The following is a 72,089-nucleotide window of genomic DNA, read 5'->3' as shown; positions in this document are numbered from 1 at the left end:
TTGTACACCGCTAATGAATGCTCACCTGGCATAATGAGACCTGCACTAAATAAACTCTCAAGTCAATCACATTTAAGAAGTTTACTGGAATTTTATGCTTTTCTATTTAAGGGTCTTCTACCTAACTTTTGCAGTTCATTCATTATGAGGTCCTGCCTACAGACATTATATAATATTCCTTAATTACTACCAGCCATTAGTTCTTCACTATTCATCATTTTTTCGTACTCTGGTAGATTGCTTGTCCTCATTTCAATCAGACAACTCATCCCACGAGTCAGAGTCTGTATAAATGTCAAGTCAATACTTAATTCTGTTAAGGTTGAAATTGAAAACCTTATTTCATAAACCAAACTACATTTTGCAGTCTGGGCCCTGAGTCAAAATCAGGTGACGTGAGGGAAAGCTCAGAGAATCGGAAGAAATTCCTGGAACATTTTGTAAGTAAGTGACAATAAATTGCGTGTCCTACCAAATTCCACTTCAGATAGATCCCTGCCTCCCTATACTAGGGTGAACTGTCAAAGGTTTACCATTTCCAGTAAAGATTATTGTATTTTAGTAGGGACTTAAGGGATATTTTGCATCCATTAGTGGCCTGCTCTGTGCTGAAAGACTTAATGAATTGCTTGAGATATCTAAAATAGTATATTATCACTCACTTATTGGAAAGGTACCAGGCAGATTATAAAATGATGCTATTTTAAAAAAATTAATTAATAACTAAGGAGACACTGCTTTTAACTGCAGGAAATTTCAGTAATCATTCAATACATAGAGATCACAAGCCACAGAGAAATTAAAAGGAAACATATAACAGTGTCTTTTGACAACAGGAGGTCCTGACTCTACGAAGATTTTCTAATTACAAAGCTTCAAGAGAACACCATTTTCATGGTTTGACAGGAAGAGAAGAGTGGAGACATGTGCTCCTGCTTATATGTTTGCTGGGAACTCAGTCTCCCTGCATGGTGAATTTTTTCTTGATGGTTTAGATAGATGTAAGATTGAATTTCCAGCTAAATTAGCTTCATAATATTAGTAAATGAGACTGCACTGCTCTATATTTATAGTCTTCTTGGAAATGTGAGATTCATCTGCCCTTTGTGAGACAGACATCAATGAACAGACTAAGAACTCCAAGCCAAACATTTTCCAGAAAAAAAAATTATCCTTTTTTAGCTTCATATGATTTTATGTATTTTAGATATAATCTAGTGGGGGCACTAAAAACATGGGATTTTGAGCTGCTGAGTACCCTGCATTTTCTGTGAAGGATATGCTTGAACAAACCATGAAGGGTGAATCCCTGCATGGGACCTGTTTAGTGTCCAAGAAGTGAGGAACATTTTGTGACTTATCACAACTTCCCATGACTGCTTTACAGGCACTAGTAAGGAAAATGCAAATACAACAAAACAAAACAAAAGAAGCAGAGCTGGGAAACAAAAATTTCTCATATGAACAGGTACTACAGCAGAGCGAGTGCAACCTTGGGAAGGGTTACCACTAGACCTGGCCATTCCCCTCTTCTGGTGACTATTGGGCCATGTAACTGCTAACTCAGGTCATCAATACCTGGAAAAAATTGCAGATTTAAAAAAAAAAATGTTAGTTTTAAACAAAAATGTTAAGACAGTTTCATAGACTTACAAAAACCATTAAAAAACCATTTCTCAGTTACAGGTCTTCAGGTTTTAGCATGGACTTTGATAACTGAATTCCTAAGCAGTCTTGAGGCATGACCGGAATGACTTTGGCAAGATCTCCCATCCTGAGCAACTGGGCATGAATTTTTACTCCCTCAAACATAAAAAAACCCTCTGCTATTGACTAAAACCAAAACTAATCCCTCCTTCATCACTTACTTAGAGAAACAGGGTGGGGTTAAAGTCTTCTCACAGTAAGGCAAGAGAGATGCAGAGCTACACCAGAAAGGGGAGAAAAGTCATTATTTGATTTTATTTTGTTCTGGCAAGCACAGCCCCGCTGCCCACTGTCCTGCCAAACCCCCAGCCCACCAGGGCGCTGCAGGGACCATCTCCAGCTCAGACCAACCTGCACTGGGGAGCCCACAGGCACTCTTGTGCATCAGGGCGTCGCTACGAGATTTGTGTGTTTGGGAGAGGGCAGAGACTGTTTGAAATCACGGTTGCTTCTCTTAAGCAGTGAGATTCAAAAGGGATGTTTTTTCCCCTAAGCAGGGCATGGTATGAGGGGTTTCTAAGAGCTGTTTAGGAAAATGAGGAAGCATCCTCACCATTTTTGTCTTGCTATTCAGCAAATGAAATACAAATTAACCCTAACCTATAGCTTCCAATTTACAGCGGTGGCTTTTAAATGTGCTTCTCAGTGAGGATGAGAAAGCCTGAGCTGCCAGCATGCCATGGCCGATGAGAAGGTCAGATGTGGAGCCCTTGCAAACCTGCGCTGCCGTTCTGCCTGCTGCAAACCAGCTGTCAAACTAGGAATCTCTGAGGGTTAAAGCACACTCCAGGACACAGCCTCGGCTAGCTGCTGGTATCCAAACAAGCTGGCAGCGACTCCCTTTTCCACTGAAAATAAAGGCTCCTGTGTTACGTTTGATAACTTCACCTTTCATTTGGTAAGTCTCCTCAGTATGAAATGAATTGAAATGAGAATCCTGTATTATGGGCTTAAAGCCATTAGCTTTTTCACTGGTTTCAATGTTTTCTAAACTATACAGCAGAGTATCCTGGGATGTACTGGGGTGGAGTACTTCAGGCCTTAGGCAGCACCTGAGAAAGCCAAGTTTCTAAGTCAGGCTATCAGCTTGATTTCCTTCCTGCTTTTGAGCTCCTACATTCCCTGTCTCTGTTTTGTGTAGCTTTTGTTGCAGGCTCCTCAAACGGTGAATTTCTCCGTGCAGGGGTTGTCTCCCACCATGTATGTGGAGAGCCCAGAAAGATGAACTTCCACCCAGGTCCTACTGAAACACAAGTAATCAGCTAATTTGATTGTAGCTGGGCATACACTTCGCTAAAGCAATGGGATATAAACACTGACCTTTGTTTAATATGGCTTTAGAAATCAGTGAATTCTTCTTTGAGAACCAATACTTGAAATAATAATTTCCAAAATAAAGCACAGAAACCCAAGCAGAATGCAAGCCCAGCTAGAAACCTGCATGTGGCAGGAAATGTCCGAGTCCTGCCTGGCATTGGGTACACACAGAAGTAACCCAAAAGAGCAAAGAGAGGATGAAGCTCACCCTGAACGAGTGTGGCAGCATAATCACGAAAAGCACTGGGGTGACCGAAGGAGGGTGTTTGCTGTAAGAGCACAGTGACAGTCTGTGCTCCAGCGGTTCTCCTGTGCTCAAGAAAGGACAACTGGCTTCCCAAATAAACCAGATCCGCTCCTAGCAGTACCCCTCTCTTTCAACAGTTTCTTTACAGTGAGACAATCAACAAGATCCTGTTTTTTTCTTTTAGCTAGATATGCACATCAAAGAAGTATTAATATTGGCTATTCTTATTAATACAGCAGAAGAAGAAATGTCAGGACAAATAAGCCAGGGAAGATACACATGCTATGTTTGTTACTGAGTAACAGCAAGAAGCAGGTGCCACAAATCCCCAAACCTCACTCAAGGAAGTTTTTCTCCCTTGCTTTGCTGCTGCTGTGTGACTTTCATTCCGCTTTTGCTGTGTCAGTTCACACAGGATCAGTCAAAAAGAAACACTCCTGATCTTCTGAATCTATAAACACCCAAAGCTCTCCACGAGCACAAAGGAACAAAGACCCGTGGGTTCATGCTGCAATCCAGACCTGTAGAAACACCGTGTAATTCTGCTTCCTTTTTAATCCTGGCAGAACAAAATCCAGACTTACATCCTGAAAGGAAGAGTCACCAAAGGGCGTGCTGGGTGACCTCACGGACCTTTCGCATCTCTAACCTCTGATTCAGCGTGAAGAATGCAGACCTGTGAATCATGACACTGCACTGAACAAGCAGTGACACAGCTGGAGCCAAAAGATCTCCAAACATTGACACTCTTCCCAATGCCTTATCACAAGGATGTAATGAACAGAAAAAGATGATGTGTTTGAGATAGAAACACAAAGCCCAGTCCCTCCAGCAGCATGTTTCCCTGCAGAGGTAGCAGTCTTTGGGCTAAAGACTGCGTGGGCAGGGGATGGAAAAGAATCCCAAACTCGGTACCTCGCAGGTGGGTGGAGATTCTGATTCACATTGCAATCATTTGTCATAGCCTGCAGGCATGAGGAAAAATACTTTCATCTCCTCAGATCTCATAAGCTAAGGAGTGTTAGCTGGATCAATATTTGCAGTGGAAGGTCTCCAAGTGGCAGGAAGCGATGCTCATGGAGCTGGGCTCCTACCCCAACCCCATGCTGAGCCAGGGCCGCAGGACAAGGTTTGGAAGGCTTTGCAGGACAAGGTTTGGAAGGCGTTACAGCACAGGACGAGGCTTGAAAGGTGTTACTCTGCTTCTGACACAGGGCTGTAAAGGACAGTCCTGGTGATGCACGGTCAATAAAAGCACCAGGCCACTTTCTCTCTGAACAGGGTGTCCTGAGACCCTGGACAAAGTCCAGCCCATGCCATTGCATCCCAACCCCTTGCAGCAACTGCAGCTAGGGACAACACGGATTCTCCCTGTTCACAAACCCATGTGGGTCATTAGGTTCTCTGTATGTGCTGATCTAATGCAGTCCAGAACCACAGTGATCCACAGTTCTAATTAACTTTACAAATTTAACAGGTTAAGGCTGCTAAACCTGGTCTGAAATCTTGGGCTGATTTCAATAAAACCCAAGGAAATGCTTAAGGAATGTGTTGGTTTTCTTGAGCTGTTGTCTCCAGTTAAAAATAATGTGCCAATAGATAATGATAAATTTGAAATGAGGATCTTTGCATATGCTTCAGCACATTTTGTCTCTTTGGGGAATAGCCAAAGAATTCAAGACTGAAAAAATAAGCACAAGCAAAATACAGTTGGCTCATTGTTACTGAAACAAACACTAAGTCATATATTATCATTGTCATAAAAAGACTTTATCGGGACAAAGAGACTCAATGCTACAGCCTGCAGCAAAGATACCATTAATAAAATAAATCACATAATTCACAACTACAAGTGCTTCACTTTAAAAGCAAAAAATAGGGAGAATAGGACTGTGTGTACTTGGATGAAACAGTACAATCTGTATCAGTGTACTGCACACGTCAACACTGCTCATACAATGAATAAAGAGGAAATGCAACACAGTCAAATAACTTTATTAATATTCTGCACAATGACCTTCTACTAAACTCATATAACCAAAAGTCTACATGCTATATAACCTATCAGATTTCTCCCCCATGAATAAATAAAATTCCACAGAAAAAGAAAAAAAAAAAAAGAGAGAACGAAAGCTCAATTATTGATATCTTTTAAGGCTAGTGGGCAAATACTTCAATAAAATATAAGATGACTTGGGGTGAAATAGGAGCACATTGAAGTTTTTCAGCATAAGCAACAAACTGATACCCCTCCTGTTAATACCAATTTCAGCCAAATTTTGCATATTACTTGAGATTATTCTTTTTCTTTATGCAAATTAGCATAATGGAAGATAGAAACCCAAGGAATTAGCCACATAGAGGAAAAATGAATACAATAAAGGAGCAGCCAGCTGGAGGTGTTTCACAGACGTAGGTGAGGTTCTTAGGGACATGGTTTAGAGGTGTACTTAGCAGTGTTAGGTTAACAGTTGGACTTGATGATCTTAAAGGTCTTTTCCAACCAAAAGGATTCTATGATCCTATGACTAACAAGCACATTAATACTGACCTGTCAGTCAGCTCATCCATAACTCTAAATCAGCCAAAATGATGCTACTTGCTCAGAGAAATGCAGAAAGGGAACTAGAAAGTCTTATAAAAGCAGAAGGAAAAGCAGGGTGGATATGAGCAGGTGGTGAATATACAGAACACAAATATGTAGGAAAGCTACATTAGCTCTGCTGTGAGTAGAAAACTTGTGTTTCTCAAGGATATTATGGTTATCTTTCTCAAGTGAGAAAACAACAGGACAAATCCTTTATCCTGCTAAGGAAATTTGGTGGCAATACAGAGTAAAATGCAGTTTTAAATGAGCTTAGAGTTCCCAGTGTGTGAGGAGACCTTTTGGTGCCAGCCACCCTATCACTCCCTTGGAGGAGGAAGAGAGGATGTGACAGGAGCAGGACTGATATGAAATGCATCATGTCCAGTCTTCCTTTAACACAAACAGCTTTACATACATCTAAAGTTGATTTTTTTTTTTTTTTTTTGATAGAAGAGGTTCTGAATTGGAGACATGCAACAATCTCTCTGCATTAGTTCTGAAGTATGGACTGGGACTTACCCAACATTGATTTGGTTTTTTACGCATGGATGCTGTGAATGAGAAATGTGTAAATAAACACTTTTGAAATACTGCTCAAACTCCCAGGCAGCTCACAGATGCACTCAGAAGCAGTCTGAAAACATCAAATAAGTTCAGAAGAGTTGCTGAGAAAATGGCGTCAAAATTGTCAAACGAAGAATTTGCTTGAAAATAAAAGTCTGCATGAAGTCTTGAAGACTGAAAGCTAAAGGGGGCTGAGGCCACACCACACTCAGGAATAGATGCCATCAATTAGTTCTCTTGTCAAGGTTTGATTGCGGGGTGACAGTAAAACCCTGGCAGATGTATCATTAACCCCCTTTTTCCTTGCTTCCCCCTTTAGTCCCTCCCTCTCCCCCTTTCCCACGAAGGACAGGCGATCGTGAGGGAAAGAAGGACAGAGAGAAGAGAGCTGGAAAAATTAAAAATGTTTTACTAATGCCACTAATAAAAGTTGAGAAAATAATACAAAATATACAAAACCAATCTTGAAAGTCCCAGCAACCGGAACTGGATTCAGTCTGTCACTAGGCCTCAGCTTGCAGGGACGACTCACAAGGTCCTGTCTTAATATTGGCCACTAGGAAAAAGGACGAGATCCTTGCGATCTCCCACTTTTATATGAAGTATCACATGAATGGGATGGGATACTTAGTTAGTCAGTTTTTGGTCACCTGTTTCTCATTGTCTCTCTCGCGGGATGTACATCCACCCTTATAATGACCTCGCATTCCATTGCTATGTCTACCAAAACATGTATCTGGCTTTCAGGAAAATGCAGCTAATAAGAAGACTTTAGCTGACAGGCAAATTCACTAAAAGAGAAGCTTGTTTTTAACAAACCCAGGACATCTCTAAATGAGGAAGACTTCTAAACTTTCCCAGACGAGCCCAACAGGAGAGAGAACAGGCCAAACACATCTGATTTTACTGCCTTGCAGGAATATAAGGGAAGTGATGGTCATCCAGGTATCTCAGGTCTGGGACACTACAAGCCCCCAGGCACACGGTTTCCGTACCAGGCAGCAGAGGTGAGAACACACGTGATGTACCTATGGGCACATGTGTGTGCTGTCACCCCCAGACCAGCTCTGCTCCTATCTGGCCACATTCTCCAGGCACGGACCCTTCGCAGGAGTGTTGAGACCCCCACCCTGGAGTGAAGAAGCAACCGGGGGCATCTGTATGGAGCAGGAACAACCCGCCAACACTCATACCCTCTCCAAAATACAATAAGTGTGTTTTAGATACACTGGCTGCAGATGAATTAGAAAAACGAATAATAATTAAAACTGACCTTAAATCAGTAAAGCGAAGAGCTATGATTAGAATAAATACAGACAACAAATCTGCTACAAAAGGGCCTGATTCGAAGTCCGTAAGGAAAGCTGTTTCAAACAGCATTCTCCACAGCAGCGTTCCCTTTTATAGCACAGAAGAGATGCATGGCTGTGTTTAGGATACCCAAGCAGAAAGCCCAGAAGCAGAGTAAGAACCAAAGACTTTTTATGTCAACAGAAAGGTATACTTTCTTCTCCTCTCCTTTCTTCTTCTCTACACAAACACATTATGCAGTGCCAAAAAAAAGGGAAGGAAATGAAAAGAAAATGGATCAGTTGAAGCCTCCAGGAAATATAACCTTCAAAGGAAATTTAGCGGAAAATTGAAGAAAATAGAAGCTGAGATTTCTCTTGTACCTCATGGCTACAGAAATAGATAAGTAGGAGAAAAGGCTGCAAGCAGCATTGCTCCTTTTTGTGACAAGAGAGAAAGCCCCAGATATATTCAATCAATTCCAAAGGGAGAAAGATAATGAGAAATTAGAAATATCCATGAATAGGTTTGAAGTTTACTGCTTCTGGACACACAGCATTGACAAGAACATGCAATTTCAACACAGGCGAGAGAGTGAATCAAATGAACTATATGTGACACACTTAAAAACTCACAGAAACACCCAAGCAAAGTTTTAGAAGCTACCAATGTTGTCAAATCTCCATTAGGCTTCCAGAAACTTTTCCCTATTATTACAGATGTATCTGTGAATAAGTAAAAAACCTACTACTTCATCTACAATGCAACACTCCTGAGGCTGTGGCATCCAAGAATAGCTACGCTAAAGAGCAAAAATTAACATTCCTCCCATCAACTTGTTGCTGCCTGCACGGGGGAGGGAGAATCTGGAAAAGGAAAAATATCACAGGAAAAAGCTGAGACAGCAACATTTAACATTAATAGCTTGGTTTGAAATTAACAGCAATTCCAAGAGACAGGGGTTGTTTTGTTTTGAGTGGGTTTAGGTTTTGGGGTTTTTTCATTTCTTTGGGATTTTTTTAGCAGAATACAGGCTGATCACTGGGTGAGCAGAGGGGTTCGGGCAAGAGCTCCAGTGTTCCCTTGGCTATATCATCTTGATTTGGTGGCAAGGAGGAAGATCAGCATTTTCTTTAGTTTCTGGGCTTAATTAATTAGCTTGTTACGGCAGTGCGTCCCTGAGGTGGAGGAAGTCTGCTGGAGGGTTAGGAAGGCAGAGAAAGAAAGGTGAGACTGCCTTCTTTAAAATGATGGGGGAGAAGGAGGGATTGGCAGAGCCCAGGAAACAGGCGCTGATGGTTTGTGCAAATATCCTGCCTGAGACCAAACCGTCCCACCGCTGGGCATCCTCTGGTACTCACAGAATTAAAGTGATCCCAACAGCAGGAATCTTAACAAAGGGTTGCCATGGAAACAAGGCACTCCTGAAAAAAAAAAAAAGAAAACGCTTTTCTGCAACATCAAGGGACTTGCTGGTTACACCTCATTTTCTCTCATGCATTTCCACTGTAAACAACAAAAGTGAAGCAACTGCAGTTTTAAGATGACATTTGCAAATGACCTGAATCCTTCAAAACAGTCTCACCACAGCTAAGGCACCCAGTTGGAGAAGTAGTGGACACTCTTCCAGTTGTCCAGCTTCCTTCCATGGATGCCAGCCTGTGATCAGCATTGGCAGTAGTCTCGCAAAACAAATAAATCTTTAAACAATGAGCTACAGATTAAAAGCCTGAGAGGGTCCCCTGTGTCCCATGCAGAAATAAGAGCATTACAGAGAGGGCTGGCGATCGGTGGTGCAGAAAGTTGAGTCACTGAAGACATGAGTTCATATTTGATGCATGGGTAGAGGTGAAACGGGCTGATGGCCCTCAGACACTTCAGGGATTTGTTCTTACTGCTGCACTCGCGCCGTAGCCATTTCCTGATGTGGAGAGTCTAAGGGCTGGAATAATGAATGTGTTGTAGGCAGAAATAACTGAGGTTCAACAGCAGCACTGGGTGGAAATCTGTACTCAGTACCTGCTTTGTCTGTTGTCAAAAGTGCCATATAGTGCCTGTCATCCTTGGGTTTAAACACCGACTACACTGGTGAGATTAGTGTAACGCTAAACCTAGAGTGGATAATTTCTGCCACTGACCAGTGAAAGATCTGTGTTTTTCTTTCTCTTTGTCTCTCTGAGAAACATATGAAGTGTCTGCACCTGCTGGTAACCATCCCTCTCAAGAGTACAACTATTAATATATATATTCCTAGGGACATCCAGAGGAATACAGGCAGCAGCAGGACACGTGCTGCAATGGACAGTGTGTATATAAAGTGAGGTGTGCTGCCCCTGGCTTGTGGCAAAATCAGAAAGGGCACGTCCAAGCTTCGCTGTCATCAATGGGAAACTGATTCCATGCCAGCATGAAGGAAGAAGCTGTTCCAAAAAAACAGAGGACTCAGTTGTCTGCTTTATGAAGCTGCTGTTTCTGCCGACAGTACACAGAGCAGAAGAGAGCAATATAAGTCATTGTGGCAGCAGCCAGCCCTACGCCATGACCTTGCCCAGCTCAGAGCACAGGAGAGGAGGAACCCATCAGTGCTCCCTGTTTCTTGCGTGGTCACAGGCAGGACCATGGCACGCAGCGCTGTCCTCATGGGAACTCACCGTCGCGTCCACTGACTCTGGAGCTGCTGCTGCTCGGGACCTCAGATGCATCTGCCTGCTGAAACAAGAATAATTTCATTTAAAATGCACTAATATCTCAAATCCAACTGGCTATGAAAAAGGAACACTGCCACAGGACTCCTCCCTTGTATGAAGCGTTAGATAAGTATAACCAGGTCCTGTATAACCAAGTCATTTGCTATCAAAAACAAAGCAAAAAATAAAGCCAACATTGTGGGTACATACATGGATTTTCCCCTACAGCTGACACTGAATCTAAATGAAATTAAATTGTTTTCATAATTTGCAACCTCTGGTTTCTCCATAATTACAATGTTGTGAAAGGAGCAGAAACAGCTAGTAGATACCCACAGGGAAGAATTACATCTAGTGACCCTATAATGGTCTGGGATGAAGAAGATGCAATAAAGGAACCCACAGTATTCATTAATGAATAAGATCAGTAAGGAAGGAGGAAGCTAGAGTTAATTAATGTATATAGGATTTAGATGCAGAAGCTGCAGAGAGAAGTAGCCAATTGTTTTATGCCAGCAATTGTCTTAGCCATAAAATACTTCATTAGAAACAATAATCTGGAAAATCCCCAAACTCTCCCCATCTGCAGAATGCTGGAGAAAAAACTATTTAAAAAATACTCTGCCTTTAAAATACAGTGTAAAGAGATGTTATTAGCTATTACATGTGAAATATTCTGCTAAAAACTAATCCTAACCTCATCTGATTTTAGAGCTGCTGCTTCCACCTGTTTTTCCCTTGCACTGCTGAACTGTCTTTTTGTTGACTATCAAAGCTTAAATAATCTCTCAGTGATGCTGTGTTCTTTTATTCACCTGCTATTGTTCTGACCCTGTTAAATGTTTATTTAAAAAAAAAGTGTAAGCAAACCACTAAGGCAGGTGGCTATAGAAACTTACAGAAGTACAGAAAGTTAGAAGGAATTTCCCTTCAAACACACAATCTTCCCTTGTTTCTTTCTCACAATCCTTTGATCCTTGGAGATTGAGAATATACATAACACTATGTAAAGAGAAGGCAAAAAAATCATTTGAAGCTTATATTATGGTATCACTCAGATAACCCGGTCATAACTGATGGCACAGCATGTCATGGTCCAAACATGTCTCACATATGTTACATACATACCATCCCTGTCTCCATAAAATTTATCTGACAATCTAGATAAGATTCAAAACACAATTTCATGGTGGGAAGAGCTCACCTGGTTAACTGAGTGTTCTGGCTAAAGCTCAGTTTAAGGGGTGTCTTTTGGGAAAGGCAAGTTCCCCTTTGCTGACATAGTTTGCAGTAATTACGTTGTGGTTGCACATTTGCACCTGTGACTGATCTGTACCAACAAAGATTTTGATTTGTGTTCATGCTTTGGCATGCAGATAAAAACGCAGAGAATAAGCTGTAGCCTGCTCCAGCATCATTAAAGAACGCAACATTCCATACGTGTGAACTCTATCCTGCCTACTTAACACTCCTACCTTACAGGATTAAATATACCCTTGCTTCTAGTGAATAATTGCATCTGGTATCAAGCCTTGATGGTGAACTCTAACTGCCTGATAAAACTTAGGAGAAGGATGAGCATCATAGCTGCCGGTTCCTCGCTGAGCAACCACATGGGAAACCCTTCTCCTTACCCCCAGGGGCTGGGCATCCACCCGTGTTCTGAACTCCCAGGAAAGACCAATTACTCAGAAAACAGTGTGCTAAACAATTTTCTAAAAATCCTTATTAAAAAAAAAAATTCTTAGAAAATTAGAATTCTTCTGTAAAAATAATCTTCTATCATTACAAACAGTATCATAAGCAGCATGGATGATTAGCATTTTCATTGTGCGTTAAAAACTCCCCACTGATAACTAAAGAGGGTAAGACTTTCTTTAGAAAAGTTTAAAGCACATGCCTTATATTCAGAGCTACCAACAGAAGTTAATGAATATCTTAGAGACTTGTTTAATCTCTCAGAAATCTGCTGGATGAAGAATTGTGAAGCCATTTATTTTGTAAAATCCCATTAGTTTTTGAGAAAGTCTTTCAGACAAATGGTAATTTTGAATGATTCACCTGAACAAAATAACGCACCCAAACTCTCAAAATGCCATTGGGGTGAGGTCAGGCAGAGAATGAGTCTGCCAGTGTAAATGACTGCATTTGTCTCCTGTCAGAGTCCTTCACTTCAGGCACAAAATGTACTTCCATAAGATTATTGGCTTGACAGAGATCAAGAAAATTGATTGATTTTTAATTTTCAGGAAGTTTTCAAGGAATTTAGAATAACAGATCGTTTTTAAAAGCTTCAGAAGCTCCGAGAGTACATGGGCCTGTGTGTGGATGGGGAAGTGCACCTCCCTGTGGGGTTTACTGAGGTAGGACAACCAAGGACTGCCCTTCTCTCAGTTATATATCACTACATCATGTACAGTTGTGAACATTTGTGGAAGTAAACATGCAGAACCTGGGTTTCAAAGTAAAATACAGTCGTTGGCAGAGACTTCTAATGCCCTTTGGATGAGGGCTGCAGTGCTTTTATCTAGAAACAGTCTTTCCAGACTAAATCAACCACAATACCCTCCTGAAACACACTCCTAAAAGAAAACAAATGTATTTCTTAAAGTTCAACCCTGAATTAACCCTCTTTAGCAAATTTGCAGGTGGTACAAAAATTTGGTTCTAAGGATATCAGCAAAGGCCCTGGCACCAGTACAGCCAGTAATAACTGCTGTTACAACCACAGGTAGTACCTGGCCTGTAGATATTGTAATGGAGGCATTAGAGCAGGGATGTCAAACTCATTTTCACTGTGTAAATGTAACTACTCCTACATTTATACAGTCCTAAAATTACATTCAGCCCTTTGAAGGCAACCCCGAGGCTGATGTGGCCCCCGGTGAAAATGAGTTTGACACACCTGCATTAGAGGAAAAACTGTTTATGACCCTCCCATGGCCCTCAGATACATCCCTCCTTGTCCTTCTCTTGTGGGGAGCAACAACCCAACCCCAGCCAGCCCCAAGCCTCTCATGCTCCAGGTTTCAAGATTCTATCTGGCTTTTGTCTCTAAGCTGGCTCTGGCTGGGACACCACCAAGCTTCCTTGCCACTTCAGAACCAGCCTCTAGCAAATGACAACCTTCCTTTTCTGCCATATCAATGACCTGATCTACTAGTCCCAAATCTACCACTGAAGAAACCTGAATTAGCACTTGTTTACTGCACCACTGACATTGCAGAGTAGCTGTGCATGAGGTTCTGTTTCCTTGGATCCAAACTGCAGGGCAGAGATGATCATCAGCCAGTTCTTCTTAAGCTCAGATCTTGTATTCACCCCATAACTCAAATTCTGCACAGAAAGGACTAACACAAGATCCATTTCTCTAAGTAGCTAAGTTATGAAAGCTGAGATTCAGTGGAACTTCAAAGAGACAGGTATCTTTTGCACAGTCATAAGCACCAGAATTAATTTCAGCTACAGGAACCTAAGGTATATACAGTCAAACAAAAATGCATTGGATTGCCATTGGGCAATCTATACGATTCAGCTAGATTTTGAAAAGATTACATGGAGCTCATCTCTGTGAATGGCACTAATTCAATGTACTTTTCAGATGACTGAACTTTATATGATACTCTATACTGTTAGAGCTGTATCACGTTTAAGACTGTCATCAAAAAACATGAAGAGACAAGTGATTGTAATACCTGCATCACTTACATCACCCAGGAAAACTTTCATCACTTGATACAGACCCACTCCACAACATAACTCTGTTATCACTGCCATTCACCGTCTCCATGTAGTAGGGCTCTGGGGCAGCAGCCTTTGTCAATGAACACTACCAGGAATGTAGTACACAGCGTCATTTTTTTAGATATCATTGCCTTTCCATGTTATCAATTAATTAAATGCAATTTCAGGTTAGTTTAAAGTCTACTGTACACTGCAAAACATGAAGTTAGAAATCCACACCTGGAATCCAAATAACTGCAGTGATCAGCCACAACACAGCCTAAGCTGGCAAAGTATTTCCTTGCCTTGGTAAGATTTGGGCACTTCAGTAGCAGAGGACAGTGCCACTAAGGAGTCCTGAACAATTCAAGGATACTAACCTTTTTTACAAAGGTAGTTATAGGATAGTGTCACACAAAGCTGATGCAATTATTTTCCTCCAAGCTCATAATCTAATCAAGCAGGATTAGCTAAACCTTTTAAGGGGCATTTGAAAGTTCTTTGGAGGAGGACTCAACTTCATGGCTTTTCCCGTTTTCAGTGATTAGAAATCCCTTCTGTCTCCCTTGAGCCAAGTCAATTTGCAGATTCTCCTTAAAAAAACAAGATCTGGTCTTCTACACTTCTCTAAATCAGCTTGTTTTTTTGTGAACTAAAGCAATCGAAGCTTGATGCAGTACACTGAAGCATAGAATCATAGAATGGTTTAGGTGGGAAGGGTTTAAAGGTAATTTAGTCCAACCCCCTGCAATGAGCAGGGACATCTCAAACTAGATCAGATTGCTCAGAGCCCCATCCAGCCTGGCCCTGAACATTTCCAGGGATGGGGCATCTACCACCTCTCTGGTCAACCTGCTCCAGTGTTTCACCACCTTCATCATAAAACATTTCTTCCTTACATCTACTCTGAATCTACCCTCTCTTAGTTTAAAATCATCACCCCTTGTTCTGTTGCTACAGGCCCTCCTAAACAGTCTGTCCCCATCTTTCTTGTAAGCCCACTTTACATACTGAAAGGCCATACTGTACGGTCTCCCCAGAGACTTCTCTTCTCCAGGCTGAACAACCCCAGCTCTCTCAGCCTGTCCTCATAGGAAAGGTGTTCTATTCTTCTGATCACTTTTGCAGCTTCCTCTAGACCCTCTCTAACAGGTCTTTCCTGTGCTGAGGGCTCCAGAGCTGGATGCAGCACTGCAGGTGGGGTCTCACTAGAAAAGAGCAGAGGGGCAGAATCACCTCCCTTGCCATGCTGGCCATGCTTATTTTGACACAGCCCAGGATAGAGTTGGCTTTTTGGGCTGTGAGCGCACATTGCTGGGTCATGTCCAGCTTTTCATCCACAAGTACCCCCAAGTCCTTCTCCACAGGACTGCTCTCAATCACTTCATCCCCCAGCGTGTCTTGATACCTGGGGTTGCCTTGACCCAAGTGCAGGACCTTGCACTTGGCCTTGTTGAACCTCACAAGGTTCCCATTGGCCCACTTCTTGAGTTTTTCCAGGTCTTTCTGGATGGCATCCCGTCCCTCAGGCATGTCAACTGTTCCAATCAATTTGGAGTACTCTGCAAATTTTCTGAGGCTGCACTTGATCCCATTGGCTGTGTTCCTGATGAAGATATTAAACAGTACTGCTCCCAATATGGACCCTGAGGAACATCACTGATCTCCATCTGGACACTGAGCCACTGACCACTGCCCTCTGGATGTGACCATCCAGCCAGTTCCTTGTCCACCAAACAGTCCATCCATCAAATCCATACCTCTCCAGTTTGGAGAAGGGTGTTGTGGAGGGCCATGTCAAAGGCCTTACAGAAGTCCAGATATTAATATATGACATCCATAGCTCTTCCCTTCTCCACTGATGTAGTCACTCCACCACAGAAGGCCACTAGGTTGGTCAGGCAAGACTTGCCCTTGGTGAAGCCATGCTGACTGTCTCAAACCACCTCCCTGTCCTCCATGTGCCATAGCTTCTAGGAGGATCTGTTCCATGATCTTCCCAGGCACAGAGGTGAGGCTGACAGGTACCTTTCACTAGATCAGGTTCCCAAAGCCCCAACCAGCCTGACCTTGAACACTTGGAGGGATGTGGCATCCACAGCTTCTCTGGACAGCCTGCTGCAGTGTCTTGTCACCTTTGTGACCAGAGGCAGTTCACTCGGGCTCCTCTTCTGTGTCCTGGCCCCTCACCATCTCAAAGGCCCTGGGCTGCGCCCACACCCCACACATCAATGTCTTTTCTGGACTGGGGAGACCAGGAGGTGGGTGCAGACACCAAAGTACCAAAGAAGAGAGGAGGAAAGGACCTTTACTGTTATTTTCACGGTTTATTGGTGTGGGTTTGTTTCAGGGGGCGGGGGGGAAGGTGGGGAAGAAGGGCTCACACCACCCGTGGCAATCAACACAATGATGGTTGATGCTGGAAGATGAAACGAGTGAGCCCGCAGGATGGCCAGGCACAGAGGCTGGGCTTCCCAGGTAACGGCAGGTGTGACAGTCGGGCTGTGTTGGTGGCATCATGTGTGGTAGTGTCAGGGGAGCTGTGCTGGAGGTGGATCCACCTCCATCTGTTTTTCTCGATCTGTGGGTGGACCCACCTCCATGGGCTCCACACCACAAGCCACATGGTAGAAAACAGCAACTGAGCTTTTGTACAGGACTTTTCACCAACAGATCCCAGAACACTTCACAAGGGTGACAGCGTATCTCCACAGCTGTGAAACTGAGGCCGTAAGGTGATTTCCTGGACATATGCAAAAATCGCAGAAACCTATTTCATCCTCAAGACCTACTCCCATGTACCATCCACTAAATACCACTGTAAAAATCAGTTACAAGTTTTAGAAAACATGGTTGCCCCAATTGCAAACCCAAATAATCTCCTAGAAATCTACCAATGCAGAAATACATTGGTAACAAAAACCCCAAAAGTTAAACAAGATTTGCAGCTTCATTATTCATATGCTTTAATATGTACAACTAATTTACACTTCCAGAAATATAAGTACATATTTGATAGGGCTTGTAGCTTCATGTTCTACAGTAACACTTGAGGAATTAGCTGGAACACACACAATTCCTGATTTTTCACTTAATTAACAAATGCATTCCATAGTCTCACATGATCTGTATTTTCCATAAATAATAAGCTTAACTGATTAACTGATAAATGTCTTCATCTGCTTTTAGCATCTGCACGCTGCAAGAACAGGTTTCTTTGGCATTCCACACCTCTCTCACAGTGACAGTGTTTCTACGGTAACGTTCACATTTATTAAGGCTGGATATAGTATCACTGCTGAACTTGTGCGCCTGAAGTGTAAGTGAGAACAGGCGTAGGAAAAAACACCTGTTCTTACGTATGGAGTAAGCATACAAACCCTGGAATAATTATATCTCTTGTTAAAGATGCATTGACACGGCATTACAGGTTTTAAAATACAAACACTAAAGTATTGACGTGTCAAACACCTTAAGGTTTTAACAGCTTATTTTCTTGTACCTTTATAAAATCAAGTTTGATATGGCATTTTAAAAAAAATCTCATATGGAATCCAAGGCAATTCCTGCTAATCTGAGTAAGAGGTCAATCAGTTTTCTATGATGGAAATATTTATATTGTATAGCTAAGCCATAAGAAGCAAAATTTCAGTGTTGTCAATCACCTTGTTGGTCTCTGTATGCCAGAAAGTCAGGAGGATACAGCCACCTGTACCACAGGACAGCACAGAACAGCACAGGAAGTCAGATACTGTCCTTGGGGTGAAATCACCCTTCTGAGACAACCTCTACCCAGCCTGTGTCGGATGAGCCAGAAAAGCAGAAATGCTCCTACAACAGGGTATTTACTGCCAGGCAGGTGGTACCTGAGCAGTTAAACACCCATCTGAATGCAACCTGGTAAACTGGGGAAGACGGGGTTTACAGAAACGGGGGTTTGGGGAGCAGGTGCAGCCAGCAGGACTCTCCCTGGTCACACAGTTAGGAGCTTGCAGACAGTCTGAATCAACCGGCAACGTGTACTTTGCTGCACGTGCCACCAGTTGCAGAGTCAAGTGGCCTCTTTTCCTCCACCTACCTGAAGTACAGATGAAGGGTGAGCAACAGGATCCTTGAGGATGATGACATTGCAAAGAACCATAGCTACTGCAGAATAAGAATCAAATAAACTGGGACACTTGCCTTCCAGGCTGGTATCAGATCTGTGCACAACGCACAATAAATTAAGTGGACCATTTCAAGTTGCAGTTTTCAGATGTTAGAATGTTGTAAACAGAGAGAGATGTTGTTTGAGACCTAATATATCGAAGCCTGGAGGATAACTCCCGTCTGGTACAAAGAACCGTACATTTGGTCTTTGTGACAGGATGTCTCATCATGTACAGTGGCCTCCTGCTGACAGGCATCGAACAGCCTGAGAGAGCTCAGAGATAATGCCCAGAGCAGGCAGACACTTCTCTGCCAGCAGCCGCTGGATGAGGTAGGAACGACACAGATAACGGTTGAAGCGAAGCTCAGACAACAACTTGGAGATCAGCTCAGATTTGGTCTGATCTGTTGCCATTCTACTCCCACGCGCTCAGGCTCACCCAGGAATGAAGGTGGCACCGGGTGCCGGTCCCAGGTGCTCCCCACACACAGACCTGGCTGCTGGGGGTCCCCACCAGTGAAGCACTGGGGCAGTGCCCTGGTTCACAGCTTCAGCGCAGGTCCCACCAAGAGGAACACTGCTTTGTGCTGGGGGCTTGGACTAGATGATCTTTCGAGGTCCCTTCCAATCCTTAACATTCTGTGATTCTGTGATGTTCAAGGGCATACCACAGAATCACAGAATGTCAGGGATTGGAAGGGACCTCGAAAGATCATCCAGTCCAATCCCCCTGCCAGAGCAGGAACACCCAGATGAGGTTACACAGGACTACACATGACTACAGCTACAGACACAAAGTAGATTTACCCGAAACCCATGCACTACGTTATTAAAACAGATGAAACCAGCAGGTTGCCATTGTGCCTAAAGATCCCACATTCTTGTTTTACAGGTTAGAAGGGAGAGTGAGTACCCTGCAACAAGCTGGGGACCTCTGAAGTGACAGTGCCACCCTCCAGAGTTTGAAGGCGTCTATACACACCTGCACCGTTCACTCGCTATTCCTGGCCTCAGAAAATAATTTACTGCTAAATGATACATGATTCTGCAGATGAACAACCCTCTCGTGTGTTTCAGTAGGCACAGCTCAAAGAGGAAACTGGCCCACAAGCACCACTAAAGTCAAGGGATATTGGAAAGAATGACAGAATTTCATCTGAAAAACAATTAAAAGCAGGGATGCCTATGCAACACGTCATGTTAGTTTTGGACAGGACAGCACATGAGATCTGCAGTTGTCGGTAAGAAGGAAAAAGTAAAAGGCATGGAGAATCTCATCTAGAGTGAAGTTTCTACACATTATTAAAATTTTCATGCATTCTCATATAAAGTATAGCTTTAGGACAACTCAGTGAAAAGAATTCTTTTGTCTCGTGTCTGAATATGAGTGACAGCAAAGTTATTCTAAAAGATCAGATTAAAAACTTATTGCTGCATTTTGAAATTCAAATGATCGTTTCTTTAACAGAAAATGGTTTCCCAGCCTTTTTAAATATGGAAGTTAGATGGCATCTCCAAACTTTGGAATCAAATAAAATGAGAAACATAATAAAATCCTTACAACTCTCTATGGTATTGTAAGGCCTTAGAAAAATAAGAGACCACGTTTTTAATATAAAGTTGCTGGTGTGACCACCTGTCATAAAATACTAGACCTTTGATCAGGTGTTGCAGGGAAAACATGAAACATCAAACCTGAGAAATACAACGAATGAGATGTAGGAACAGTGAGAGCCACTAACTCTGCTCTTATGCTGGGGCCTGGATAACAACAGGCTTATTTTGTTCTGCTTCCCCTCAATGAAATTCAAGTGAAAGAAAGAGCAAAATAGGGACTCACAGGCCACAGAAGCTGCAGATCTTGTACCTATGTAAAATAACTGGTTTTGACAACATTTGAATTAATATAACTCAATTATAAAATATCTACAAACTATAGCTATAAGGACTATGCTGAAAAATAAGAATTAGCAACTCCATTCTATTCTTGGCAATTGTGGATCATTCTGATGAAATTTGCTGCACTGATGCAATCAAAAATGAGGTACAGAGTTTGGAAAAGGTTAAAATTACAAGATACTGACTATACAAAAAAATCAGGAGAAATATCTGTTGAAATAAGATGGATATTTATGGCTTTGCTCAAACACAAAATTGTCTAAATTACAACTGTACAGGCAAATTCACAGCTGGAATTTCCTGTATTTCACCTATAGCCCTTTCTTAATAAACACATTATCATGTTTTCCAAAAAGCAGATCGTCCCTAGGCCAGCTGCATACAGCCAAATCTCTCTCATTGTGCTTTAGAAAAGTAAAATCTCTAGAGAAAAAGTCAGTGTTGAAACATATGTACTATATTAGTGATCTGAGCTGTCAGCATCACTGTGCGCTGGTTATACACAGCTAGGCAACCTGAAAAATATACAGAAAACCAACCAAAAGTGATCCTGAGAGTGGGCCAAAATCACCCTGTACCACTTCTCTGACAAAACCTGCACCACATCCTTTACTTCCTTCCACTTAACACTTAAAAAATAAATAAACAAAAATTTCTTATCAGTTGTGAGACAGCACCCCCTGGTGTAGCAACACAATATAAACTTATAAAATACGTTAATTTGTGACGAGGTGCAGCTAACTGACAGGCGTTCCTCTGTGGGTTACCCAAGGTGTGGAATAACCAGCCGGGTCTTTCCTCAACACTCCAGCTGCAGCTCTGTGCCAAAAAGCGCATCATACAGAGCAACCGCCCCTCACGTGAGAGCTGTTTGAAGCTGTCTCTACAGAAACCACTTAAAGATCTTGGTAAAGCTCAGTATACAAACCGTGTTCCCCCATGGCCCGATTTATTTTTGTATCACCTGCTTTCATGTCTTCTTGGGATGATCACGTCCTCTCCCAGATAACTGAGAGTTGCCTACATCATGCCTGTCACCAGATAAACATTCCTGCTTCTCATGTTATCATCTAAATACGACACAAAAATATAAATCCTCATTGGGCCCTTTGTAAAGAAATCTGGCCCCAACTCGCAGCAGCTCTATGTTAGGAGCAGCGGAGAAACCAGCCTCCTGCCTTGTGCAATGACTTTCAAAAGCTTTTAATGGAAAAGCAGCCAGTTTTCTTGTTCCATTTACACCTACTGCTGATTGATTCCCATTCTCATCCAAGCTTCTGAAATCAGAGTTGTGGAATAACTTTACACTTTCCCAAGCATAGTGTACACAATACATACTCACTGCTGCTCAGAAAATAGGTTAATAACCTCCTGGTACAAAGTTTTGAACTATACAGCCTAGCTACAGATTTACACGAGCTTTTCTTAAGTTTTGGTGCAATGAAAAAGCTCTAAGTGGATCCTAAAGCAGATTGTAGATCATACAATCATTTCAGAGGGAAGGGACCAACCGAAAGTAGGATAGTCTGTGTAAGATATTCCTAGGTATATGCAGAACAGTTCATGAGTATCTAGCTAACATTTTGTACCCCATTAATGTTGATCAAACACTTCAATAGCAACTACTTCAGAGTTCCCATTCTCCTTAGAACAGCAATTTTTAAAGTAATCACTAATTCTCCTGGAAACCATGATGATGATACATCAACTCTCCTCCCGTTTCCTTTCCACAACAGTGGTTGTGGTAGTTGTCGCACATACAGGTTTTTTACACAGTGACAGGCCCAGCCCCCTCAAGTAACACAACTTGAGAACCCTGTCTATGTGCACAGGCAGACACACAAAACCTGTCAGTCTCTCTTTAGGGCACTAAAGCTACTTTTAAATAAGGTGCTCTAAATCAAAATCAGTCTATTACCTGAGCTACCGAGCTAAAGTTTAGCCAAAACACAACAGAATATATATAAAAGCATAGAATTTCATCTCTGAAGTACAGACATGAAACATGCTTCTAACTTTTTTTAGTGTTCAGGCTATTGGAAAAATACACACCACCAAGGAAAACTTGCACAAGGCCAATTCTGCAGGAGAGCTATTGAAAAGCATGACAGGTGGAATATGAATCCTAAAGTCACAGCAGCTTCTGCAGTGTTTCCACATCCCTGCATATAGTTGTGACAGCAAAAGATATCCTAAACTGAGTTAAATTAAGTGTCCCTCCCAGCTGACTAAGAGCCACATGAAATATGGCTATCTGCATGTCAGGATGGTTTTCTGTTCTCCAACAAGAAGAGCAGATTGTGACTGAACTAGGGCTTGGGTAACACATACTACAAGCCAATTCTGCTTCTCCAAAAACATCCTTTCCTTAGCTGTGGTCAGCAAATCCATCTCGTTCACGTTAGTGTATACATAGCTATGACTCAATCTCTGTTGGTGTCCCAGTAATCAGTGTCTTTGCAATGATGAAACCATTCACTGGAGTCCCAGGATTCTCTTCTTGCTTGGCTTGGCTTAGAGTAACCGGAGAAAAAAATGTCCCCCACACCCTCCCAAGCAGCAGACCAATATCCATAGAATTCCACAGGAGAGTACATACAACCTACTCCTATGCTTTTCTCCCATCGTCCCCCGCAAATTATGAAGTACTAAGCAGTTAAGATCACATTCTGATTATCTCTACTATAGCCTCATGAATCTGGTATAACTTCCCAGAAGGCAATACAGCTGCTGTGAGATCATGCGGAGACGTCACTTCATTCTCAAGGCAGAGCTGCAGCTCCCACTGGTATCATGCGGTGCAGGAGTTGGGGCTTTCCGTAGAAAGCAAAATAATGGCAGAACCAAAAAGGGATTTCAAAACACACAAACCAAACAGGTCACTCAGCAAAACCATGCTGCACTATCTTACTGATTTAGTGCCTTTAACACCTACTGGAATACAAAAGCTGGATAACCCCCCACTATAGCAGGTAAATATTTTAAAAATCACATTGTCGTAATACTGAGGGTTAACAGTATCTACTATTGATGCCTGAAACATACATTACTGTGACCTGTACATGTCACAGCCGTATTTGATGCTCAGAAAAGTGCACAAGGTAATCAGAGCCTTCAAAGCTGTTTTCTTTTTCTCTGCTCAAACTCCTGGCAACAGCCTTGCTTACTGAAGGTCTTTTCCTTTTTCTTACTGTAGGTAATAAGCGTGAGGTATGTACCTATGAAAAAATAGTAAAATAAACACACTGTCGCTTCGGAACTCACACATTTTGCAACTAGAGTATTTCACAGAAGATGTAGCCTTAGCATGTGTCTGTACACTGGGGTACAGTAATGCAGACTTTGGTACTGTAAGACACAGCATGGTTTTGATGGCTAATGGCTTAAAAATTACTACTACCAGCAGACTTAATGATTTTATGATTTTTACGTGCTAAAAATTCCAAATTGTACAGCTGCATCACTGCAAAGTGTTACCTGTTGACAGATCTGCCCCACTTTTTACTATGGGCAAACTATTATCTTCTAGTACCTACGCTTAAGAACAGGATTGGAATGAAAACTGAACCTGGTGCTTTTAAGAACAGACCAAAGCTAGCTGACAAAAAGTAGCATTGGGAGGAACAGGTAATGAAATATTTATACGAATGTCACTTATTAGTTCAGTTTTTGCATTGTACTTCTAGGGCTATCCAGGATACCCAGATAAAATACAGCAGCCTAGACTCTTTCATTTCAGAATTTACATGTGTTCTCCTTCCTGTGCTTATTCAGAGTGGAAAACAGGTATCTTTATCACCAAGGCCTTAAATGTTTTGGGTACCCTGGTTCTTGTCTGTCCTACTGGAGCAGGACACAGCTGTTCACCTTCAGCAGCAGGACTTTCTGCCAAATGGAAGAGTACTGCTGGCTCTGGGGACTCTTCTGTAGAATTGCTTGCTTACAACAATCAAACAAATTCAGAATTAATGCTTAACAGATTCAGCTAAAAGTATTATCAATCTAATGCTTATGTTTTAATCTACTGCTAATTTGCATAACATTTAGTAGCCAAATGGTGTTAACTCACTTCCATGCCCTGGCCTGACCTCACAGTTCTTCCTTTCTCCACATTTCCTCAACTTGGTTCATTTCACTGCCATAATCAGTCTGAATCCCTCCTTCCCCAGCTCCCACATGTGGCTACTGGCTGTGTTGTCTGAGAGTGCCGCTCACGCTGCTGCAGCTTTGACATTGCACTTGCCTGTCTTCTCCGTACTACCAAAAATAAGACCATCACACCAGCAATGTTGTGTTACTCATGACAATACTGTTAGGAAAGCATCTCAGAAAGAATGTTTCTACTTTGATTCTAGCAGTTGCTGGAAAGAGCTGAATTCTGACCATCTCTTTTCTGATGTTACAATCTTGTGATTACATCACTTAACCAGCCACCTAGAACACACCACCTTCGATTTACTTGTCAAATATACATATTCTCCAAGGTATACCAGTCACGATCACACATCCACACAATTCAGGCCTAGTTATTACTGTAAACACTTAAGCTATTACACACTCCCATCTTCTTAGACTACCAAAATACCCCACCAGATATTCAATACTGATCAAATAATACAGAGTTTATAATTTACAGACAAAACAGTACTGGCATAATTTGTTTATTGTACTGTGAGCATCAGTATATATTAGAGACAAAGAAAACATGACTTCCAGTACAAAGAAAAAAACCTGGAGATTTAAAATGTTGCTCAGTATCAATCATGGAGAACCTATAAATTATCTGCTGGAATGCTTTCAGCTCAAAAGCTTGGCTTCTACAATTACAGAACACTGAGGAATATAAGATGTTCTGGATCCCAAAAGCCACATACCTAAGGTTAAATTGTAAAAGATCTGAAAAGATACTAGGTAAAACTTATAAACTTGTTTTCTTCTGAGACAGATTGATCTTATCTCCAAGACTCAGAGCCATTCCCTGTAAGGAAAAGAAAGAAAACATTCATGACACTGACACTTCAAAATAACTTTATCTATATTAAAATGGAAGTTCCATGTACAGAAATCTATGAAGTTAGCTACATGCAAATTGAAGTATTTCTAACTGTTCATTTATTGGTATCAATAACAGGGCATATATTCTTGACACTAGGTAAAGGCTACATCTACACATATTATTGACATGACACTTAAATTTAAGCTAGCAACTGCTAAATCTGTTATCAATATCAAAGGCAGGAAAAAAAACAGAAGTGGAAGCCTTTTGACCTCCCACCACTTGAAAATATGCTGCCACTGAAGAAACTACAGCAGTCGATCAAGTTACTGAAATTCAGCTGTTGAAAGTCTCAGTGTTGATACTACACTCAATGAACCAAAACTATAGAAAATAACTTCATCTCAGAACCATATTTTCACATAGAAAATGAAGTAGTCTCAAAAGAAACTGCACAAACAAAACCACCTAATAAACAGAGTGATCTCAAGATGAAACTAAGCTGGCATATACAATTGAATGTAGTCTTATGTAAAAAATGCCACTGCGAACATATCAGAAATATTGATTTTAAACCACTCTGAAATCTTTACAACGACAAACTAAATGGTTTTAATGAGACGTGTGCGAAAATTCACAGGTAGTCCTTTATTGCACACTGTTTAAAATATATTTATCGGTACAATAGCTGTTTTGTTATTAAATGGTTCCAAACTTGGCACTTTTTTTAGTCAGAAGTTCTAAAATCCAAAGCAGACTCATGGATGACAGACTTTGGGGTTTGTTTTGTTGTTTTTATAAGGAACTAGTGAACAGAAATTACATGCATAAAATTTCCTTGTTATATGAAATTGAAATGTAGAATTCCATAGGAAATAGATCATAGAACCTTGGGGACTATTTGCTCTTTACTTAAAAGCAAATCAAGTATACTGTCCTATTTGCAGCACTATGGATAAAATAAGAAAATCTTGGCCCAAAGGCCTAGTTTATGATAATGCACTGGGAGAGAAGAGGTACAACGTGGTTGTAGGGTATGAGTACACCTAACTAAAAAGCAATTCTCACAAAATACGTATAAGATCGTTCTTTAAAACTAAGCCTAAAGTTTCTCTATTCATCTTCCCCAAAAATTTCCCATGAATACCAGAAACTAATGTCCAAAATTTGCAAGTTTTTTAGAGTGCCCAGTACATTTTCTTAAAAATGATGAGGAGAAACGGTACTCAAACAGAAGCCACGTTACCTGACTCTTTGCACGGATTCGTATGTGACCAGTGACAGGTGCCTCTGGTCCAAGATGAATTGGCTTTTCAATGCTGACGTTTGCAAGCGCATCTTCTCCGAAAATGGAACGTGCATAAAGATTGGCCGCCATGAAGCCACAATAACCAGAAAGTGCCTACAGAAAGCACACATTAATTCTTTAGAATGGCCAAAATCCTTTACATACATTTTCATTCATCCTACCTATAGCTCGACATACACCAACATTTAACATTTAAGCCTCTTTCTTTGCATACAACCTTCCTTAAAACATGAAAGTCATGCAATTGGAAAACAGTGGTGGCCTTTTTCTAAAATTAATATTGAAAGATATGCAATCTACAATTTTCATCAAAACACAGTAGGATGGCATTTTATGATCTGATTTAATGAACAGCAAAATGATAAAGAAGATACATAGTAGCAACAGCCACTATACCTATTGTGGCTAACAACTATTATATACACTGTATGTTAAAAGCAAATAGCTAGTTATACATATATTTTGTTTTGCAACAAAAAGGCAAAATTGGCAAAAGAAAGGTAAATTTTGACAGAGAAGGAAGGAACTTGGAGCTACTGAAAAAAGACTTGTATAAAACCAGATGGTTCCATCAAATCTATACTACAGCTTAGCTACTACAAATGAAAACAAACATTCTGGTTTTCTAGCTGGCCAAGAAATAACTAAAATGATTAAGAGACACAGAATTTTTGTAACATTAACTTGCTTTTACTCATTTCAGAGTACTCATTTAAAAATTTGAAGTATATGTACTATTTCATATTTATGAAATAAGAATATTTAAAACAATTTAACAGTCACAAATTTATAATAATATTTACAACAAATGTTAAACAAATTAAACAAAGCACACAAACTAAAAAGGGTGTCTAAAAGTCTTCAAGCAAATAGCTCACCTTCTCTGGAGTGAGGCATTTCATATTGGTTGACTTCAGTATGTGCTGTAAGTATTCATTTAGATCAATGATATTGGTATTCACTGTAACCTTCAAGAAGGGAAAAAAAATGGCAATTACTTTAATTAGTATCTCAGGCATTTCTGAAACCATCTCATCTTCAGGGCTCTATGAAGAGGATCACCGCTACATTTCTCCAAATCACATTATGTGACAGCATCATACGAAGTCTTCACCTCCTACCATCTGCTTGTTAAAGGGTGGTAAATCCATGCTATGATTCCTAAAATGTATTAGGTGAATATGATACTCTGCTGAACAGGTAGACTCTCTACAGCAAATCATACACTTCTTGTCTGAATATAGTTCACACATTGTCAGCACAAAAAAATAAAGCGGTATCTAGTCCAAAGCTTGCTTTTAACCAATGATAAAAATTACTCTCATATTTCCCTTCTGGTGACCAAGCTCTCTAGGCTGCGTTGGCTTCCTCAGATTGAGTATTGTGGGTCTTGTTTAAATTGCTATTTAACACGTCTTTCAGGAGTTGTTTACAAATTGTTAAGGCTTCCCATATTACAGATTAAAATTTGTTTTTAATTTCCCTTTAAGGGAACTTAAATCCATTCTCAAGTGAATATATGTAAATACATGTAGCAAACAAAGGTACAGCTCGTGTAAAATATCACCCATTCTGCTTTAATGTTTTTATTCTTAAATTAAGTTGCTCTGTCGCATGAGATTACCCCTCTTAAAGCCCTTTTGTTCCGCAATATTATCTCCCTTAAACTCTTTTTAACAGGTCTGTAACTAACAGTTTGGGCACTAACTGTGTAACGTACCTACCATTTTGTTGGTCTTATGTAGCATCCATAGCCACTCTGTATGCTATGGCTGTACTGCAAAGCAAGAAATCAAAGACGGCCCTGCCCACAGCAAGGGGGCTGGACTAAATTATCACTAGAAGGTCCCCTACAACCCAAAACATTCTATGATTAAAAAAAAGACAACACAATTCCAAACTGGAGAGGCTGAGGAGTATGACCAGTTCTGTAGTGTCAGCACAAACTTAGCATTTGTTGCTATTTCACCTTTGAGCCAAAACACACAGCAAGCACCAAGCCATTTGGACACCTTCCATACAGGAGGTAACGCTCAATGCACACACCCCTTTTGTAAGAAAAAACTAGTTATTGCATCACTAAGGTCGTGAAACAGAAAACAGTAAGAGAATGAGTTACTTGAGGCCAAGATCCAATGTGTATCACAAGAGATAATGTTGACATAATGAGCTGATGTAGATACAATTATACCTCACTAACAAAACCCCAAATAACATATAAAAAATAACACTAACTTTGTTTTCCCACTCAAATTCTGCCCACATCTGTCTGAACTCTGCATCCGTACAAGAAGCAGGCTGGATGTAATCCATGATGTCAATGTGAATATCGCTGAGCACTACACAGTTTCTGTCACTGGCTGCTCCAGAGATGTCATACACTGCAACATAGAGCACAAACAACCTTAATGTTTAAGAAAATGAATTTGCGCTAAATCAGAGTGCTTAGTTACCACGTGCTAGTTAACAACAGTCAGCACTTGCTCAGCCTCCTCGCCGACCTCTGTCCTCTTCAAGTGCTTTACCCAGTTACCACAGAACTTTGAGTGAAGTTCCTGGTCTTTCAGGCCAGGCTGCCCAGCTCATCTCGCACTCAGAGACGTCAGTTCGAGTATGATGCTGACACTCATTCTCGAGGTAGCACGTTCTACTATCATTTTAAGTGAAAGCGATACAATTTTTTTTTTAAATCATACTCATACATTGTAGACCATTTACTTTCCTCTTCCAGTGTTTTAATTATTTTTGAGCTCATTAAGCAGTTAAGAAATGTTGCACATTCATTTTAATTTTGCATACTGAACTGTTTACTTACCAATATTACCAAAAATTATTCCATTTTCTGTTGAAGCAACTTTGACATTAGCTTTAATGTTTGCAAAATCATGAGGAGCAAGTGTCAGAGGAGATGGTTTTTCCACAAGTTTCAAGTCACCTGTGTAAAGAGATTGCAAGACAGAGATCAGGAAACATTCCCAGTACACAATCAGTTTGGCTTTTGGAATAGCACTGTTTTATTTTCTTGTCCCTTAATTCTGATGTCTACAGAGTTGTGCTAAATACCAGCATAAATACACCAGTTGATTTGGATTTTTTTGTTTGTTTGTTGGGTTTTTTGTGTTGTTTTGTTTTGGTTCTGGTTTTGGTTTTTTGTTGTTGTTGGTTTTTACTGTTTGCTACTTGCAAGACAAAACAATTTACATTACATTAAAAATTTCAGTTAAAATATTTGTGTATTCATCCAAACGCCACTGAAAATAAATACTGACTTAAATGGGCTTTGGATTGAGTCTAGCATTAATTTTTAACGATCAGGAAATGGTTAATTCTACCTTATGTTTCAATCACTGACACCATAATAGGTAATCCTACTGTCAATTGTCTCAAACCCAAAGTTCAATGTCCAGTATTACATGCACTAAGCTATTTATAAATAGGTCAAAGTATCCCCTTGATTTTGAATATAATTGTTCACAGGAAACAGTAACAGGTGTATTTTTCCTAATGCTTCAGCAAGTAACTGTAAAAGACTCCTTAGTTCTATCAAACTGTGGAGTTTGAGAACATAGCACAAACAGCATCTACTCTACACACAAGAATGAAGAATCAAGAGAGTTTTTGCAATATATCAGAAGACACCAACTGCGAAATACAGGATTCCACTTTACTGAGCTGGTAAACAGAAAAATCCACAAAATCTATTACATAAAATATTTGTGTTACTTACCTCCATCATTAGTCTGATCAAATGACTTACAAAAGATTAGAAGGAAGGTTATGCCCCTCACACATTGATATCAATTAAAAGTATATAATATGAGTTCTCCTAATATGTTGCAAAAATATTTCAACTCCTGACTGCCAAAACAGAAGACAACTAACAGGTTACTGTTCTTAGATTATTTGTTCCAGTCCCTCTCCTACAGGAAGTTAATGAAGCCTCAGCATTTGTCCAAGCAAGGCTCTGGTATGGCTGCTGGTGCAGGGAATGGTTTCGGCTGAGGGAGTTTGGGATTTAAGTACTGCAGGCTGAAGGCAAGAACCACCTCGGCCAGGTGGCTGGCTGTTGCCTGACATTTGCTCCACACCAGTTTGGATTTGGTCCTCTTGCTCTCCAGAACAATGGGGAATAAATATATAAAAAATCCTACGCAATATCTCAGGAAAAAAGCATGAAAAATTTAAGATTTGACTATGGTTTATATCAGGTTTATATTTTAATTTTTTATGTTAACTACTCCTACATTTATACAGTCCTTTGACGGCAACTGCAAGGCTGATGTGGCCCCTGGTGAAAATGCATCTGACAGCCCTTACCTAGTGTGGCCAGCTCTAGCGTGCAGTTCTGCAGGGTGTCACTGGTCTGGTTCACCACCAGCACATCCAGCACAATGTCATACTGATTGACATGGACGTATGCTTCTGCGTAGACAGGGTCCGAGAAACCTGTCAGCTGAGTAACCTGAGAAAGAAGAGAGTTTAAGGTGTTTCTTTTTTCTCATAAACCAGTTTAAAACATGGAATCATGTCCAACAGTGACAAAAAATAAAAATCAACTACAATTAAATCCACTGCTCTTCAATATGAGCCTCCAAATCAAGTTGGTGTGCAAGAGCTTTTAATTTCACAGAATTAACTTACTAGTAAGAAAAAAAAAAAAAAAGAAAATTGAAAAACCCCACTGCAATCACCACAAGTTTTGTCTAGAAAATAGCATTTAAAGAAGTTGTGATGTTTAGGAAATATAAAGTACGCGCATAAGTCTTCCAAAATAAACAGATTTAATCTATTTATAGCTAAATACACAGTGACTGTCCATATTATTCACACAAATAAATTTTAACTGCATCCTTCCTTCACATGTTCTTTTGCGTACACTCTACAATTATAAATCCTTTCCAGATGAAATGTATTCTGAACCTAATTCACTTAAGTATCTAAAATATAGACTGTAATATCATTTATTCTTAAAAATATCACTATGACAAATGCTGACTTAAAATGAAAAGGTAACTTTAAACAGTAAAAATAATTCAACTAGACTTTTAAAAAATAAAAGTCTATTTAACTCTAACAAATGAATGAATGAATGAATGAAGAGATTCCTTCTCTTTGTGCCTTCTCTACAGGTCCTGGTACCAGCAGCAAAAAAAATAAAAAAGGTATAAAGAGTGAAACAAGGATGCACTGCACTTGGCAAAAGGATATGGTGGCCAAAGAAAGAACAGTGTTCTTAATCACTTGTGACATCCCTGCACTCTTCCCTGTGAACCTTACTGGGCTCTTCAGACAAGCAAACAATCTTAATTTCCTCTTGACATCCCATAGCGCAGCACTCTCCAAGTCTCAGAATCACAGAATGTCAGGGATTGGAAGGGACCTCAAAAGATCATCTAGTCCAATCCCCCTGCCGGAGCAGGAACACCCAGATGAGGTTACACAGGAAGGTGTCCAAGTGGGTTTTGAATGTCTCCAGAGTAGGAGACTCCACAACCCCCCTGGGCAGCCTGTTCCAGTGCCTGTTACCCTCACTGTGAAGAAGTTTCTTCTCATATTTAAGTGGAACCTCTTGTGTTCCAATTTGAACCCACTACCCCTTGCATTGGTTGTCACCGAGAAGAGCCTGGCTCCATCCTCGTGACACTCACCCTTTATATATCTGTAAACATTAATGAGGTCACCCCTCAGTCTCCTCCAAGCTAAAGAGTCCCAGCTCCCTCAGCCTTTCCCCATAAGGAAGATGCTCCACTCTATCATCTTCGTTGCCCTGTGCTGGACTCTCTCCAGCAGTTCCCTGTCCTTCTGGAATTGAGGGACCCAGAACTGAACACAATATTCCAGAATTCTCCTCCTTATTCTTCCTCTCCCACATGAAGAAAGTAACAACTTTGGGCAAAAGAGCTTTTATCTTTCTCCTGATCTTACCCAGGAAATAGCTGGGTCTTTCCAATCAACCACCGCAGCCTGGTTCATCACTTCCAGCCTGTGACTCCCAAAGCTGATCTTGTGCATAAGCAGTACAAAGGGTAAATAATTAAAACACTGACTTTCACATTACCTTATTAAGTTTGGACGCAAGAGGATCAGCAGCTTCTTTCCTCTGTGTGTTTCCCATCGCTGCAAGAAGGCTAAGCTGAAACTGGTCTTCTTTTGAGCTCATTTCATTTTTAGCAGTAAGCTGCATGAAGGAAATAGGATCATCGGGCTGAACCGTCACATTCCTCTTCTCAGATTCCTTCTGCAAGAAGAGAAATATTCAAGAATTCATTATGAATTCCATTCTTTAGCACAAAAACACACTCAACTAACAGCTGACTTAGACACAAACAAACGGTGACATTTCTGGGAGCTGCCTGGATGTGAACATATGCAAAATACTCCAAGTGTTTATGGTTACAGACTTGTCATAGCTCACCTTCTGGGAAAGTTTCTCCTCTTCTAGCTTGGCTGACAGCATGTGAGAGAGGGACTGCCTGCATTCTTTGTTGAAAATATCATTCATGAGAGGAGAACATTCTGACAGAACTTTCAGACACAAGGAAATACGATCCACATCATCATCTGTAATCGGCTTCTTGGGAAGAGAGGACTTTCCCAAATGGAGAATTGTGGCCATCAGCAGCATAGCTTCAGCAATGAAGGACTGAGGAGGAGGAAAGAGAAAGGAATGAGGTTATTGCATTTTACACAGCTTTACAGCTCATTTTTTTATAAAAAGGTGTACATTATTCTGTTCAGATATTTTATTATTTGATTACTTATTTTTTTAGTACTTATTATCTAGAAACTGAGCAGCATGATTTAGAGATTGTCTGGATAGGGCCTACTGCTTTCCAACCACTCTGTTTGTGACCCCAATTATTGTTATCTAATCACAGAACTGGCACCTCATTTGGACTTAACCCTTTCGCATCTGTTTAAAAGAGGCAACAACCAGCCCTTCTTTGCAACTACAGTGAAAACACAACAGATTACTTACATTTTGCTTCTTCTTTTCCTGAACTAGTGACACATATCGTAAAGCAATCTTAGTTAAAGTTGTAGCGAGAGAAGCTGCAACAAAGAAATCGCCATCAAGCAGGAATCCTCGTAATGGAGGTCTGCAAAGACAAATGATAATCAGAAAACTGGTTTTGGATGACACTCTTTAGCCTACTTATCTTCATACCTTAACATCCATACTGTACAAACAAATTAAGTTGAAAGGTCACAGAAGTTTGTTTGTTTTCCTTTAGCAGTAATTTTCCAGATACAGAGATATTCGCAAGTCGCATAGACATTTCCACACAAAACAGGGAGCGAAAAGTGTAATGGATAATAATTCCATTGTAGCTCTGAGACGATAATGGCTACTTAAGACGAAGTAGCCCATCTGCAGTAATTAAGGAAACAGGGCAATTGTTCTGACTACCAATGAAATAAACTACAGCAAGAAGTGCAAGGCAATATCAAGGAAAAAAAAAAAAGTTTTAATCTAAAGGCAACATCCCTGTATCCAGTTAAAATTGTGAGGGGATTTTATGCATAAATCATAAAGAATCAACTAGGATTTAGAAGACTGTAATTAATAATGTCCTTTTTGATATGCAGTAAGCTTTGATTACAAATCATAAGCAACTAGGCAGCTACTGTCTACTTGGGATAACACCTTAAAACAGGAAAAATACCTCAACCACTAAATTGCATGAGAGGGAATACTACTCAAAAATCATTAACCAAGTCACTCCTGGCCTAGTATGAAATCTTAAATACCTGTCTTCTTCTTTTTTGGCAGGTCGGGAACTACTGAGAGCACTCTGTGTGGCATAAGTGCCCATCTCTGTCACCAATTTTTGGGCTGGACCCACAGACACCTCTTCTTCAGGTTTTAGCTCACCAGCTTCTTTCTTGATTTCAGATTCTACTATTGGGATCTAGATACAAACAGGAAACAATTGTTACAATTAATACAATTTTCTTTTTTTCTCCGTAGAAGGTTTTAATTAAAAGCATCTGCATTGTTAAGGTTTTTATAAGTAAAACGTCAGTTACAGTGCAACAGTTTTGTGAGAATCTGAGAAGATAGGCAGATGTTGAAATACATACAGAAGCCTCCTACCCATGCACAAAGGTCACATTATACAGACTGTCTTAGACGCCTATCAGAACAACCCAGACTCAAAGCACTCTTCTTTTGTTAGTGGATATAATTAAATCGTATCTTAAAGCTGCCATAACTCTCTGATATAAGGAATTTCTCATCTCTCCTCTTAACAGCTATCACTTATTCTCTATACATGCCAGCTTCAGGCAGGCTACTTAAAAAAAATTAATAATGAATGCAAAACCATAACACAAGTGCTCAAAACCCTATTGCATTTTATTCAATTTTTTAAAATATCCTTTTTTTAAATAAAAACAAACAAACACACTGTCTAAGAGCAAGTAAACCCATAGAGAGCTAGCCTAATGAAGCAAACGCACCTCTCCAAGTGATCTGCGGACTTCTGTCATTACACTTTGTATATCTTCCTTTGTGCTGCAGTATTCTCCAAGGATCCACAAAGCTCCTCGATAAATCCTAAGACAAGAACAGTAAATTAAGTCACGCTTTCATTATATATACTCACACTATCATCAAAGGAATTGATTTATGGTCAGGTGATAAAGTCCAGTCTTGACAGATACAAAAGGACGTGATTGACAGACAACAAATTCGATCAAGAGCGATCAGCCTTGGTCAAGAGGTCTTGATCAAGAGCATTCAAATCCTTTCAGCCTTGGTAATCTAATGAACAAGTATATGAAGGGAAATATATTCTCTGCTACAAATTTATTTCCATCTGTGTTAATCCTGATATTCACAAAATTGAATTTCATTATGATCATAATGAAATAATTCCACTGTATGCAAATAAAGTCAGGTGTAATTCCTCCAGTTAACTGAGACTGTCTTTTCCTTCATATAGGAGAAAATGAAAATCAAAAACATGAATGAAGATTAGGGAATAAATAGTAAAGCTTCAGAGTGGTTTTTTTCCCCACTTAATGAGATGATGATGGAGATAGGATTTCCTGTGTATTGGAAAATGGTTCATTGGTGTCTTGATACAGAGAAGTTCTCATTTGACTTAACCTTTGCAGATCCATCAGATAACCAAGTTTTTAGATACTATAGGTACAGCTTAGGTACTATAAAAGCTTTGGAGATTGCAAATCCCAGTCTATGTTAGACTGGGTTTTCTAATAAATGTACAGTAAGTACTTCCAGTTGCCTACAAGTATAAATTCCTGCTGCAATAATCCCTTAGTAACTCTGTTTTAACAAATATATCACTTTAGAGTTGGCTTTCGTCAACAATGATATCTTCTAACATGCAGAAATACAGTTATCAATTGCATTGTAAAAACAAAATTTGAATTTCTTTTCTTCTTTCAATGCAACAAGCGCCCTATATGTGTTTTGTAGAAGTAGGCAAGAAGGAAGTTGTAACTAGAAATCATCTACACCCAAAATACCTCAGCTTCACTTAATTCTTTTGTGCGTGTGAGCTGCAAGGATTTTAGTAGATATTTCATGACAATACATATTTCATGCAAGTGAACCACAAGAAGCACCAATGTCTGGTATCATATTTTGGACTCACTTGACAGATTTAATAGCGTGAAAGACTTCAAGCATCTTCTCAACAATAAGAGGTCTGAGGTTATCAAATCGCTGGATCGCTTCCCGCACAAACTCCAAGACATCAGCAGCTGCCGCTTCATTATTATCACTCAGGAACTCCATCAGCTAGCACAGGAGAGGGGATATGAGCGCAAATAGCAGCACGGCTCAGTGTGTAAACAGTATTTTCCTTCTACGTTCAGAAAAATTAAACTACATATACATATCCCATTAAACAAAGCTGAAGTCAAACCAACATAAGCACATTCCAATCAATTATCTAATACCAAAATTGTTTTTCTAATGACACAAACTATTGCACATGCTCATGTTCCTCAAAAATCTTGAAAAATAAAGTCTCAGAAAACAAATAACTATAACATCAAAAATCCTATATTTCTTTAGGAATACAAATAGCATTGCTTCATGTGAGGCCACCATTAGAAACACCTCAGCTTCAGTTATTCTCCAGGTTTTGCATATAGCTAGAACATATTTAATGACAATATAAGTAAACATTTGCGTACCACTGGAATAACATTTGCAGCCATATCTGGAAACCGAACACTACAGGAATGTAATGTACGAACAAGCAGCTGTCTGTACTTGTCTGTATCTTCATGCTCTGTCACATTGTTAGTTTTAATCACCTCCTTCTTCAGAACAATCACGAGCTGCAGAAAAGATCAAATAAAATTGAAGAACAGCCCATATTTTTCCACAGAATAAAAACCAGTGTAACGAAACACAAGCAACATATATTTTACCTCCTCCACATTTCTTGAAGAGACAAGATCCAGAGCCAGTTGAAGGGTTTTTTTGCGCACTTCTAGATCTGGGGTACTCAACACTCTGAGGATGTCCATAACTAGATCCTGAAACAATCACAAAATTGTAACTACTTTTGGTGCTTTAAATTACTTCCTTTTCATACACTTCTAATTTTCAGTCCTCAGTAAGACTTTCTGGATATATAGTGTATAATCTGCTGACAAAAAAAGCAAGATATCCTAGACATTAGGAACTGCACGGTGTTCATTTAATACATTCTACATTTATGTAAAAGTCTACCATGCAAACAACCTCATTGTTACAATCCAGACAGCATCTGCTACTGTTAGTTCTTATGCAGACAATAAAAGCAGCAAGTCACAAACACAGAAGTCCATCAAATATGTTTTTACCAAAAAACGTATCAACAGAAGACTGAAACTGCAGAAGTGCATTCTTCCATACATCACAACACCCAGAAGTTTAATTTATGAAAGAAAAGCCTTCAATAAGATTACAAGAAAAGAGACAGCTCACATACCTGTAACACTCGTTCATGGGAGGGATGCTCCTTTAATTCAACCAACCGATCCAAAACAATCAATTTCACATTATTATCACTTTCTTTAATAATCAAATCTATGTAGCACTGGGCAGCTGCCTAAAATTAAAAGGATCAAAAAGCTTTTTTAAGCAACAAAGAGGAAAAACTGGTAAATTCCAGACAGAAATTCAGGAAAACACACCTTCTATTTTACTATTAAACCAACTACTCAAAGAGTTGGCACAGAAATGAACCCAAGAACAGTCTTTAAAACCTTTTGGTCCACTGTAAACATTGATTCTAGCACATTACAAAAATGACACAGGAACGCTCACAATGGCATCAGCTTATGAAACACAGACTTGATTTCAAATTCAAAGAAAGTCGTAAAGAGATACATTTCCTGGCAGGCTTTGGGTCAGCACTTAGGTATGCAACAGGGCATGAAAACCAATTTAAAATAGTTGCCGGTGTTAGCCTATCTAGATATGGTTTTAATGACAGCTTCTATGAACAATATTTCTACTCAGTAAAAATGATTACACTAAAGCAAGAATATTGGGATACTTATTCTGATCTTTTGAAACTATTATGTACAGTGCTTTTACTCTAAATCTAGACTGCCATAAACTACTTCTGAAATTTCCTTGCAAGTTCAAAATTATTCAAAGTGTAGTCGCAAATAATTGTACAAACATAAATTTAGGAACCCAAGGTCAATCAGTAATCAACGTTAATCTTCACTGCTTTATGTTTCCACCCTGGTCTGAAAAGAGTAATATTTATGAGTAAATAAAGTAATCCAACCTCTGCAAATCTTCAGCTTTAGCCTGCTTTACTAAGTGCGCCAAGAAGATTGGAGGCTGATACCAACCACTGTACAACAGTTTGCGAGTATTCAAGCTTTTTCCCTGCCAAAGTGACATGAAGTCCACTAGCTGCAGGTCTGCAAAAATACAGTCCTAGTCTTTTTTTAGAGACCAATTTAAAGAGACATTTTAAGACAGTGTTTTGCACATGAAGTGTTAAAACATTCCATATCACTAAAGCCTTCGCTCTTTCAAAATATCAATGTACAGCACACAGTATTAATTCCAGTGCGCTAAAAGCTACCGAAACATCTGAAAACATCACTTTTGTACCTTGATTGCTGTTGGTGCACTGGAGAGTGTAACCAGAGTACCTGCAGCTTCATACTTCACTGCGGGACTTGATGACTGCAGTAAATTGTAGATGCAGCGGATAAACCGAGCTCTCTCTGATGGATTTGCATGACAGACCTAGATAAGAAAAACAATGCATAGTTGATGCATAAAGAAAAAACAAAATAGCAACTGTATAGCCTGATTGCTCCATTATCTTACAACGAGGAGAAAATAAAGCAAAAGATGACAACCTTTCCTGGGAATAAGAAGTGTCATTCATAGCTGTAAAAATCTAATTACATAAGCTATTAAACAAGCTATTATTCACAACTGTATGTGATGCTATACGGTCTTAAAATCTCGGATCAAAATGAAGAGCAGAGCCTCCACCAGCTTCTGTAACAGATGTCCTGCTCATGTCTATGAAGAACAGTCTGATAACACACAGACCACATCACAGAAAATCCAGTGAGACATCTCACTCTGCACTGTCACATTTCAGCTGTTTATTGTTTCAAGAGACAAGTCTTACTCAGCTCTACTAAGCAATGACATAATCCTTACATGGACTAAATGCCTTTTCCAGCAACATTCTATCCCTTTTAAAAAGCAGTCTAATACAATCTAACATGTACATTTATTTGGAATGTGCCACAACATTTCTCTTTTACCTTATAAATTAGCTCAACGATAACCAGCTGCAGTATGTCACCGAATGTCTGGACTTGGTCAATACAGGTACTCAAATAATCCAAAGCTCGATCCTATAGAAATAAAAGATAAATTATTCTAAATTATTCTAAATTATTTGGAGTTTGCTCACTCAGTTATATTTTAAATCAAAACACATTTTAAAAATCAAAGCACAAACCAACGTATATTCAACCCTTCAACTTGAAATCTAAAACAATTAATGAAAATATTGTAAATCTGAAGAGAAATTAATCCATTCTGCTGATAAATGGCAAAAAAGAAATGAAACTAATGGTTATCAGGCACAAAAGGCAGTTGACTGTAAATAATCCAAAATACTAAAGAGAAATTGCTGTTTCTTTCTCATGTGTCTACAGAAGCTATAAAACAGTAGGTAATGGAGCACTTCTTAATCTGGTTAAGTTCACTTGGCAAAACTAATTACAGTTTTCAGCATCAACATATGCCTTCACCAAATACAGCAATTCTCCTTTTAAATTAACACAGCACTGAAGACCTACTTTAACTTTTGCAGTTACCAAATATTCCACAAATGGGTTAACGCTACCATATATGGCTTTTAATTAATATAAATAGTTGATATCACCAAACAACTACTGGCTAGTTACCCAGTACATTTTCAAGTATTTAAACCAAGACAGTTTGAGGACAAGTATTCTTACCTGATCTGCATGAATTAGCATCATAAATGCATTTCTTTTGCAGCTTGCATCTTTCTCATTCACCAAGAAATCATGGATCAATTCAGGAGCATCAGGTATAAGATGTTCAAAATTTCTTAAAAAAAAAAAAAGTAATTAAAACAACTACTGGTAAGGAGTAGAACTTAAGGCTTAATTGTGTAACCTAAAGACAAACTTTGACAAAGATTCAAAAAGCATAAAACACAGCTTTTCTGTAGCTATTTGAAATGCCAGCAGACTCAAGGAGCTTTAAAAAATGTCTTTGTTATCACGACAGCTAAGACATTACCCTATCAATTATTTCTGTTCAATAGTAACGTTCAGCCACACTGTTCAGGTAACAACTGCAATAATGTTTAGTGTACACCTGTAGTACATTAAGAATGCCTTGCTTGAAATAAATGTGTATCTGCATATTCCTGTGAAGATTCTTCTATATTTATGGTTGTGGACAATGGTTACTATTAATAACATTTAAATCGTTAAGGAAGGCATCTGCCCATACAAATTAACCTGCAATATAAGGACTGCAGTCACACTTCAGAAAGCAGCAACAGTAGCTCTTGCTTTTCCAGAGAAGCCCATGGAGAAAAAGCAAACAAACCAACCAACCCTCAAACACCAAACCATTGATTGGTAAATGTTTATGAGATCTCAAAAACTACCAGGTCACTAAAACTAGCCTTGATCTTCTGCCCCCATGACTTTATATAGTTTCTGGCATTTACCTATAAATGGTGTAAATTGCAAGAACTGCATTTCTGCGCACGTAGCTGTGACGATGCTCTAGACACGCACGAATGGCCGGCATCAAAGGCTCCAGCAGTTCTGCCTCTTTCAGCTTGCAAAGAAAACGGAGAGTAGATCCTCTGATAAATTCATTTGGGTGCTGAAGATCCTAAAATCGACAAGAAACATATTTGAAATGCCAGACTCTTCAGCCCTCTTGTTAAGCTCAGATGAATACGCTTGCTACCCTTCTCCCACGCTCAGCCTTAAAACAGTGCTGCCCCACAATATTTAAAAGCACACATTTCTGTGTAGTAAAACTTTGGCTGTGGGATGCTTTTTTGTGCATTGTGTATGTTTTCTCTGATCACTAGGGCTGTGAAAGCTCACCCTGCAGGCACTCCTGCACACTGGATACTAATCTCTAGGTCATCTGCTTCCGACCCATTCTCAAAGAAGCTGAAGGACCTTATTATCCTTGTGAAGGATTGGCTTGATGAAGATATTCCAAAAGTAGTGTTCTTTTATGACCCATGGCTCGACCCAAGACAATATGAAGACCGTAACTAGGTTATCCCTCATCTTTGAGGTTCGTTGACTTGGAAACAAAGAGCACTAAATTTTTGTTAAGTTGTAATAGTAAAAGAACACATAAAAAATTCCTCGGTAGGAGGTCTCCTGGTCATCTACAATTGCCCAGCTCTGAAGCACTGGGACATAACAGTTAAGAAGGAAATGCTGAGCATAAACCACTTTTATATTTATCAAACAAGACAAAATGAGATACATCACAGAAAGATCCAGTATAGGCCCTTAAGTAATTAACTAAACAATGGGCTACCTTTCTGTATGCATCACACACAAGGATCATTTCCTGCAATAGCCGTCCATCTGGAGTGGTCTTGGGCACTATCTCCCAAAAGACAAGAAGCAGTTTTTTGATGGTATGATCTTGGAGAGGCAGTACAAAACGTATAATGGTCATCAGAAGGCCAGGCAGTTTTTCACCATTCAGAATCATGATGATGACTTTCTTCAAGGCCTCTGTCTTCAGCTTGACATCTCCTTTTTCTAGAGAAGGAGGAAAGGAAATCAGGAAGGCTAACCTGGCACAGCTAGTTTAAGAGGAAAATTGACCTTCAGTGTCAGAAGATATGAACCCCCTCTGAAAGAGCGCAATATAGCATAGCAATACAATTCACACCCTTACTTCTACTAAAAGGATAAAGAGATATGCAAGAGATATGTCATGAATAACCACGGAGTTCAGACTTAATTCTAGAATGCACATAATGGAATTAACAGAGTTCAACAAATTTCAGAACTGTTCCAATGTTTAAACAGCCCTTCATACCAGGATACTGCCATGTGCTCTGATGTCATACCTATACTAAATACTAACAGCGCCTTTCCTCCAAGCAAGACAGAACAGTGAGTGCGCTGAACAAGTGATAAGACAACTTGCTGCTTATCATTGCATTATTTAAATCTGCCTGAGCCCAAACAGGTATGACTTCAAACAGAAAGACAGAAAAAGATTTCCAATTTTTGCGCAGACTGAGGGGAGGAAAACAAACAAACAAACAACAACCAAACACTTATGATAAATATAATGAAGTTTCTCAAAACATGTCAAACAGAGGAATGCATACATTTCAAAAATCAACAAAACAAAAACAACATTGAATTGACTTGTTTGCATTTATAAAACATAAACAATATTCTAGGAAAGGCACAATGAGAGAATATGAGAATTATCCAGGTAAAATGGAATATCCTTCAAATCATTGTCCATTACTTGCCTAGGTCATTTTTTAAGCTGATTTCAGAAGGTGGTTCTGAATCCATAGGAACATTGATTAACGTGTAACACACGTTCTCTGCAGCTGTCATGGTTCTTGGTTACAAAAGTTTTCTCAGTGGAAGAACTATTTTGACACAAATATCAGACAACCTAAAAAGCAAACAAAATCATTCCAAAGTTAACAGATTTTATTAACAAACACCACAAAAATATTTTCTAAACTGACTTAATTATTTGAAGGGATTGCTGGGTTTCTTGAGAAGGCACATTCAAAAGCCCTCTCAATTTTCTGTTATGCTACAATATTCCCATCAGTACCAGAAAATGAAGAGCATGAAGTTTCCCAAAGAGGAAAAAAAAAAGTAAATGAAAAAAAAAATCTTTCCAATACTTCAACACAGTCAGAGATAACTGAAGTGTGTGGGCACCTGACTGCAGCTCAATGGAAGCAGCAGTTTTTCCCTCATCTTCTCACTCCCCCAATCCCAGGTCTGTATTCCCACAACCTTTCCTGCACCTCTGTGCCTCTCCAGGTGAGATGACACAAGCTGCAAAATCATAGAATCACGTGGGTTGGAAAAGACCTTTAAGATCATCAAGTTCAACTGCTGACCTAGCACCGTCAAGTCCACCTCTAAACCATGTCCCTAAGAACCTCATCTATGCATTTTTTAAACGCCTCCAGGGATGGTGAGTCCATTATTTCCCTGGGCAGCCTGTTCCAATGCCCAACAAACCTTTCAGTGAATAAATTTTTCCTAATATGCAATCTAAACCTCCCCTGGTGCAACCTGAGGCCATTTCCTCTTGTCCTATCGCTTGTTCCTTGGGAGAAGAGACCAAACCCCACCTCACTACAACATCCTTTCAGGTAGCTGTAGACAGCAATAAGTCCCCCCCACCTGAAAAATATCACAGCAAAGAAAGACGAAGAGTTTTTGGCTCATTTAACAAGTTGAATCAGCCTATGAAGGAAGCTTTGAAGATGAGCATGAGATCAACAGAGGAGAAGCAGCACTGCGGTGGAGAGGGAAGCAGGACCAGAATTCCCAGACCAGCTCAACTCTACTGTCTAACTGTTCCACTGGACACTAATGAGGAAAATATGTATTTTTACAGTCAAAAGTATGACAAAGTTACAGATCTATCAAACCTGCCCTTGGCTCACAGTTCAGGTAACAAAATTACCAATTAAGCTCAGTCCTCATTCTCACGTTTGTTACTTCCTTATATACGATAGACATACAGGATCAAATAAAATGTTTTATTCTATTTCTTAAGTAATGAAAAGTGTCCAAATTTGAGCTTCCTCAGTTAACACTATGATACCATACTGACAAGCACAGTAAATTGTTACTTTTTATTACATCGCCACTGTTGTATATTCTACAGAAAAATGTGTCAAAAAAAACTAAAGAAAAACTACTTTCTCTGTGTTTCTATTGCTGTTAATTTTCTGGAAGTCTTAGACCGAGTTTAATACATCATTAAAACAAGGAAGATGCCTTTTTACTTTAAATTAAGATACTACACATCAGTCAAATATTGTATAAAAGCATGCTTGTTTTATGTAATTATTATTACTAACTGAACAAAATGTTCCCCATCAGTGGTTGTGACTGATATAAAGATGAAACCACTAAACTTTCCAACTCCAGGCTGTGCTTTCACTGCAGATCACTTTTCCTCTAAGAACAATGATCTCAAGGAGGGCCATACGTCCCTGACATAAAGATTTCACTAACACACCAGTTTACAAAGTTATTGTCTGGGGACGCCAGCTCCCACCCCACATCACCTTTTTGAGCTGTGCAGACAACTTGTAGGATGCAAACCCTGTAACCTTCCACTCCAACCTTATTTCTGAAGCAGTAAGAAACACACGCAACATCCAACAGGCCCACACACCCCATTCCCAGCCTGGTTAAAAGCACCATCCAACCAACAGCTCTGAGGAAAGAGAGGGAAGGGCGGACATGGAATCGCAGCACTTGCATGAACAGCTGAGATGCTGCACAAGCCGGTCCTGGGTCCAAAGTCCCTCTTCCCAACCAACAGGCACCTAGAGAACCTTGGGCTGAACGGTGAGCAGGTAACTTGTGCTAACTTGGACTCCAGCCTCTTTCTACACAACAACACAACTAAAACAGTACCACAACTACTACCCAAAATAATAAATGCAAGATGATTTTTTCTTTTTTAACGCCTGTTACGATTTTTATATTTTTAAGAATTAGTTTCTTCGAGTTCCTTGTTTACAAATATCTACACAAACTACTCCTGCTCATTTTTAGAAATACAACAGTTTTCTTGCCTCGGCAGCAGTTTTTTGCGTACTTTTTCCATAGTTACCCAGAACTCCTGCCTCAAAGCCCCGCAGCCAGCACCTTCTTCTCCAATAATGACTCAAAGACCAGAAAGTAGATTTTCGTGAAAAGCAGACCAGGTATCTTTGCTCATACAAAGATCTCAACTGCAGAAATTCTACGAAAAATTGAAGCCAAACAGGTCTCTAAAGCATGAAAACATGGAGTGTATTTTAGGCTCTGAAAAGCAGCAGTGAAAACCAAGTCCCGTAAAACGTGGAGCTGGTGACTGGGCAGGGAGAGCCACCACTGAGCCTTCCCCCCTGCAAGGCACCAAGCCTTGATATCACAGTTTAACCTTACAGAGAATCCCCACAGACACAGAAGGAGGTGTTGTTTTTCTTCAGCGATAAAACATCTGGGTACCTGCATAAGGAAACTGAAAGTTTTACAGTTCATACAACACAGGAAGATCAAAATCTGTGCCCGCTCTCCTGGTACATCCTTGAGGAGCCTTATGAACTGGGGTACCTGGCGACCCAAAATCCTGAGAGAATCATTTTATTGATGCACGACCTACAATATATCATGTAAAAACGTTTACTGAAGAATCCCAAGTAAACGTATAGTTCGTTCAGGGAGATTTCGCTCATGATTTCCTATATGACTACTTTTTGCTCAAATATAGCATTTTTAGCGACGAGTTAAAACTTTAAATACGTGGATGCCCGCGTTTGCCCGCCATTCCCCTCAGAAAAATCGGAGACCTACACCCCCCAACCCCCCAGCACCTCTCCGGGACCCGCTCCGCCAAGCACCCAGAAACGTTAGCGATGCCGGGGGCTCCCTCAGCGACCCACACGCAAGGAACCCCCCTCCATCCCTCAGAGAACCCCCAGGAAGGTGCGGGCGGGGCCGTGAGGCCTCGGGCCTGCGGGCCCCACCGGAGCGGCGGCTGCACCGCCACGGTGCCCACTGTCCTTCGGCCCCGGCGAGGCCGCTGCTCCCCAGGCGCAAAACTCCGTACCCGCTGGCGCGGCGGCCCGGCCCAGTCCGCTCGAGTCGGGCCCGATGCGGAGCTCAGCCCGCGGCGCTCCGGCGATGGCTGACGTGGAGCCGCTCCCTCCCCAGGCCACATCGATAGTACGGCGGCCCTGCCGGGACACGCCTCCCAGCCGGACGGCAACGCGAAAGGGGCGGAGCCGCCTGCGGCGGCTCCGCCCCTTTCGCGTTGCCGCCCGGGCTGGGAAGGAGGGCGGGGCAACGGGATGGGGCGGGGTCCTGCGTCTGACGTCACGGCCTCGTGGCAGGCAACGTCATTGCGCGCGTAAGCAGGAAGGCGGCTCGGGCAGTGGGGGCGGGAGAGAGCAGAACGAGGCAAAACTAAAGGTAATAAATAAAAAGGGACGGGGAACTAGAAAAATAAATGGGGGGGAAAAAGTAGAAAAGTCCATAGGGACGAATAAATAGGGGAAAAATTAACAATACTAAGGGGAAAAAAATTACACAACTAATTAGTAATAGAACAAATAAAATTGAAAGCACTTGTCCCAGTGCTTATAGCCAAATACACAGCCCTAATGTTATTATTCTGTTAATATTTTCGTGACTGAACTATTTAAATGGATTCAACATAGTGTTTGTCTTTTATTAAAGACAACATACAAAGTTTTTGTGTTTTGTTTTTTCAAGTACATTGAGCAGGGTATCAAGGCCCTAGGTAAGTCCACCCCAAAAACTTGGGGTTTTATCATTTTCAATGTATTAATTAGTGAGAATGATTACAGCAGAATGATTGAACATGGAAAATGAAAAAAAAAAATAAAAATGCAGAACTCATTTTTCTTAAAATACAGCATCACACCCATTCTGCACGTAGGAAGCACTGACTCACTGGGCTTCCCTGCCAGATGTCCCCAAGGAAGTTGTCGCCTGTCCCCAACTTTAGGGCGCTCAGCTTGAATCCAAATGGGCAGCGGGGACCCCTGGCGCAGCCCCCACAGAGCCCACTGCTGGGACACAGCCGCACCACAGGGACACGGCCCCACTGCAGGGACACCCACGGCCCCACAGAGCCCACTGCAGGGACACAGCCGCACCACAGGGACACGGCCCCACTGCAGGGACACCCACGGCCCCACAGAGCCCACTGCAGGGACACAGCCGCACCACAGGGACACGGCCCCACTGCAGGGACACCCACGGCCCCACAGAGCCCACTGCAGGGACACAGCCGCACCACAGGGACACGGCCCCACTGCAGGGACACCCACGGCCCCACAGAGCCCACTGCAGGGACACAGCCGCACCACAGGGACACGGCCCCACTGCAGGGACACCCACGGCCCCACAGAGCCCACTGCAGGGACACAGCCGCACCACAGGGACACGGCCCCACTGCAGGGACACCCACGGCCCCACAGAGCCCGTGTGCTCCGCAGTGGCACAGACCTCAGCGCTCACGGGATCTGCCACGGGAACTTAATGCGCTTCCCTCGCTACCTCAGTTTAGGCCGTGAACAGCACGCCGCTACCCCACAGCTAGGCAGTGGCTCTCAGGAAAGGGATTGATTTTGGTTCCACATGAGCTGGGCTTTACTGAAGCAGAGAGCTGAAAAAAACACAGACACACAAGCTGGCTGGTAGCCTGTCCTGGTTTTGTTAAAAAAAACAAGTTTCTCTTTCACTGAATTTGCCTCTCAGCTAAAGCCTTCTTATTAGTTGCGTTTTCCTTAAAAGCCAGATACATGTTTTGGTAGACACAGCAATGGAATGTGAGGTCATTGCTAAGAATGGATGCACATCTCATGAGAGGGGCAACGAGAAACAGGTGACCAAAAACTGAGTATACCAACCCATTCAGGTCATACTTCATATCAAAGTGGAAGATCAGGAGGATATCGTCCCTTTTTCCTTATTAGGAAAATATTAGGAGGAAAATATCCTCTCCAACATTAGGAGAGGACCTTGCTGGCCATCCCTGCGAACTGAGGCCTAGTGACAGACTGAATCCAGCTCCGGTTGGCTGCAGAGTCCAGTCCAGGACTTTGGGTGCTGGCCCTGCAGTTGCTGAGACTTTCAAGATTGTTTTTTTATATTTTGTATTATTTTCTCTATTTTTATTGGTAGCATTAGTAAAACATTTTTAATTTTCCCAACTCGTTTCTTTCTCTCCTTCTTTCCCTCCCCATCGCCTGTCCTTCGTGGGAAGTGGGGAGAGAGAGGGACTGAAGGGGGAAGCTGGGAGGAGAAGGGGTTAACAATACCTCTGCCATGGTTTTATTATCACCCCACAATCAAAACCTCAACACAGCCTCGTGCTTATTCAGTCTACAACGTTTCTGGTGAACAGTCATAACCAGAAACATCTTTTCAAGTTGAGTTTGAGACAATGCATCCTCTTTGGTCCACAGCTCTTTTGTGGTTTTGTAGGCATTTTAAAGCCCTCTCAGTTCAACATTATCCAAGAGCAACACATTTATATATAGTAAGTAAATGCTCACATGGACAAATGGTCTAATACATAATGGCACCTTGATACAACAGAAGTATTTCAATAAGTGTTTGTTCAGATTAAAAAAATGAAACCCACAGCAGATTCCAAGAAAGTGATTTATTTCCACTTGTCCTTACAAGTTAAAGACAGTATGCTTGTCGTTAAAAAACAGTATCATGTAATATTTAGAAAATGATTACACCTTTCTTGTCAAAGAAAATACACCCAATTATGACGTCCTGTATACCTTTTAAGCATAGGTGGGTTGGTTTCATTCTTTTTAAAGAGTAATCCTCAGAATGTATCGTCAGAAAACGCATATAAGTGAGGATAAAGTTACGGCAAATGGATATGTTCCTGTATAATTAGACATACGTTGACACAGAGGAACTCATCCACCAACTAGTGCTCCATGGGCTCCTCTGCCTTTTCTGCAGGTTCATCAGCAGGTGGAGCAGGCTTGAAGAGAGAAGAAAAACACATCATAGCAGGGCAGAAAACAGCACATGACAAACCAGCTTTATCCTGGATTAAGCATCATGAGTGCATCCATGCAGATCATGTCAGCAAAGAGCTTACAAAGTGGTGTTACCCAAATTAACGATGGAGCAAGACAGAGCTGGTAATTAGGAGACTAAGAATGCGCATGAGAAACATATGTAGATACTTCTGTTGCAAAGAAAATGAAAACCAGTACTTGATCACAGATGAGGAAAGAGGACAACTTTGGAAAGGCCCATCACCAATTCAGCATAAACTGATTTAATTGGCATCTTAGTCTCCAGCTAAGATTATATAGTTTCATGTAGTGACTTCAGATTTTAAAAATCACATTCCTAAAACTCTACTAGAACACTAGAGAGTGTTAAATGTCGTAAACTTAAATGTGATGGGCCATATAACACAAAATCTTGTCTTTCAATAAAGCCTATTTATTTCTACGTAAAACACATACCTTTCTCTGTGGTCTCTCCTCAAGACCTTCTAGGAATGGTGCTACATCATCATCATCATAGATGGTAAAGTCCATGTCTTTGCCAACGATCCCAATGGAAACATTCTGTTCAGCAAAGTTTTGAAAGAAGTGAGAGGCATTTTTCTGCAAATAACTCTATGGCTTTACAGCTTTTGTGAAACAGATAAAAGTTCCCTCTCATTATGAAGAGACTTACTATCCTGTTTGTGTCTACTTAAGGAAAAAAGGGAATTTTGTGAGACTCCCTCTTTGATATCAAAGACTGCACCAGAAACAGAAAGGGAAGCAGATTTACTCCCTACGAAAGCTATATCATGGTTCAAAATCTTGTTAGTAAACCCACTTTTCAAGGATTTCAATTTATTTTAATTTTTTGTTTTATTTTTAATAACATACATGATTTAAAAAAACCAACATTTAATCTTATTTTGCATATTCATTATTTTAAGAGCTCTAAGTAGCAAGCTGGGCTCAGAACAAAAAAACCAAGGAAAAGGGCAAAGCAGGCACAAGCAGAACACCAACTAGCGGTTATCCTTAGAATTTTCTTGTTCAACAGTTCCTCAATTATCAGAAGTCTCTGCAGCTTCTTGATGCCAAGGTTACTCAATCGACTGTTTTTGCATTATCTTCCCTCACCTCCAAGGTGATTTACAGTGCTTATAATGCAAAGTTGTGATTCTAGTTGCATGTAATGTATCTTACAGACTGATCGAAGTTTAAAATAGAATGAAGCAACCATAGAGAAAGTAAAATCTTTCTTAGGAAAACTCAATCTGAGATAATTAAGGAAACTCTGGATAAAATGGTGATGTATAAAATCAAGACGATACTATCCACCAGTGTTCAGCTTCCAAATTTCAGTGCCAGTCATACCTTACACAACTTTTTTCATGGTAATTTCTAACAAAAATGGCAGTAAAATTTCTTAAGAAAACCCAGTATTTACCTTGGTGGTTAGATCCTGTTCAGCAGGAAGAGTCTCTCTCAGGGCACGCAGTCCATGTTTAACTAGCTCATTTAGATTACCTTAAAATGAAATCAGAAAGACATTTACTAAATATGTGCTATTATCTCTAGACATTCATTTCCCCTTCTTTCCACTCCTAGTTGACAATGAGAAAAACTGATCACAGAGCTGGTTCTAAAAGCACACCTTGAGAAACCAGCCCTTCCCTACGCTGGAAGTCAAATGCATCTGGTTTTGGCACCTGCCCTGCCTCCTCTACAGTGATAATCACACTCATTTTGCCCAAGTAGACATTGAAGAGCCTCTTCCTCACCGTTTCATATAAAAATAAATTCACCATTTTAAATGCACCACCTAAATACTTGCCCTGAAATACTATCCCTGCTCTGACAGGGAAAGAATTGTTCTTTCCTTGGGTTAAACAGAACATAGGCATTCAATTTTTTTTCTTTGCTTTTTTAAGCACAATTTCTCTTTTCAATCGAAATAATATGCATCCAGATGTTAGACATGAAGATTTGCAATATTTTCCTTACAACTTTTGTCTTAATGCAAATTTACACTTATGCCAAACTTCATTTCACAAATCCATCTTCCCACTTTACTAAATAGCAAAGAACGGAGCAGTAGAAGAAAAGCTGCACAACCGATGAATAAATCCCATTAGACAGACAGGGTTTCATTACTCACAGTCAGTAAATTCAGTCATGTGTCTCTCCAAGTACGTTCGCGCTGACTGTGAACGAGCACCAATGGACATTGCTTTGCAGTCAAAATAGTTTGCAGAGGGACAAGTCTGGAAGATGTGAGGACCCATATCCTACAGAGGGGAAAAAAAAAATCCACTAAACATACCACAAATGTATACATTCATACCAAATCTGCTGCTGGAACACATGGCATTTTCTAAAACACGGCTTTGATTTGTGGTACATCACACAGCTCATATGTACACACATACACATATTTTACACTGCTTATCATACCACTCCTCTTATACAATTCATTCAAAGCTTTCGTAAAGAACAAAACCAAGCAAATCTTTCTTTATACTTTGTTCATTAAGATGCAGTCTTTATGCAGGCAGGATAGCTGGCACCAAAAACATTTCCTTCTCTGTTCCATAAACTCTACTGTGCTTATTTACACTTTCAACTTCTTGGCTTGCAGTAGCTATTTGACACACATTCTGTCTTATCTGCACAAAAGTAAAAACCTGTTGTAGACTTAACAATGCCATGCAAGATTTCAGGCAAGATGACAGCTTCCTTCAACCTTCCTTATGTCAAAAATCTTCAGGGCAGCAATATCGTGCGTGCTGCACTAAGCAAACTGTTGCTACTAAACAAGTAAGAGAGAGGCCAGTGATCATTTCCACATCCATTTTTTACAAAAAGTATTTAAAACAGTGGTTTGTAAAACTCCGTAATCACTAGTAAAATAATCACTGTTATAAAGGAATCAACATTTTGATCCCTTAAAACATGAACAAATTTTAGTCTTGCCGTATTTTGCACCTTAAAATAATTAGTTTTTCCTTTTTGCAAATGTACACCTCATATAAGCAACGGTAGCATTAGCTATTAAAAAACATTTTTTAAAATTATGTTTTAGGGCAAGACATGGAAAATTATTTCCTTAGAGAATTTTGATGAGTCCACCTCTTCCTTCCTTTCTTAATATCCTTTTGCTGTAAAAAATTCCATTAAGCACATTTTCTTTCAGATCAATAGTAACTAGCACAGCTCACTTACATCATAACCTGCAATGAGCAGTCCTACGCCATATGGTCTTCTGCCATAACGCTGCGTTGGTATCTGGGTTTCTTAGGCAAGGTAAGGAAACAATCTCAAAATAACACGTTAATTACCAAAAACATTTTCCTAAGCCAAATAGAGATGCACCAAAATCACTAGTCTTTGAAAATCCTTTTGCAGCAGTGAAGACTACATTCAAAGAAACAGATTGCAGAACTTATCTGAAGTACTGACTTCTTTTTTACCTAAAGGAAATTTAGCGATTAGCTTTCCTGAAATAACCGAGTGGTGCAGTCAGCCAAGTCATATCAACAGTTCACCTAACGCTGCATGGCCTCATTCATTTCTTAGCCCTTTGAATTTTTTTTCTAGACACCTAAGAACAGAATCCAAGGTCTCCACTGTGTTCCATGCAGAGACAAAAGTTGCCACAGGGAAAAAGGGAAAAAAGATTTGAGCAAGCAGCTGCAATCCAGTAAGTGATCATATTCTGAACACTGAATTTACTGACCCTGCCCCACCTACAGAGGCACAGGGCCGTGTAACAGAAAAGCAGTGCTATGTTAAATGTTGCACAGCACTTTATTGCTTCTCTACCAGTTCAGTCCATGTTATGGGATATTCTCAGAAAGAACACACAAGCAATGTAAATAAAGAAAAATTAATTTAAAATTAACTTCTTCAACTTAATATCACTTTTAAGCTGCAATATAAGAAAATTATTTTATGAATAAGTATGAACAAGTACAAAGCTATAAAAGTGTTCCAAGTGTTAACAAAAAGGATACTGCTTCCAATTAGTGACACTAGACGAGAAACTGGAAGAGGTCTATCAAACACAAATCTAGAATCCAGACACTCCTGACGCATGAAATTGCTAGGAGGAACAAATAAATAAATATCAAACCAATGCACAGACAAAAGTCACGAGATACTGTCTCAATTCTTATCTGTTAAGGTAAGTGTATTTTTATTTCGGTTCTGCTCACTGAGAAAAAGGGTCAAAGGCATTACATAATTTCATTTCATCATGACCTATAATCGTCATTTAGAAAGCTGATCAAACGATTGAGAGAGTATTACAGTATTTCAGCCATACAAATGCAAAGAAGGTAGAAGTTCATGCAGGCAACAGACAGATCATCTGGAAAAAAGCCATGGTTAAATGGCAACATTTCTTTGCAACATTGCGGCATTTAAAATTTGTTCTATAAATTCTTCCTATGCCTTCTTTCTCCTTTCCTATCAAACTGAAGAACACTCCTTCCATATACATTCACCCATTTGATGAAACTAAGTGGCCAGCAGGTAAAAATCAAGGCCCTCTGAAGCTGACACAAAGTAGTTTATGTTTTTAGTAACTTTCTTAAATGTGTGCACACAGAGGCAGCTGTGAGGGAAATAAGTGATGCACTTTCTCAGACTGCTTGGAAACCCCGCCACACTGAAGAAACCAGACAGGACTGTGTTACCAATAACAAAACCAAAGAGCAAAATTTTGGGCCAAACAAATGAGATTTCTGCCAACTAGTTAAAAATCTGCCAGAATTTCACGCTGAGGTCTTTGGCATAGTGCAACAGAGCAGTAACTCAAGACTAATCCTTAAGTGACCATAAAATTTCATTCGCAATAGTCCACAAATGAACTTTCACTCGTTGCAGAACTGTGTATGTCAACAACTGAGCTACTCACCACAAGAGCCGTGCATCAGCAGTAAGTCCAGCAATTGAGATACCAATATGGTTGTCAACGTACAGGATTTTTTTCTGATGGGCTGCCAGCTCAGACTGTGCTCTCTACACATAAAAGGAGAAAGCTAAGTGGCAGGCTGAACAGCTAGCCAAGCACTGTGGAGAAATCTGCTAACATTTATAGCAAGAACTGAATATGATCATGAAACAATAAAAAAAACCCAAAACATTTATAAACTTGCAACAGAAGAGAAGGAAACCTAATTCCACTTCAGTAGGAAACTTTCAGAACAAAAGAAAGAACAAACACCCAAGCTTTGGGAAAGTAAATATATAGTTTTACTACTTAATAACTAATAAAAAAAAAAAAGGAACACATCTTTCAAAGGAAAAAGCAAAATCTTTCACTTCTTTCCTTCACCATTTTGTGAAAATCAGATTTGCATAGGTACTGAAAATATTTATAGTTCCATGCTGATACTCAAGCAAAAGGAAACTGGCATTGCATTTACATTACACATAGAAGTTCAGATAGCACAGAACTAATCTGCCAAACCAAATGTTTTCTACTAACAGCTTTGAAGTTACCTTGAGAGCGACCAGAACAGCATGTGTTTTCGACTTCAGCCCCACAGTAGCTGAGCCTTGTTTCACAGCTTCCATGGCATATTCTATTTGATGAATTCGGCCCTACAGAATAAAATCAAAGGTAATGATTCTAAAGTTAATCCTCTTTTTCAATGTTTTTCTTTTTTATTTTCAGATGTTCGATACCCCAACAGGTACACTTACTGCATAACAGTTTAAGCCTACAACCAATAGACTTCCTCAATTATGTTCTGCAAATACATCACTGCTAACTCACAAAAATCTGGCCATCAATGAGCCACTCCTTACTGCATATAAAGAAAGAGGAAAACTATAAAGAAATGGTGAATAATCATGACATTGTAAGAATCACAAGACTTTTGTCACTGTCTCCGGAGGAATCAGTATCTGACCTGAAGTGATTCAATAACAGAATTTCCAGCTGAAGCTGGACACTTAACTTTTAATCGAGTTTCCTGAAGACATGAGTCTTATGCAATTGTTGTGTCTCACCATCCATTCCCTAATAACTTCTGGACAAGTTATTGGTCAACTGCAATGAAGTTGGAAAGAGGAGTAGAGGTCTCAAAGACCATTATGTCCCCACAAGTTCTGCACAGGCAGCCAGCAGCTTTGCAGGAAAATAAGACAACGTCCTTTTAATGCAACCGCTGAGGGCAAAGCAGGTCATTTTCTGCACTCCAGCTGGCCAGCCGGTGTCCAACAGCCAGCACGCTCGGTGCTGCTGGGCTCGGACTGGAATCACCAGCTGCAGCACACAGCTGCATCTCACCAGTTGTGATGGAGAGGAATGTAGAAGCCATTATAGTGAAATGTACTGGGGAAAATCTACAGGAAATCATCCTCTATTAGATTGTTGAGGTTTGGGGTTTTTTTCATAAAAGGTTTTTTATTTTATTTACCTAGAGAAATACAAAGTCCACTAGATGATTAAAATGCCCTCATGTTCCCCTTCATCCACCAAGTTATAAATGGAATTTCAATAACAGGACATTTCCTGCCCAAGAGCAGTATGGAATCATTGTGACCTGTTCAACATGCATTTATCACTTTCATCAATGCCCTGCAAGGCTGTAAAAATGTGAAACCCATTCTAGCCTTTAATCACATATTTCCTTTTCTTTACAACAATATTTGAAAACATCCCCCAATAAAATATGATTATTCTTTGTTCCTATATTAATAATGCCAAGAATTGTGGTATCATATCACTGCCTTACCTACAGAAACATACGGAACAGTAATTGCAGCATAGTAGCAATTTTAAATGTCTTTTTTATAAAAGCCATCAACATTATACTTTTTTCCAATGCAATTTATGAAAAAAATTAAGTTAGCCGTAATAATGACTTCACAATATCAACTAAAAGTCTCAAGATAATGTTAGAATTTTAACAGTAACTTTTAAAGTAACAGACAGATTAAAAAATTTAAAATTAAGGTTCCTGATACAGAATCTGCCAGAGAAACACAATCACTAAAAGGATGAAAGCAGTTCAAAGCCATCTACAGCTATCATGGTATTGACTAAAGAACATTCAAATATTCAAGGTTGTCTTCATACAGGAGGTACAGTACGAAACATGGTCCATTACAACGTATGTTGAAAATGTATCTTTCAAACCACATTACTATATGATGAAGATTTTCAGTAGCAATACAAATGCACAAACGAATGATATACTAACTTTACACTAATACAAATTGCTATTTCCATTTTAAATAAGCCTTTAGTTTTGCTAAATCTAGAAACCAGTCAATTTTCAAGACACTGATTTCTCCCTAAGTATCCTATCTTAAAATGTCCATACCGAGAAGAGGCAACATCATATACACCCAAACTGACACTTTTTTTAAAATTCTAGAATATTTATTTTGAAATCAACACAACCTGTGTAAGTTTTAGAACACACAATGTATGTTTTTAATAACAATGCAGAACGTGAAACTGATTCACAGGTAATAAAATTTCAAATACGAGTGCAAATCTTATTATAATCTTAAGTACAGCAATAGCATGAAGCCTCCCTGCAGTTCCATCACACGGGAAACCAGGGCCATGCAGTTGCACAGACTTCACTGTTGTAGCACAATGTAAAGTCTGTTACGAATTATATGGCATGTAACCACTTCCATGTTCTAGCTCTTAATGTTATAATTATAAACTTTATGCAGGGAATTAATTCAGCAGCGATGTCTGTGGCCATTTTGATTCATACTGTGAATTCATACTGCAAAAATCAGTATCTCAGATTCCATGTTTCAGATGACCATACAGGTACACTCATTCAAAACACAGGCTTATAAGGCAGTAAAAATTGTGTGTACAAAAAGAGAAACAGGTGCTGTTATGCCATATTTGAAGAAATCAGCCTATTCTCACATAAGCACTAAATACTAAATTTGATTTTGTTCTGAACAATCTGAATACAGTAAAGCTTTTCATTAAAAACCAAAAAAGTTCTTCCGAATTGTAAACTGAATAGTTCCTTTCCAATATTAGCTAGTGAATAAAAGACACAAAGACGCAGCTGTGAACTAACACTGTGGAGATATAAGGTCAGGTTCAGGCTTTTTCATACCTTACTTACCAACTTCTTATTACAGGTCTGTAAATTTATCATAGACTCGCAAAATTGTTTGGGTTGGAAGGGACTTGTAAAGATCATCTAGTCCAGCCCCAACGATGATATAATGCATTTTGTACCTCACAGCTACATTCAGAAAGCAAATGCCTTAAGTACTTCGAGGTAACAGGACACACGTAAGCATCCTTCAGGTTGATACCGCAGAAACTTAAGAGACGTCCTAACACCCTTCTAGAAACCTAGAGCCTGTGAAACAAGAAGGGAGCAGAGAGCAGTAAGATTTAAGCACCTGAATACAGTCTATGCTACTGTGATACCATTGCTGCAAGAACGAATAAAAACAAAATAAAAGCAGGTAAAAAGCCAGCTAAGAAGCTTACAAAGATTTTACCTGTGGGCTCCACACCGTGACGTCGTTGTCATACTGGTTGCGAAACTAGAAGGGACAAAAGGAAATCCATTAGCACAGCTAACGCGGAGGCGGCGAGTGCGATGCCGAGGGAAGATCTGCTCCATCTCCTTTACAAAGCTTTTCAGGCCAGCTGTCTGTGCCCAGGCCCGGGACAGGGGCGGCTCTCCGGTCATGTTTCTCTCGCTGCCGGTGCAGGGGCTCGCAGGCACCGGGCAGCACAAGAGCCTCGGCCCACACACGGGTTCTGGTTCAGGCGCCGGTGCCGGGCGGGGGTCACTGCCCGCCCGCTCCCCGCGGGTACGCGATGCTGCTCCACCCGCTCAGCCCATGGCGGGGCAGCCGAGCGGCCCCGACCCGGCTCCTGCAGCGTCACGCCGGGCCGAGGAGGCCGCACCCCGCCGCCGCCGTGCGCTCCGCTCCCTGCCCGGGCCCCGCCGAGCACGGCGCGGCCGCCCCTTCCCCAGCAGCCCCGGCGCCGAGGCCAAGGCCCGACCCCGGCCCCGCATGGCCCGCGAACTGCTTACTCACCGCCCCGCTCCCTCCCTCCCTCTCGCCCTCCTCCTTCCCTCCCGCTCGCCCCGCAGCCCGAGCAGGTGTTGCGGGTGTCCCAGCCCGACCCGCCCCGCCCCGGCCGCCCCTCACCATCCTCCTTCCCCCGACAACGGCGCGGGCTTCGGGGCAGCGAGACGAGACCGCTCCGGCAGCGACCGCTCTGGACTGGAAGCGGCCAAGCAGCGCTAGCCGCACCCCGAGTCATCGATGGAGCTCACAGCGGATAGCCCCGCCCCGGCCGCGCATGCGCTGTCCCTCAGGGCGCGCCCGGCGGCCGTTGGGGTAGCGGGCGGTCGCGCGCAGCGCGGTAACCGCCGCCGCGGGGCGGGAGCCGGCGGGCGGGTGTCCCCGCAGCCTGAGCGCCCTGCGCTGCCCACGGCCCTCAGCTGGTAAAGCCCCAGCAGCTGTCCAACATTAGCAAACCGATGGAGCGTGTCTATAGAGATCCCTGTGTGCGATACAAAAATTCATGCTGGAGGAAAACTTCCACTGTGGAATTTGGAATTCAGTTATTTTTCTCAGTTTCACGTTAGCCATTTTATTAGTTTTGAAAAAGCTGTAGTAGTTTTTAAACTGCTGAAGATAAAGGCTCTGACGTAAAATCGGATTCACGTGCTGTTAATTGTCTTTGTACTCTGGAAAAACTCCCTCTTTGTTCTTGATGTTCACAGGCTGTGAAAAGAGCGGGGGAACAATTGTTACAGCCACCGCTAGAAATGTTTTAGGTTCTATCAAAATATGTTGGAGGACATACGGATAAATTCTATGACAGCTACTCTTTAAAAACTGATTAAAAACCAAAACAAACCACTGTGAAGTTCCCAAACGCTACCCTGAAACCAGCTGTGAGAACTTGTTCACGAAGTTGTGAGTTTGTGCACAGGCACTCAGGAAGGTACTGCAGAACCATCAGTATTAGATTCGTACTGGTTTTTCTCCTCGGTTGTTTTTGTTGGTTCATTTGGTTTGGTTTTGTTTTTTCCACTCTGAGGCAAACTGCGTTGCTGTCAAGAAAAAGGGATCTCTGTAGAGCGTCTGTGTGTTGCACCAACCTTGTGTGGATAGGGAAGATATGAATGGGACCTCTTGCTTCGAGAGGCTCCAGAGCCGAGCCCTGCCTCTTCTAAAACCACTGGAATGAGACTTTAAAGCTGGATTTCACTCATTGCCCTTTCATTGCAAGCAGGTGGTTTATGAAGTGCTGTGCTGCCCAAAACTGCAGGGAAGTTTTCATACAGTGTCCAGGCTACCAAAGGGTATGAGCTTTGGCAGTTCAGGGTAAAAAGTCAAATGAAGGCAGTTTGGTGGGAATAAACAACAGTCACTGTTAATCAGTTGTAGCAGAGGGGAAATCCTCTCGTATTTCTCTCTTGGAAAAAAAGGGTACAGGAAGTCTCTGGAATTATATAAAACTGAATAAGAAGCACTATTATGAATTTTATTTCAAAAATATTACTTTGTCTTTCTTAATTAAAGCTGCAGTTAAATTTCTAAGTGGGTCTTTTTGCTCTCAAAGATAAACTGCAAGTGCTTAACAAAAATGAATTGCTTATTGGAACTCTTATTTGCACAATGTAAAAGATTTTTATATAGTTGTAACTGAAAACTGCGTTTAAAATTACTACAAAATCTCCCCTACAGGATTGCGTGACTTAAGCATTAAGACAAAAGATAATCAATTATACTATATTCATATGTTTTATTTTTTTAAACAAGTATCCAGCTGCTGGATTTGCAGTCATTAAATTAGTATTCTATCACCTTTTGATTGTTGCGGGACCAGTGACACCTTCCTCTTACCACTGGAGAATTTTCTTTTTCCCTGGAGAGGGCTATGGTGTTGTCTAGGTAAAACAAACAAACACGCAAAAACCACAACAAACTAAAGACACTAATTTACATTATATTTTTTTGTTATTTTTAAGCTTTCTGATGAATAAAAATCCACTTGATCTGAAATAACTTCCTTTCTTCAATGTTGTTGAGTGTGCACTGAAACAGGATATATAAACATTTTATTAAGTGAGCTGAACAGCTTTCGAGTTTCATGAAACTCTGAGTAGAACTCCTGCAGCCTCTGCTGTAATGTCGTTCTGTAATAACTTCCTACAGCAATAAGGGACTCCCTAAAGATCCGTTTACTCCACCTACACTAACAGAACAAAAGACAGACATTTCCTCCTTCTTGGCAAAAGTGTGTAGTTTTGACAGAATGCTAAACTCTGCCAAGACCATTGTTCTGTAGATATACAGCAAGTGCTGTTAGGACTCACGATTTTAGTGATAAAAAGGCAGGATTTGTAAACTTCACATAGAAAATCGGTAAAAGCTGCATAAAAGGAGAACTTTGGGAAGCTATATGAACTATTGTGTGGGTTTATTAAATAACAACTTATGTATTTTCCTGAATAATCTTTTTTCCTTTATTACACAAATAGAAAAATATATTCAAAGCCAAACTAACCAGCTGTCCAGCTATTAAAAAAATTATTCTAAAGCAAACGGATGGTGGTCATGTGCCGGCAGGAAGGGCGGCAGGGGATGGAGTTCCAGCTGCTCCCCGAACTCCGGGCAGCACAGGTGTTACCGCTTTCCTGGCAGCAGCACCGGGGGATGTCAGGGCAGGAATGATCTCTGGAAGTGGAAATGCTCAGGAGGAAGGAAGTCATTCACTTCCTTCTGAGTGCTCCTGCTTGCCCTTCAGGCTCAGTGGGTGCTCTCTACAGGCAGGACTAAAGACAGCGGGTTTGTCAGGCGTTTCTGATTACATCTCAGTGCGTTGGTGTTAAAAAAAAACCTAACCTATTCCCCACTGATGTACTGGAACCTGGAGTGTAATATTTAAATACAAAAGGAGAGAAAGGAACGAACAAGGCAAAATCAAATAGCTCTTTTTCAGACAACAAAGGCATCAAATCAGAAGGGAAGCATTTTACATAAATTTTGCCCAAATATAACAAACTTTTTGAAATTAGTGAAGTTGGTCGTCTGTCAGTCATCCACAGTTGTTAGAAAAATTGAATGAAGGCCTTAAATGAGAGTTTCAGTAGAATTTAAATTATACATAAGCATCATGTTGACCACTGCACCCGAGAAAATGTCACGCTTGCTATACTTAATGATGTACAGTGGCCTGCACAAAATGATCTGACAGTTTTAGCTTCACAGAAGATAAAAATCCACATGACGAAAGGCTACAGTAACACAGACACAGTGGATAGACACAGCAGAAAAAACAGTGCTGAGTGACCAAGAGGGTTAACCTGCTGTTGCCTCCAAGCTGTGTTATGAGACACATCAATGAGGCAGCGTGGGACACAACTTCCCACTGATTTTGCCACTGCTGTATCTGATCCATTATTAAATATCTACAAAACTATCCCAGTTGTCCATATGGCAGGTATTAATTTTATATAATACTAAAAGCTATAGGAAATTGCATCAAACATTTTGGTAACAGTCATAACGCCAGTATTAAGATATGCTTGCATAGTTCTATAGAAGGTTGAATTAATAGAAAAAGAGCATTAAAAAAATTTACAAATTACAAATGTAATTGTAGAGAAAAAAAAAAGAGAACAGCAACCAGCAATCAACATATTACATCAAGAAAACCCAGGATAAAAGACTACAGGACTGTAAATCTAAACCTATCCTCACATTTAAATAATCTACTTATAAAACATCTATGTAAGGAGAAAATAGTATTTTCTCACTTTTAGTTTCATGGTTGGCAACCTGATAATCAGGATCACGTCAGAGAAATGAATACGCAATGGATAGCTCTGCAAAAATATGCTCAATGCTCAGTAACAAATTAAATGTTAGGGATTATTAGGAAGGAGAACTGTATAAATCCATACTACATCTGACACCATTAAGACTTGAACACTGACTGTAATTTTTGTTTCCCACCTTAAAATGATGTGGCAGTACTGAAGGCACTGGGAAAAGTGGAAAAAATTATTCAAATTATGGGTTAGCTTCATATAAAGAATGACAGTAAAGAGAAGTTTTTAGTCTAAGTAACAGATAAGGCGAAGTGATGAACACTTGTCAAATCACAACTAGCACGGAGATGCTGAACAGATATGATGGTTCTCTCTGTCCTCCAGCACTGGTACTGGGTGTCATTAAAAGCAGCAGGTTCAAGCAAAGGCAAGGCAAGAGATGTCATAGCTGTGCTGTGGAAACCTTTTCACCTGAACACATCGTGGTCTTTTGGTCATGTATTGAGAGAACAACTGGACAAATTCACAGACAAAGCAACTTTTGAAGCCACCTTACAATACTGCTGATACAATGGTTGAACTAAGTGCAGCAATGAAAAAACAGCTAACATAAAACATGCATATACAGTCTCAAGAGAAATTAATGATACTATTTTGTTCTATGTTATGTTTCCAGCATAGTTATAAACAGCATCTGACATCTGAGTGATGGCAGGCACTGCTCTGCTGAGATTAATATCCAGGAACTAAAAGGCAAGGCCATTACGCCTCCTGTTCTGCTGATTCATTAGAGGAAACAACATTCCACCAAGTCCCCTTTTGGGATACCACTCACCGCCAACATACATTAACCACTCTAGTGCTGTGCACTGCACTGCTGTAGTTGCACCGAGGTTTTTTTGGTAAAAGATTGCCTCTGCTGGGGTCAGTGGTAATGCTCCCATGGACTGCATGTTTTGCACTACATAGGGACAGCAGATTGCAAAATAAGAAAGAAAACTCTGTTGTGCCAGAGACATACTGAGTGAAGGCAGCATCTCTATCCCCTTGGAGAAGGACAGGTCCCAGGGAGCTTACAGAGCACTCCTGACAGATGGACAAGTGGTTACTCACAAATAGTTACTGCTGAGCAAGAAGGAATGGGCATATTACTGTAACATTATTCAAATAACCTACTTCAGTGTCTTTGGCCTGTATTTCATGGCTCGGAACTATAACTTCTTGCACTAAGAAGCCATTCGTATATAAAAGTCTTATCAATTGATCTCAATCCTCCTCCTCCTCCTCAAAAAAATCTGTTGCTTAATATCTAGCAATTGTTGTGAGTTTGTTACCATCCGGGGAAAGAAGTGGTCAATATCAGCCTCAGGACAGCTGAAGGTTCTACTTGCGCTGAAGAGGAAGGATGAAGTAAAACTCAGTAGCCAAGCAAAAGTCAGACTGCTCCTATTAATAGAATAGGTGGCTATGCCAAGAACACATGGTAACAAAAAGTGAGCTGCATTAGGCAAGTAACTGTCAAAGGTTTTATAACAATGCTTTCCCTATTGAAATGAAATGTGGGACACTGTAAGAAACTAAGGACAGCAAAATACTGAGACACAAATAATTTAATTTGTACAGACAGCTCCCTTTTCTGTATTGTGTGGTGAATGTCTATTTGATGATCAGTCATCTAGGCCAACACTAGAGAGGGAGTGGATACCTTCTTTGGGAACAGCGTACAAGACTTTCCTAAAAATTATAATCAGGAGAATGAGCTACAGAAGAGCGACCTTAAAACAGCGGTGCTCTTCCTTCCCATATTAAAAGAAAAAACCAAACCACCAAAAATTGGTCTTCTTGTAGTCTACAAATACTGGAGGGCAGAAATGACAATCACATTTGTTTCAGAAAACCCTTTGATTTGAAATGCTGTATTTAGTTGGACTACATTTACACCAAATTTAGTCTCAAGTGACCATGGTTGATAATCACTTGACTTTAAGTGCCTCTTACACTTCTCAATTCATTGATTTGTATCTTTCATTTTAAATGCCACAAACCCAGATCTTAATCTCTAAAATAAAACTGGGTTTAAATAACGGACCAATCAACCTTATTCCAGTCTGACATACATACAAACATTTCAGCTTCATGAACGCTGGTTGGTTTCATCAAAATAAGATAACTTAAAATTAGATTAAATTGGATATTGTCGTAATAAATTCAGGATTGAACATTTTGACTTAAGGGTTTTTTTGAGAACTGGCTTACTCTTTTGGCAATGTGAATAGCCCATATTTAGATTTAATGCAGGTAATAAATTTACTTCATTAATATATATTTTATAAGGTGAAAAGACTACTTAATTGTAAGCATTTAGGTATGACATTGGTCATATTTGATGACATTTTCATCAACTAGGTTAAGACCAAGGGCAAATATTTGACAGCTGCTATAAATGTATCTACTTGTCTTTAGAATCATTAAAAGATGATCTCAGGAATGCTCACAAAGGAAAAAAAAAAAAATCTATCCTTTTGTATTTAGTGCTGTAAATAGGCAAAATAACTTATCTCTATAAATGATGCCAAATTCCTTTCCTGTTCTTTTGCAAGTTTTCAGCAGAGGTGCAGACATTTCTTTCTCTGTGACAACCTCAGACTCATGTTGCCAAAGGCATTTTTCTAAACCACTGACCAATTTAAAACACTGGAATATTTTGTAATTAAAAATGTTAACTACACAAATTTTTAAAGTCTATTTGTAATATTTTAAAACCCAGAGCTTTTGTGAACTGACATCATTTGTCCTTTCCAGGACAGGCCTTCAGGGCAACTAACCTTGCTTGATCATCAAAGCTGGCTGGGAAAGACCAGGCAATGCTGAGAGCAGGCTAAAATAATCCCTCTGGAAAAAGAACTGCAGAAAAGACTCTGGCTCTTTCTGTGCAGCTCTGGAACAAACAAGGGGCACAAGGTTCAACACAGTAGAGTTATTGTAGCATATCCCGGTCATTGAAATAGCTTATAAGTTCCTGCTTGAATAAAACAAAAATATATTTAGAGATAAATTAATATGGATATTATTGCTGGTTATTTCTTGCAAGTGAAATTTATTTCTTTGTTCTGAGTGAGGAAGGGCTTCTGTACATTACTTATACAGGAGTAATATTTTGAGCTGTAAATTGCTTGCTAGCCTAGAAGTTATGATTTAAACCGTGTACATAGTATTGCCTGAGTCATCAAAAGATAACTGAAGAACTATTATAATAATTTACGGGAGTATTATGAAATTTATTATTTTGCTTCAATGAATGACAGTTATTATTTTAAGGTTCTTAGGATAAAAGATCAATTTCAGTGTGCATACAGCTGCACAAACTCTTTCAAATATATTGCTCCTGTTGATTTGTATTGTTGAAATTACTTTTGACTGACTATACCTGAATCAAAACTGAAGTGTCATCAGACATTCAGCAGTTGATATATATATATATATAACGTTTTGAGACAGGCGTCTATGAATCATGCAAAGTTCATGAACGAATACTACATCAGTTATATTAGTGATGAAATTTTTCAAGATTTCTACCTATGAAAGAATTAAGTATAATTGTCAGCACAGATTGGAATTAACAAATAGAATGATACAGAAATAAAGCCTTTATAATCCATAAGACCACTAATGGATCCTATTTCCTTATGACAGACATTATTGTCATATTAAATTAATGGCTGGACAAAGTATTACCTTCTTAGTTATGCATTTATATTCCATAAATATTTTACAATGAAGACTTACATGTAGATCACACAATAAAAAATTCTCAATGCTTTTGCTCCATCTACTATTGCCAAAAGTTTCTGCTTGAAAAATTGAAATACATTCACATACTGAAACAAATTTGCCAGAGGCTATTACATTAAGTACTTTAAAAAAAAAAAAAAAAAAAAACAGAAAAGAAAAGAGATATATAAGACCCTAGGAATGAATTACTATTCCTGGCAAGACATGAAGGATTTCTGTTGACACTTCTCTTTACAGGCATTTTCAAGTTCTACAGGAGTGTTAAACTTATTGTAATAGTCAGTTACTATTTAGGCAACAATTCTGGTATTTGTGAACCAAACTTTTCAAAAAATGACTCAGCCCATTCTTAGCATGGATTCAGTTTTTGATTAGGAAAGACTACAATACAGAATTAATATGCAGGAAGAAAACAGATATTTGAATAAGCTTTCGTTTTAAAAAGTCTTGCTGTCATCAGCCAGTTTTTTCTGCTGTTTGCCAAGCTCCTAATTTTGCTACATGGATTTTAACAGCTTTGCTGTCAGCCATATCCTGTTTTCATTGTACAAATTTTATTTGGCACTGCCATCTTTACTGCATATATTCCTAAACTAACAACAATGCAAGCAGAAATCTAAGACTGTCCTGACAAATGTGAGAGAGCTTCTGGCAGTGTAATGTCCATTGTCTGCAATTGTCCTGACAGATCACTGAGCTCAGATAATGCATGATAAATGCTTAAATTATGAACAAATTCCATTGAAGCAAGGACAATTCTAAATCCAGAGCATTTGGTGCAACATAGGCCTGGCTTCTAAGCCTGGGCCATGGAAGGATTCAGTGATGGGCCTCAAGGGCTCTAAATTGATTTCAGACTGCCACAATATAACCCTCCCTTGAAACTATAATAGCTAGCAAATATCTAAAAATTCCTGCAGTAGTTATTAGCATATCACCATACAGTCAGCACATCTGCATGTTTTTTATTTTCAGAAGTACATATCAAATAAATTTGTGACTACATGTATCTCAGCACAACAAATTCTGTGGCACCAAAACATTTTTAAGCTGTGTTTAATTACATCATTAAATGAACAGGAATAATTCTTCAGACAAAAGGTATCACCAAAGGGAATATTTCGTACTTGGAATAGGAAAAGTTAAAAAAAAGAGCATAAAATCAGAATCTTGGCATTTGTAGAGACCCTTTAAACTGTGCTATAATAATTAATAAAAACAGGAAGATATTATCCAGATTGGAAACTGAATATGTACCATACAATTTTGAAGTGACCATTGATGGAGGCTACCAACTTTTTGTTATGCAACTTGGTAATACAACTTGCAATATGCATCTTAAGGTAATACAATTACCAGAAAGCCATGTTTCATGGTGAGCAGCAATTATGAATGGATTTGTATTTCTTTTTAATATTGATTTGATAATGCAGCTTTCTATTGAAGGGCTATCAATATATATTTCTAATGCAAATCAGACTCATTAAACATTTCTTCAGAATACGTTCAACTGGAGTTTTAAAATCCGGTTTCTCAGTTACAATCTTTACATTATTATAAATGAATTTTTTTCACTGACTTCAGTATACCCACAGTTTTATTTAGATGTTGAACATGTAGTTGGTACTGTCAAATTTAAATAAAATTAAGAAAGTATCTACAATATAGTTGATTTTCTGCTTTTATTGCAAATTGGTGCATTTGTTTATGTATCTCCAAATTTCATATCATAGCATTTGCCTTGTGAATTTAAAGGATTAATCTAGATACTGGGTGTCAGCCTGCAGCAACATATTCATAAATGGTCTTCTGTATTTTGGCCTGAATCTGATTAGTCACAAATAAGGAAAGAAATTTAAAAATATAACAGGAATTGACAGAATAACAACTTTATTAATAATACAGTGCTATGCAACTGTAGCATACAAATAAAATGACAGCAGTATTTCATTGCTTAGAAGTGATTTGCTTCTCCATGAGGAGACTTTTGAGCATTGGTATCAAATTGACCAACTTTCTCTGGTTTCTAGCCAGGGGTGAGTTCATTAATAAAATCACTTCTACAAAGTGAAGTAAATGTGAATTTCATGGAATGTTTCTAAGCTCAGGAAATGCCATTTCTTAAGTTGCACTCCTGCATGTACACATCACCACTTTAATGTCTTTTCTTTAAAAAGGTGATAACAGTTTTAACATATATCTAGCTTTGCATGTGTTCCTTTTTTCCATACTTTTTCTTTGTTAATGCATATTTCTTTCCAAGATTGGCTGAAGTTATCAAGGACCTGTGATGAACGTTCACAAACACTTCAAAGTTCAAGTACCATTTCCGATCACTCATTCAGAAACAGAGGAAACAACTATGACATTGACATCCTACTAGTATGTAGAGGAGAAAAAAAAATATTAACAAACCCTTCAATACAATTCCTATAGTATCAACAAAAACCAAAGAAGCCACCAGCCTGGAAGTGCAGGGCTGAAACAGTTGTCAAATAGATGGAGCTGACAGGGGAACCCAGCGCCATCCAGGAAACTGAGCAGAATTCCAGACAGTGAAGCCAAGGAAAGGAAAATTGGCTTTTCTGTGTATCACAAGGAAAATTACATCTACTTGGCCAAATGCACTTGCCTTTATTGATTCTTCTATTAATTACGGAATTTCTCTGACAGGAAAAAAATCTCTGGGCATGTTAAAAAAAAAGGACTTCAATAATGAAGTTCAACAGAAAAGTCAAAATTATGTCAGATCTGCCTTATGTTCATCCTTAGCTATCAGAAGGATCATCATTATCCTCATTTATCTTTCATAACAACTCTGAAAATTAGAAAACACATGCGTGGTTGACATGATTGCATCTGTCTCCCTTAACAGCTGCTTACAAAAGGGTCTGGAAAACACTTTGGAGTAAAAAAGATGGCATTTCCCATTCACAGCCATGAGAAGAATAGGTCTTGGCTAACCACATTATTGTAGAAAAGTGTTCAGAACATTGTCTTGGACTTCCTGCCTATGATGTGAATATCTGAAATGACCTAATCTGTTTTACAGCTCATTCAAGAACTCAGGCAGATTGCTAGCAAAAAAAGTCTGATACCTGATATACTTCTGGAGACGGCAGCGTATCTCCTTCCAATCTCAAGTCACCCAAGGACAACTTCTGGTCAAGCAAGCAAGCATCTGTTACAAAGACCTGGAAAAATGGGTAATTAGAAGAACATCCTAATAATGACATTGCTCAGACTCAGCGACAAAAATTCTATACTTCAAAAAAAGGGCAAAACTTCACTAAACAACCAGAAGAAGAGTGAGTTATTTCCTACCACTTCTGCTTGCTTCTGGTACAACATTCCAGTTCGCACCCCTTTGTGGTCCATAATGCTCCTTTGGAATGGATGCTAAAGAATCTTGTTCTTTATAATTGTTTTATTCTCCCTGGAAACACAGAAGCCAAGAAAATTGCCTAAGAAATAAGGAGGAGGTGAAAGCAGAGATTGCTGTCCCTGCTGTGTCAAGTGAGGCTTGCAGGATTGTTCTAGACGACATACGACCCTCAATAACTGGAGTGTCAAACTTCTGGCAAAAATCTTTGGGCAGTAATCTGATAAAGGTCACCAGATGGTCACAGATCTTGTGGATATAGTTTGAGATGTACACAAGGTAGTTCCAAATGTGGAATTGAAGTGAGGCTGAAGAGTCCAGTCTTTCATGGAGCACAAGTAACTCAGGAGTTCTTAGAAAAGTACCTTTGGAAAGTACTTAAGAAGCATGGAGGGGAGGTGAAGATCTAGACCACAGGGAGATCTCTTCCTTAAGAACATGATAACATGGCAATAGCCTGTGTTGGGGCTCTCTGGAAAACATGCAGTGTGATGCTGAAGGTCTGACAAGCTTCTCCAATTGCTACTATGGTCATGGAGCTGACCTGCTCGTGAGATCTTGCTCAGGAATCAGAGGGTCCAACATATGGGCTTTTGTCTTTGTCTGGAGTAGAACTGTTTCCTATTCTGACTGAAACAGGGTGGCCAAAGGCAATTCTCTAGTCGTATTGACAGGATAATAAGCAATTTTGATGCTACTTGGTCCTGAAGAGCCCACAAACATAATCAACAAATGCTCCTGAAGCTAATGCTAATGATCTCAGCAGGCAAAAAGACAAAGTTGCCCACAAATATGGGCTATCAAAGCAATGAGAATGATTATCTGAGATTAAGAAACAATTGCCAAGATCAATGCACCTCTGAAAACCCAAAGAAACACCCAGAGTAGAATAACAATATCAGCAGTAGCCAAAACTCTCTTAGCTATAAGAAAAAATGAAAAAGTTTCAAAGTTGGGAGTCAACTTTCTACACACCACAGGTATGAAATGAGGAATCATTTTGATTCAGTAGACATATAAAAGCAATTGAGTAGAAAGAGGATTGTGCTTATTGTTGCATTGATATTATGCAGGGGGTTGATACTTGTGCATGTTCCTGCTGCTATAGGATTATCTGAGCTATAATACTAGGTACAGATACACTCTCAGTGTGAACATAAACATAGATTAGCTGATAAAGAGAATATTGAATCTTTGCCTAATTCAAACAAAGGATGTTTAGCTTACTACTAGTCATCAAGGAAGCTTTTTAAGCAAGCTAGCCCTTAGAGTGTCCCATAGCCTGTCTACATGGGAAAAAAAGGAAAAAGGAGGGGGAAAACGAGGAAAAAAAAAAAGGTGGGGAAAGAGAAAAAACAGATTGCAGATTTCTTATCAGAAGAAATGGCTTTCAGCTCTTGGAACATATTGTTTGCATTCCATGTCTAAAAAGTTTACATTTGTGAACTATGTTCAGTGATGAAGTAATTAACAATACATGGAAAGTACCTGATTGAATTGGTTAAGGTTCATGTTAAGTTAAATTTCTGCAAGTCATTTTGTCATTTATGACTAACTTCCCAAGTAACTGGGAAAGCACGTCCTGACTTCACAAACATCTTATAAAATGTCATGTCCATTTATAAAAATAGTTTATGTATGTTTAAGGTTAACATAGAGAACAAATGTACTTATGCATACTGCTCTGGCAACTGGAATCTTCTTACCTTACATATAGTAAGATAAATTATATACTAATTTCATTTATGTCCCAAGTCAGTATCTACTATAAAAACAAAGGCTTTTAGATGGACCTCTCGGAAGCATAATTCTGTTTATAGATCATTATTGCCTAAAGCCTCAGTATAAAAAATATATATTAAAGCAGAATTCCTGCCTATCCTCTCTAAGGTTCTTTTATTTTTGCTGGGTACTGTAGAGAATTTGGCCTCTCATCTCAAAACTGGAAAATTCCTTAGTTATTTTAATTTACATGCCAGATTTATATGTTTTACAGGAACTGAAAGTTCTTCTATTCACAAATATGTTAATTGCACAATTAGATTTGGTACAGACCTACTTGTGTAGGCTGAGGAAGTAACTAAATAGGATACATCCCAGGATTTCAAGTAACACCGTAACTGCCCCACGTACATTTTAACAATTCCTACCCTACGAAGTATATAAATTCAGTCTGGAAAATGGTTATGGTTTTTTTCCCCTAATATATCAGAAAGCATTGAAAGTTTAACTAAACATTTCCTTAAAGCTGGAATGCTGTTTTCCTTCTTCCTTCCATCCCTTTCAGAACTCGCATGAAAAATCCATCTGTCGTGGGAAGGGGACATGTTAATTAAAAAAAGGCAAAATTAAATTTATGTGTAAAGCACTTTCAGCATTAAAGAAAACAAATGTTCCAAGTACAGAGTATTTTTATGAATAGGACTATTTAAGTAACCTCACAATAAGTAACTAAGGCCAAAACAGTAGAACATAAAATCTTGTTTAAATCCAACCTTTAACAATACTACCTGACATCTGATGTTCACTTTTTAATACAAATTAACAGCAGCAATTTGAATACATGATGTATGCAACTTCAGTTAAAGTATGTCACTCAGCTTCTTTGGTGTTTAGCTTACCACCGGTGCATAGCTTTCCTGTAATTTTTATCTATCAGATAATGAAAACAGTGTGTAGTGTTTTAAATCCCAAAGGTTGCATGCAGAGACCTGCATTTAGGAAACTACTACATTGCAATAAGCCTTACAATAATTAAGTACTAAAAACCAAAGTGGTCAGGAATCAAACTTTCAAACCATTATCAAGCACACAGTGGTACTAAGCAGTAATTATTACTAAGTTTAGAGTCTTTGTAATTAGCAGGAGCAACAGATTACAGATCAGCATATTTTACAAATTGGCAAGTAGGTAAACAATAATAAAGGGTAATACAGGCACATGTTCGCTTCATTTACTAATTGTACTTTTTTTTCCCTAGCAATATACTGATGTAATAGTCACATTTAATAATCTAATTCTACTAAAGAAGAGATTTTGAATATAGCAATACAAGTAATCAAGTAAACATAGCACTGCAGCTTGTTGTAGATCAGTGCTAGTGAATGCCGTATCCGTGAAATTTATTATGTGACATCTATTCATCTTGAAAAAAATATTTGAATGCTAAGTAAATAAAAACCTCTGTAACTCAGTTCATGGTAAATGTTATGCTAATTGTTTTAATAAGGTACATGTATTTCATGTAACTTGCAGTTGATATAACATTTTTTCCTAATGTAATTAAAATTCCATCAAGGTTGAACTAGACAGAT

At 39.8% G+C, this 72,089-nt stretch overlaps 2 protein-coding genes across 3 annotated transcripts; both read right to left on the bottom strand.

The window, feature by feature from the left end:
- Positions 1-24,816: 24,816 nt before the first annotated feature.
- COPB1 (COPI coat complex subunit beta 1) lies at positions 24,817-46,002 on the bottom strand. The gene is made up of 22 exons (XM_065065282.1): positions 45,846-46,002; positions 42,511-42,662; positions 41,550-41,779; positions 40,708-40,877; positions 39,959-40,073; positions 39,254-39,346; positions 38,580-38,717; positions 37,435-37,554; positions 36,890-36,997; positions 36,650-36,796; positions 36,103-36,248; positions 34,940-35,036; positions 34,229-34,389; positions 33,456-33,576; positions 32,892-33,119; positions 32,535-32,714; positions 30,794-30,938; positions 29,292-29,411; positions 28,712-28,857; positions 27,355-27,444; positions 26,414-26,569; positions 24,817-25,149 (listed from the first exon to the last, which is right to left on the bottom strand). Exons 2-22 carry the CDS (start codon positions 42,599-42,601, stop codon positions 25,090-25,092), a joined length of 2,862 nt encoding a protein of 953 aa, XP_064921354.1. The 5' UTR covers positions 42,602-42,662; positions 45,846-46,002; the 3' UTR covers positions 24,817-25,089.
- A 2,414-nt stretch (positions 46,003-48,416) lies between these two features.
- Positions 48,417-68,786, bottom strand: PSMA1 (proteasome 20S subunit alpha 1). 2 transcript variants are annotated; one of them, XM_065065274.1, is made up of 11 exons: positions 68,718-68,786; positions 68,492-68,587; positions 57,298-57,342; positions 54,298-54,399; positions 53,711-53,814; positions 52,806-52,894; positions 52,015-52,085; positions 50,951-51,080; positions 50,240-50,319; positions 49,270-49,374; positions 48,417-48,773 (listed from the first exon to the last, which is right to left on the bottom strand). In XM_065065274.1, the coding sequence occupies exons 1-11, from the start codon at positions 68,769-68,771 to the stop codon at positions 48,717-48,719; spliced, it is 933 nt and encodes a 310-aa protein (XP_064921346.1). In that variant the 5' UTR covers positions 68,772-68,786; the 3' UTR covers positions 48,417-48,716. The 2 variants fall into 2 exon arrangements, with proteins under 2 accessions (XP_064921346.1, XP_064921347.1); XM_065065275.1 differs by lacking the exons at positions 68,492-68,587; positions 68,718-68,786 and adding an exon at positions 57,961-58,163.
- Between the last annotated feature and the right edge of the window lie 3,303 nt (positions 68,787-72,089).

The sequence above is a fragment of the Columba livia genome, chromosome 5, assembly GCF_036013475.1.
Source record: "Columba livia isolate bColLiv1 breed racing homer chromosome 5, bColLiv1.pat.W.v2, whole genome shotgun sequence".
Classification (NCBI taxonomy): domain Eukaryota; kingdom Metazoa; phylum Chordata; class Aves; order Columbiformes; family Columbidae; genus Columba; species Columba livia.
The sequence above is the reverse complement of the archived record's forward strand: the minus strand, read 5'-3'. Positions and strand labels throughout refer to the sequence as shown.

Excerpts from the sequence above, each read along its gene's own strand:
- PSMA1 (XM_065065274.1), bottom strand. The coding sequence starts at position 68,771 with ATGGACCACAAAGGGGTGCGAACTGGAATGTTGTACCAGAAGCAAGCA. Across the intron at positions 68,588-68,717 it reads ACCAGAAGCAAGCAGAAGTG|GTCTTTGTAACAGATGCTTG; the intron begins GTAGGAAATAAC and ends CCATTTTTCCAG. Across the intron at positions 50,320-50,950 it reads CATGACTGAATTTACTGACT|GTAATCTAAATGAGCTAGTT; the intron begins GTGAGTAATGAA and ends TTTCATTTTAAG.
- COPB1 (XM_065065282.1), bottom strand. The coding sequence starts at position 42,601 with ATGACAGCTGCAGAGAACGTGTGTTACACGTTAATCAATGTTCCTATG. Across the intron at positions 41,780-42,510 it reads CAGCTTAAAAAATGACCTAG|AAAAAGGAGATGTCAAGCTG; the intron begins GCAAGTAATGGA and ends CTCCTTCTCTAG. Across the intron at positions 33,120-33,455 it reads AGGAAAAGAAGAAGCAAAAT|TCCTTCATTGCTGAAGCTAT; the intron begins GTAAGTAATCTG and ends CCTCCTCCTCAG.